The sequence below is a fragment of the Leuciscus leuciscus genome, assembly GCF_965113295.1.
Source record: "Leuciscus leuciscus genome assembly, chromosome: 1".
NCBI lineage: Eukaryota > Metazoa > Chordata > Actinopteri > Cypriniformes > Leuciscidae > Leuciscus > Leuciscus leuciscus.
The window spans coordinates 68,814,939-68,887,027 of NC_138725.1; the positions used below are offsets into that span (position 1 = coordinate 68,814,939).

The 72,089-nt window shown below is 38.4% G+C and overlaps 1 protein-coding gene and 1 long non-coding RNA gene across 2 annotated transcripts; both read left to right on the forward strand.

Moving 5' to 3' along the window:
* The first annotated feature begins 15,428 nt into the window (after positions 1-15,428).
* On the forward strand, positions 15,429-25,803 carry LOC309497761 (uncharacterized protein). Its single transcript, XM_082168069.1, has 17 exons — positions 15,429-16,819; positions 17,196-17,265; positions 17,603-17,695; positions 17,827-18,037; positions 19,183-19,363; positions 19,618-19,850; positions 19,943-20,121; positions 20,209-20,302; positions 20,460-20,596; positions 21,017-21,134; positions 21,210-21,301; positions 21,409-21,526; positions 21,804-21,922; positions 22,538-22,735; positions 22,960-23,112; positions 24,205-24,407; positions 24,606-25,803. The coding sequence occupies exons 5-10, from the start codon at positions 19,267-19,269 to the stop codon at positions 21,081-21,083; spliced, it is 807 nt and encodes a 268-aa protein (XP_082024195.1). The 5' UTR covers positions 15,429-16,819; positions 17,196-17,265; positions 17,603-17,695; positions 17,827-18,037; positions 19,183-19,266; the 3' UTR covers positions 21,084-21,134; positions 21,210-21,301; positions 21,409-21,526; positions 21,804-21,922; positions 22,538-22,735; positions 22,960-23,112; positions 24,205-24,407; positions 24,606-25,803.
* Positions 25,804-64,472: 38,669 nt separating this feature from the next.
* LOC309512703 lies at positions 64,473-65,828 on the forward strand. Its single transcript, XR_014211149.1, has 2 exons — positions 64,473-65,646; positions 65,726-65,828. It is a non-coding gene; the product is annotated as an uncharacterized lncRNA (long non-coding RNA).
* The last annotated feature ends 6,261 nt before the right edge of the window (positions 65,829-72,089 follow it).

Sequence of the window (72,089 nt, forward strand, 5' to 3'; positions counted from 1 at the left end):
AAGTCTTATAGTTTATCTCAGTTGCTTTGGTGCATTTCTCTGATCACAACTGAAATCACATCATCTTGTCACTTGTGCACATCATAAAAGCAATTTCTCATTCTTTTATACAAATTGCAAATGCTTCGGTACATTCATGCAATTGATAATGTACAACTGTCTGCTGTTTCCTACATTATCAACTCTTTATGTCATGTTGATCAAAATATTGGCCTATTATACTATTTCTCTGTTGAATTGTCATACTCCTCAAAACATCTAGGTATTAGTTCCTTGCATAAGTCATTAAATGCAAAATGGTTGACTAGTTGTCACGAACTGTCAAGCATGTTTTCAATACATTTCTATTAGACTTTATTTTGTAAATGTGTCCTGAATTGATGAATTGCAGAGGTGTATTTAGAATTTCACTAATGAAGGAAGTAATGAATTGATAAATTAGGAAGCAGCAAGGCAATTCATAATCAGTTGCATGAATTTACCAAAGCATTGGCAATTTGTTCAAAAGTAGTTATGAGAATTTCAGTAATGTAAAATGAAAATTCAATTATAAAATTTACATTTGCCATTTCATACACTAGTTTTAATATGTAAATTGAATACATAATTTAACGCTTTATAAGTTGCGAAATTAAAATTAAGATACAGATACACTAATTACAGAAATTATTAGATATGTTTAACTCGTTCAAGCAAAAACTGTGGCAAAATTGTAATTTAAATGTAATTTTTTCTTAATTGCATTTACACTCACAATTAAGACACTTGCGATTGCAATTCCATTAAGTGTCCGCAATGAATGTAGCAAAATTCAATGTGCAATTTGAAAATGCATTCTGAGCCGATCACGTGCCCGGCCCGCCCTGTCAATCACTGCGTGAAGTTGGCCCCGCCCCCAACGCAAAACGTCGGCAAAGTAGTCCACATTCACCCAAAATAGACTCATATGTTTTAAAGTTTCGTGTGCTGCTTAGTTGTTTAAAATGTTTAAAATATTAGACACTGAATTATAGACGATGACGTCACCAGCCCTCGACCTGCTCCACATTCCCCCAAAAAAGGTTGATGAATTTGACCTGTCAGATTCCGTGACCATGTACATTTGTATTAATACCTTATCAATATGCTTTATAAAATGGAAAGGGACTCGCATGTCTGCCTTACATTTTATGATTATACAGCTGAATAAACAGAGATGGTCACACATCACATTCGTCACTTTATTGAACATTACAGTCAGTTATAAATAAATAAAGAGCGGTCACATTTTCCGGTAGCTATTAATACCGAATAACAATGGAGCTTTGTGTGATCTCAGAGTAATAGGCCTATGCATTTGTAAGAAAAAACTATAGGATCTCCAACATTATTGGGTATTACAGTTAATAGTAGGCTAATAAGAATAAAGATAAGCATGTATCAGACAAAGATAATATTTTATAAAAAACGAAACCATCAACACAGTCCAGCATCAGACAACAGCAGCGCAGAAGAATGTTGACATGGGTGTCGACGCTTGATAAGGCAGAACATTCTACCAGACCCAGACGGTCCAACAACATCGTACTGGTTCTATCACCTGCAGGCATGTAATAATCTTCGGAAATACTACCATTTCTCTGTCCACGCTTCACTTCATCTGCTAGTGAATGTAACGCTCGTATCAGCGCCGCCGCCGCCGTGTTTCCTTCCAACACCTCAAAATACGCACCATAGCCTAAAGGCCAATTTATACTTCTGCGTCGAGTGTACGCCGTAGTGTACGTCGTAGGCTACGCACGTAGGCGACGCCGTCGTGAGCATTTATACTTCTGCGAATGTCTGTGTTGCTCTGCAGTTACACCGCCGAAACGCTATTGGCGCGGGTGGGTTTTAATGTTCCAGTTCCACTGTGTTTACATTCCTCGCGGCTATTTTGAGTTTAGTTTTCTACGAGCAATGGCGACTGAAGGAGTCATACAGATGGCTGTATTTCCGCACTTCTTCAAGCAATCTCTCGGTCACTTGGTCTATTTCCATGGCTCTTCACTGATCTTCGGAATTTAAAAATGGCGGGCGGGCGGTGCAGAGTGCAGAAGATCATTCCGGAAATGCGTAGGAGGAAACGCGATGCTATCCAGCCGACCAATCACAGATCTTGCGGTCCGCGTCGCCGCGACGCGTAGTTACATTTTTGAGGAGGTGCGCGTCAGGGTACGGCGAAGGGTACGACGTATGGTACACGTCAATGCGTATGCTACGCCGTACCTTCTACGCGCACCCGACGCAGAAGTATAAATTGGCCTTAAGTTTACCTGTTGCCGAGCCACGCCTTCACGCAGTGATTGACAGGGTGGGGTGGGCACGTGATCGGCTCAGAATGCATTTTCAAATTGCTACATTCATTGCGGACACTTAATGGAAATGCAATCGCAAGTGTCTTAATTGTGAGTGTAAATGCAATTAAGAAAACATTACATTTAAATTACAATTTTGCCACAGTTTTTGCTTGAACGTGTTAAACATATCTAATCATTTCTGTAATACATTTTAATTTTAATTTTGCAACTTATAAAGCGTTAAAATATGTATTCAATTTACATATTAAAACTAGTGTATGAAATGGCACATGTAAATTATATAATTGAATTTTCATTTTGCACCAAACGTTGCACTAACAGTTATAGTTATGTGTGTTAACCAATTACATAATGCAATGAATAAATATTAAATAACATGTTCAATTGCTTAAATATTTTTGTTTACCCAAAGTAGTCCTGACTGAAAACATTTGAAAAAATTGTATTCAAACACACACATTTGTTTTACTTAAACTTTTACGTCACTTCACTAAACGAAAATATAGTAAAGTAAAAAGTACTTGACAAAACAATCAGTTAAAGGGCTTATGATAATATAAGAACAACTTAAACCAAGAGAGGATCAACAACAGCAAAATTTTGAAGAGGTGAAATTGAAATATTACTCTAACCACGAGGAATTAGTTACAACTTTTATGTATAATCCCAGTGGTATTCCATTCACAATTAGAAAGATAATAGAAATAAAACAGTGCACTGTACAGTATCTTGAATGCCTCCATGATCTTGCTGTTTATTATCTGTCAGATTTGCTGCACCAATGCGTACAGGTTCAGTCACTACTGTTAATAATAATGTAGCCCCTATTAATGTACTACAACCTTAAACAAAACAAAAATACAGTATTATGTAAAACAGTATTATTAGGTATTGTCAAAATTTCACCTGTAGTAAGTCAGTCTGGTCACTAGGAAAGTACTACAACCTTTGGGATATATAAAAAAACACTATAGGTGATTTACAGTTTATTTCATAAACATATGTAATAATATGCTCATTACATAAACATATTTGATAATTGTACAGTAAGGGAGGTATTGTCAAAATTTCACCTGTAGTAAGTCAGTCTGGTCACTAGGAACATGCTACAACCTTCGGATAGTAAAAAATCCCTTTGGTGAATTAATGTAATTTTATTCTAAAAATATTTTTGTACATTATGTACAGTGAGGCAGGTTTCCTAAATACAATCATTATAATGCACTTTTTATTGTTGCTAAAGTACAATCAATAGCATTAGAACACATAATGTGAGAGAGATTTGCTGGTACATCTGTACTTTGCAAAAATGTAGTTGTCTGTTTGCACACAATGGAAAAAAAAAAGAACTTTTTAGACGTTCCCTATCTTCTGTACCACACACATTGGACATTCAGTGAACATTCGCAACTTTGTATGCCATTAAAACAATATTTGCCCATTTTGATCGATTGTGGAGAGTGTTGTAGTTCACCATCTTTGTCCTAAGGATCATGTAGCTGCTTTTATTTTGCAAAAAGGTGCTTTATTGCGCTTGTTATTGAGACAGTTTTTAAGCAAAAAAGTGCGAACTATATATATATATATATATAGACTAATTAATGTCATTTTATTAATAGATTGATGTGCCAAGAGTGACAGAGTCTTCACGTAGACTGAGTTAAGCAAGAGTCTTGTGACAAAAATTATAATAGGACATTATAGCAATAAAAAAATCATAGTACTTGGATACTTAAGTACATTTGAAGGCAAATACTTTTGTACTTTTACTCAAGTGAATGTTTAAAGGCAGCACTTCTACTTTTACTTGAGTAATATTTCACCTTGAGTATCTTTACTTTAACTCAAGTACATGGTATGTGTACTTCGTCCACCACTGATTATCTCTGGTGAAACTGGAGAGAGCCTGGAGATAAGGCTCCAGCCAATCATACATGTCACACCAAAAAGTGTTACTATAAGGGCAAAAGAAAAACAAATGATCCGTGGTCTCTATTTCCTCATCACAGAATATACAGTTGGTTAGATCAAAGTTAAATCTACGTGAGAGGAGTTCTCTTGAAGGATAAATGTCATTCATGACTTTGAAGTGAAGCTCTTTAGCTTTTGGTGATAAAGGTAACTTTAAAAAATCTGTGCGCAGTTTCTTCAGAGAAGAATGAGTGAAAATAAGAGAAGCTGCATTTCGGCTGTATTGCATTGGGTATAAAGTCAGAGTAAAAGAGATCACGGAACACTTTGTTTTGCAAAGTCCAACTACAGAACTGGTGACCAGCAATCATCAATGAAGGGAGAAGAGGAGGGTTGAGCAAATTAGGTAGTGCATTTTTTGCCATCAAAAGGAAGGCAGAAGGGATGCTTTGTATAACCATATCATAATGTTTACGATTGCACTGAAAATTAAATTTTGTACCAAAATCTTCAAAAGATAAAACATTGCCATAACTGTCCAGTAAATGTGTGACAGACCAAATGTTGTTTTCCATCCATTCATTGAAATACAGGGACTTATTCCTAAAGAGAATGAATCTGCAATTCCAGATGGGAACATCATGGGGAGTAAAATTGTGCTTGTACAATAGTTTCCAAAATAACAGAACTTGTGAATGGAATGCAGACAGCTTTACAGGAAGTTTTGGAATAACAAAATCACAGCGCAAAAGTAAATCAATACCCCTGGAGACATAATACCAGAAGCTATTACTGTTTGCTAGAAAGCATCTTAACCATTTAATCTTACAATCAAAGTCTATGGCTTGTAGTCCACCATCTTCATAGTCTTTCACTATAGTTGCTTTTTTTCAGATAATGTGGTTTTCTTTTCCAGATGTAATCAAAGTTTAATGTATTGATGGACTTAGCGGCTTTTTTGGGGGGATAGACAGAGAAAAGGCTGGGTAAATACACCTTGAAAGGCTTTCTATTTTTGGTTATAAAGATTCGACCAAACAGAGAAAGATCTCTATTTAACCATCTGTCTAATCTTGATTTACATTCATCCAGTTTGTTCCATACATTTAATGTTTCACTCAACTTAGTATCTTTAGTTATATGTATACCAAGTGTTTGACTGCAGTTTTAATAGGGATACCATAAGCTGCCTCAAGGTGGCAGTCATGTATAGATAACAACTCACACTTTTTGAAGTTAAGTTTTGCTTTTGAGAATGAGTCTATAGTTTCTATAACCTTTGGGACCTGCTCAACATTTTTAAGAAATAGAGTGGTGTCGTCGGCCAGCTGACTGTTCAATAGGCTATCTGAATTTTGAATGAGGATTGACAACATTTCAGCTGCAATTATGAAGAGTGATGGCAAAGCCATCATCTTTAACATGCTCATTATACTCAAGTAGATCAAGGACAAGGCGAACATTATTGTGTATTGATCTACCTTTCATAAATCCTGATTGAGTTTCACTTATTATTTGAGGAAGACCCTCTTTAAGACGATTTGAGAATATGTGTGTTAGCAATTTATAATCATTATTTAATAATGTTATCGGTCTCCAATTGTCCAAGACTTTGGGATCTTTGTTTGGTTTTGGAATGAGAACAATTACCCCTTGCCTAAACGTCTCTGGAAGTGAATGGTTAATTAAAGCTTCTTTAAGTGTTTATTCATTTATCTGGGGAATAAAACTTTAATTTTATTAAAGAAAGCCTCTGATGCATCAGCTGATAATCTAGAAGAATCTAGATTACTGTAAAAGGAATAAACTTCATTGATTATAGTTTTAGGATCAGAGCATTCATTTTCATTTACCTCCTCAGACCCCGTGTCCACATCGTCAACATACGTGGACATCACATTTTTGGCTGTGTGCAGCATCTTATACTGTCTATGCATAATACTTAATTCTGTGTAACTGGAACATGTTTTTCACAAACACAGACACTCACACTGCCATCTGGTGGTGACAGGAGAAAAAAAAAACGTAACATAAATAATGTCAAGATGGCGGAGAACACAGGCGAAATGTCACGCAGCCACATCAGACCAAAACGTCCACAAGGTAAAAAAATTAATAACATTTCATTGTTGATTCTTGTTAAGTTATGCATAATAGTGTTGTATGATTATGTCACAGGTCGGGGTGGGCCGAGCCAGACTGCACCCACCCCTGGAGACCGGGTACCACCTCGAGGAGCGTGCCAAGGAACAAGACGGACAAGAGGAGTAAGGAATAACAATTTCTTTGAGTTAAAAGCAAAATTTGAAAAGTCCTAATTAAAATCTTCCTTCTGGTCGCCAGTGGCAATTCGATGGCCCCTCCTGGGCCAAGGAGGACGGAACGCTCGTGACAGCCCTGCAGCTCGTTGGAGAGGGATCGGAGGGGGACTCACACCGTCAGGTAGGTCACTGGGTAAGTACTCACGGCGAGGATGGAGCTGGCCCCGGGTGCTGCCCGAGGTAAGTATCCAGAGAGTGATGGTCTCAAACTCGGACGGATCACAGGGTGGCGAGCGGGCCGGGCCAGGAGGAGAAGCAGGTGAGTATATTCCGACAGATGTCCTCTGGGCCACGCCAAGTGAGACGGGGGCCTCGAGCCGGGACGGGAGGGAACCTTGAACAACCGGACGACACTTCGATCGAGGTAAGTACCACAGCTATTCTCTTTCCTTCTCAACAGCGGCGGCCGCTTGTAACGCGAGCACGGAGGGCCACCAGGCCAGAGGACACTTTAAGTGAGACGCTCCCTCTTTGCTGTGCACTGCAACGATACAACAGGGTTCGTCAGTCAACAGTATGCGAACACTTGACAAGGATACTTCTCTCTTTCTGAACAGGACGGGGACTTCGATGGGGCATGTGGAGACCACCAAACGGGGAGGACACTTTGAGCGAGACACTCCTCTTCAACAGTGCACTGTAACCAGGTAACAGGTTTTAACTATTCAACAATCTGCGAACATTCCGTTGAAATACCTTCTCTCTTCCTACACAGGACAGGAGCTTTCGTTGGAGCGAGTGGAGACCACCAGGCGGAAGGATGCTTTAAGCGAGTCGCTCCGCTTCAGCTGTACACTAACACTTCAACAGGATTCAACCATTCAACAGTAGATGAAACATTCGGCTGCAATACCTCCTCTCGTCCTGAACAGGGCAGCAGCTTTCGATAGGGGCGTGTGGAGACCACCAGGCAGGAAGGATGCTTTAAGCGAGTCGCTCCGCTTCAGCTGTACACTGTAACACTTCAACAGAATTCAACCATTCAACAGTAGATGAAACATTCGGCTGCAATACCTTCTCTCGTTCTGAACAGGGCAGCGGCTTCGATAGGGGCGTGTGGAGACCACCAGGCAGGAAGGATGCTTTAAGCGAGTCGCTCCGCTTCAGCTGTACACTGTAACACTTCAACAGGATTCAACCATTCAACAGTAGATGAAACATTCGGCTGCAATACCTTCTCTCGTTCTGAACAGGGCAGCGGCTTCGATAGGGGCGTGTGGAGACCACCAGGCAGGAAGGATGCTTTAAGCGAGACACTTCACTTCAGCTGTACACTGTAATAATGCCGCAGGATGTAACCATTTAACAATAGATGAACATTCAACATTAATAAAGCCAGGCTGTCTCACAGGGTACGTTGGGCGCTTGATATCAAACCTTCCTTGGGGACAGCGGGTGAAAGACTGTAAGGAGAGAGTGCACAGCAAACTACTATTACTTATCCACACGATAACCTTCACTCCATGCCACAAACCGTGGGAATCGTCACTTCAGGCACTGCATTCCACTCGCACACCGTGCATTCGGGCCAGCACTCGCCCACCGGTCTTTCTCCCACCGGATAAAACGCTCGTCTCTCACAAGGGCTCAACTTCTCTCCAGAGACAGCAGAAAACGGGTACAGCAATCATCACATCCAGCAAGGAGAGGACAAAGTTAGAGACAGATCAACAATTCACTCGGTGTACTGGTTCACTCGTGCCACACACTTTCCAAACTCTCAACACCACTTCAGTGTTAGTGCATATAAACAACGGATCTGATACTCATCACTTTGCGTCTTTCCCACCGCTGACAATCTTCCTTGGGTTTCTGTTGACAAACACTTCACTCTCCTCTGTCCATTTCTCAGCTTCAGTCTTCGCTCATTTCACAGCCCAGCCTCAAATCCAAACAACCCGCCGAAAAGAACACAGTATCTCACGGAAAGAGAACCACCCTCACGGGAGGAGAACCACACAGCAGTCTGCTTCCTCTCTCTTTTTAAAGCCCCATCTGAATCCGTGTTCCTCTCCCAACGCTCTCTGTTAATTACTCCACACCTGCGGTCAATCGGGCCATTAGCCTCGCTGCCATAGCAACAGATTTGCGGTGTAATGAGACGGGCATCCACAGGAGGTCTCCAAATAGCACTGTATTCACAAGGGTTTTTAATCTCTTTTCTAATTATTTTTGTCACCCCGTGACAATTAAAATGGAATGCACATTTGACGAACTTTGTAAAAGGAAAGATTTACTAGGCTGCTAAATTTGATGTCCACATATGTGGACACTGGGACTTAGCTTCGATGAAACTGTATAAGAATGTTAGCAAAAAAATGAAAATTTGTAGTTGCAGAGCTTCGTGGCACACACACACACACACACACACACACACACACACACACACACACACACACACACTCTCTCTCTCTTGCTCGCTCGCGATCGCGCGCGCACACACACACACACACACACACACACACTCTCTTGCTCATTCACTATCGCGTGCGCGCACACACACACACACTCTTGCTCACTGCGATCGAGCGCGTACACACATACACAAATAAAAATAACATTCCTAGTTTGGAGAAGTTGAAGTTTTGGAGTGTTACAAAAAAGAAAGCACATTTTTTGGATATGTTTTTTATTTGGATAGAAATTTTGTTTTTCCATATCAATGTTCAGAAGTGGTGATCAGTTGACAGCTCCGCCCCTTTCTTCACCGAGTGTCCAAGATATACAGCCAGAGGCCAGATGAAACGTGCACAAAGTCGATCATCGACCTCCGGCCTAGGGTGTCCTGGTGCCACTTGCACTGATGGACACCCTTATGCTTGAACATGGTGTTCGTTATGGACAAGCTGTAACTAGCCCGCTCGGGTTCAAATCAGAGTGGCCGTTCCTCCCAATCACGCCCCTCCAGGTGTCACTGTCGCTGCCCACATGGGCGTTGAAGTCCCCAAGTAGAACGACAGAGTCCCCAGTAAGAGCGCTTTCCAGCACCCCTCCAGGGACCAGGGATCGGGTCGTCGAGGCCCCCGCCTTCGACTGCCGCCCTATCCTCTAAGCACCGGCCCCTTACAGTCCCTCCTACGGGTGGTGAGCCCACGGGAGGGCGATCCCACGTCGCTTCTTCGGGCTGAGCCCGGCCGGACCCCATGGGGGGAGGGGAGGCCCGGCCACCAGGCGCTCTCATAAGAGCCCCAACCCCGGGCCTGGCTCCAGGGTGGGGCCCCGGATAAATTTTCCAACTCACCTGGGCTGAGCTGTGGGTCATGATCGAAAAGACAAGATCCCGGATACAAGTGGCCGAAATGAGCTTTCTCTGCAGGGTGGCTGGGCGATCCCTTAGAGATAGGGTGAGGAGCTCGGTCACTCGGGAGGAGCTCAGAGTAGAGCCGCTGCTCCTCCACATCGAGAGGGGCCAGCTGAGGTGGCTCGGGCATCTGTTCCGGATGCCTCCTGGACGCCTTACGGGGAAGGTGTTCCGGGTGCGTCCCACTGGGAGGAGACCCCGGGGAAGACCTAGGACACGCTGGAGGGACTATGTCTCCCAGCTGGCCTGGGAACGCCTCGGTGTCCCCCTGGAAGAGCCGGACAAAGTGTCTAGAGAGAGGGAAGTCTGGGCATCTCTGCTTAGACTGCTGCCCCCGCGACCCGGCCCCGGATAAGCGGAAGATGTATGTATGTATGTTCAGAAGTGATACAAGAGTAACAACGAAAAATGTTCAGGCACAGGCTGTAAATAAAAGAGATTTGCACTTTGTTACACAATGGTGTATTGATTTTTTTCTGTGAATTCAGACCCAGTGTCCACATATGTGGACATAATTTTTTTCAAAAAGTGCTTCATGTTCAAAGATAATATCTGGTTATTATATATATTGGTCCCTCCTAACCCCAAAAAGCTAGAAGAAATCTAAAATGTACGCCAAACCAAAGCTCGGGTCTGAAGAGGTTAATGATCAGTGTTCCTATATTATTCCTTTCCTGGCGAGATTTTTCTAATCTACAGAAATAAGATGAATTCCTTTCTCCTTCCTCGATCCATTTTGCTCTGGATCTAATAAATGCTACATTTGCTTTTCGTGTATAAATATGATCTAATTTGGTTTGTAGAGTAAGTAGTTTCCTTTTGTCAGTATCTGTAAGCGTGGGTTTGTTACAGCAGAGACTTATCTCTCTTGTTAAATTGGTCTCATCTAAAAGGGCAGATTGTTGCAATTGTTTACTGAAAGAGATTGAAAAATGTCTTATTCTGAATTTTAAAAATTCCCATTTGGAGCTAACAGACAACCTGTTTCTGACCAGTTGAACACATCAAAACGCTCACAAATTAAATTCTGTTCTATTGCAGAAGATTGTGGAAAGGCAACAGATCACAGACACCAATCTTCTTGAAGCTCACATCACTTCCTGCCATGAACAGGCTGAGCAGTTCTCTTAAACCGACCGTCATGAGTCTTGAACTGCCACTGGTGAACCAACTGGAGGTCAGAATAAAAATACCAATATTTTTAATGTAATTACGGAACATATCACCTAAACAAGTGGAAGTTTCACAAATATGTTTTATTTTTTTTATTTTTTTAGAGGACATCTTCAAAGACCATGGTTGGATGGTTCATTGAATTTGTGCGAGATAATACCGGATGATCTGGCAACGGTCAGTGGAAAACTGTCTTCATGATCACTTAATTTGTGTATAATTATGAATAATTAAGAAGTCAAAAGCCATCGTAACTACATGCCAGACACTTATTTTTAGTATTGACTGATCCTTCGTCCTCATTTCCTATGCTGCCCTGTAGCTCTTGGTAAATAAAGACACAGTGACCAATGCAGTCAGTGCTTCTCACGACACCCACCTGCAGAAGATTGATGACAGGGAGGATGAGCTACTGGCACGGGTCAACAGCTGGATGAGCGCTCTGCTGAAATCGGTACTTGATTATTAACACACTTCCTGTGAACTCCTTAACAATATTATTATATTATATTATATCACGTTGTAACCTACCATGCAGCTGTTCAGGATCAGAACTACCTTTTGTTATTAAATAAAATGTAAATCTTTTTTGTTTCAGTTAGATAGGCTACACAATGACGAGGTGAAGAGGAATCACAAGTGCATCTCAGAGATCCAAAACTACATTCGTTTAGTAAAGGATGAGCTGGAGGACATGGCATCATCTGAGGACAATTCAAATGTTTCTCTTGTCAGATCCAGAATATATACAGTTATGTATGTATATATATAAACTATTTTTGCTTATTTTGTTGTTAGATGTTGATAAGTATGCAGCTGTATTATCTTTGTTTTGTTTATAAAATTTTGAGATCATCAGTTTTACAAGAATGTTGTAGGGTTTGTTTTTGTACTTTATGCAATGCTTCCATCTACAGACGAGTAAAGAGTGCTGCAGCAATTCCATTTGTTGAGAGAGAGAGAGAGAGAGAGAGAGAGAGAGAGAGAGAGAGCTGTATATTACATAAAAGGGCATTTCTCAAATGGGGTGTGGGCTAGTTATATATAATTTGGAAATAAAGCTATATAAATTGTATATATATATATCACACACATACACACATTTACAAGTCATTACATGTTATCATAGCTAACACAATCCTTTCTGCCAAATATGTTTAAGAAATTTGTTAAATTTGTTTTAAATTGTGTGTGTGTATATACACAAATGGAATTTTATATATATATATACATACCACGTTAAACAGGTTTTATTAGCAAATTTATTGTTTAGAAACAGCTGTCACAACATAAACGATTCTCTACATTTCTACAGTACTGCTTTCTTGTAATAGAACTGCAAATCCCATCATGCCTTTTCCAGAGTACCCAATGAACATCCAGCGTCATAGTTCCCCGATGTTCGTCATCCAATCAGAGAACAGCATGCTGGATCACATGACTCGCTGTTGAGCGCCTTCATTCTGCTCTGAGGGACTCATCCGCGCGTCCTGCGGGAGAAACTCCGAAACTCACGCACTGCGCTGTCAGTGTCGCGTTTTCTTCTCTTCCCGGGTCTCGGATAAGCGACGCTCAGCTGGTTGTGTTCGGGGACTTCCCCGCAGAAGCGATCAAACATGCCGGTCCGTACCGACTGCTGTCAGGGCTCGTCGTTGGCCTGCATGGCCTCGGCCGAGATGGTCCTCACTGCAGAACATGAAATCCACGGGGAGGAGTCGGATCTAGATCCAACTCCTCCCACCTTACATATACCTAAAACTACCCATCTCCACCCCCTGATCCCTAAACCTACCCCTAAACCTACCCATCTCCACCCCTTAATCCCTAAACCCACCCCTAAACCTACCAATCTCCACCCCTTTATCTGGATCCAACTCCGCCCCCCGGATCTCGTGTTCTGCATTGAGGTGCTACTGCCTCGGCCTCTCTCGTTCCGCCCCCGCCGATCAATACCCGTCAGCCCGGCGTCAACACCTCTCTGCTCTACAGCGGCTCCCAGTTCCGCGGGCACCAGAAGAGCAAAGGAAACTCCTATGATGTCGAGGTGGTTCTGCAGGTAAACACTTTGCTCTCTGTGGATATGCTCAGGAAGAAGTGAGCTGCCTACCTAGGCATTCAAATGACTGCTGTCTAGGGTAACGTTAGGCAGCTCACTAGGACTATGAAGCCCAAAAATGCTGTTTGTTTGTTTGTTTGTTGGTAGGCAGCCTAACGTTACTAGGTAGGGTTTGAGTCCAGAAATGCTGTCTAGATAGGGTGCTCACTCACTTGGTTGTGAAACTTTGAACCCACACATACTGTTTGTTTGTAGGTATGAGCCTACTATGTAGCTTTTGAGTAAAAAAAATGGGTGCTCGACTATGTTGTGAGAATATGAAGCCCAAAAATAATATGCTGGCTACCAGTTTGTCAGCTATTTTGGACTTAAAACCTACATAGTAAGCAGAGATGGGCATAAATACATGGAAATGTATTTAAAATACAAATACAAAATACTGTGTGGAAAAATGTATTTAAATACAAATACAAAATACTGTGTGAAAAAATGTATTTAAATACAAATACAGTATTTTGTATTTTGAAAATACACAAAATACTTGTGAAATTGGCCATCCAGTGCAGGGATAGGTCACAGTGAATGAAGAAACTACATAGGCCTACTGACTTATCATTCCTAACCTCATCTCTGCCCTCTCTTTCTTTCTTTCTTTCTTTCTTTCTTTCTTTCTTTCTTTCTTTCTTTCTTTCTTTCTTTCTTTCTTTCTTTCTTTCTTTCTTTCTTTCTGGCAATTACAAATAAACTTATGCAAAATAGCAGCCATTTATATACTTATTTCTGGTTACAATGTAGTCTATTACTTGTGGTGAACACTATTAAAAAATTCATACTGTATTTAAAACTGTGGGAACCTTTTCTACTAATTAGTAAAGAATATGGATGGGCGATATGACCAAAATCTCAATTTTACTTCACTGTAACAATATCATGGTTTCACAATTCTCCATATCAGTTTTGATTCCACAGCATAGACTGAATTTCAAACTCTTTTGATTTTTTTAAAATAAATAATTAATCAGAGCGTCATCTCACATTCCCTTTAAGAGCAGGCGCGCTTGTTCCATGGCGGGTTTGCTATTATAACAGCGGATTTGCTAGATGCACGCCAGGAGCGGTTCACAGCCGAGGAGAGCGACGTTCTCAGGGCCGGCGCTCCGCACACGCACATCACGCACTGCGCGTAGGGCACCAAGTGCTTGGGGGGGCACCAAAAAATCTGGGTCGTGAAAAATCATCACAATAGGGTACTAGTATAAATAACAAATAAAATATGTCTAAAGCATGTTAATATTGGGTTTAAGTGGTCGTTCAATGAGGCATATTATATGTTGATCCGACGAAAATTATGTGTGTATTTAAGTGGTCCAGTGGTAGAATTTTTGCCAAGCGTGTCAGAGGTTCTGAGTTCTAATCCGCACTCATATAGTTTTTTTTTTTTTTTTTTTTTTTCATCAAAACCGATTATGTTTTTTAGTGGTTGTATATCAGGCAGGGACACTTTTTGTGCTTTTTGTTTTCTAATTGTACCGGAGCGAATAGAGAGTCTCTCCACAACGGATTGAAAAGCGCGTCTGAGTGAAGGCTGTGCGCGAGCCAGAAACAAACATAGTATCCGCGCCACTGATCGCTCGGCAACGAGCACTTTGATCAGTTGATTTAAAAAAACAACACATTTCAGCGCTAGATCGACTCTTATTTAAAAAACGAATGAAATGAATGCTCTGCTGGTTAACTGGAGATGTTTTGTTTGTTTGTATTGGTACATTCGTGCCGCGAGATGTTTCAAAAGTGGTGGGGACATGTCCTACCCGCAAATTACGCCTATGCGTATGCATGTCCAGGGGCGTCGCTATAGTAGTGCAAAAGATCCGGGGCTTTAGCCCTGCATGGCTAAAATCTTCTTTTTTTTTTTTTTTTTTACTTTGAAACTGCAATTAGAAGAAAAAACCCCCCCACAATCTCAGTGTTTGTATATTTTCATATTCACAGAGTTGTCAAATTATGTACAGAATTATTATATTGTGCCTGACCTTTGCACTTTTAACTTTCTGTGTTTACATTGTTCAGTTCCAAATCTGTGTTTTTAGTAATTGTGGTGGTATTTGGTATTTATAATTTTAACCTTTATATTATTTATTTCTTTTCATGTTTGGTGCCATTGTTAATGTAAAATTATTTATTTGCAGCAGTTATTTTGGAAGTAAAGAGAACCTAACTAAGAAATTCTGAATGGTTGTTATTCCCTTGGTGGGTGGGGGGGGGGGCACCACCAAGCATTTGTGCTTAGGGCACCCAAATGGCTAGCGCCGGCCCTGGACGTTCTCGTCAGGGCCGTAAAACACAGAGAAGTGACATTGGGGATGGAGAAACACACCCAGATTAGCTTCGGTTAAACAGGCGTATGATAATTTGGGTAAATGTGTAAGCTAGATTTATGCCTATTTTTTCACATCTTCATGGACACAACAATGATTTCCCCTGAAGTCCACTGAGCGCGTAGCCTGGGTTTCCCGATGCTGCCTTGCTCGCAGCGCGATTTTATTCACGCTGCAAGGCAGCCTGGACACCATGGACCAGATTTTCCCCTGAAAAAGGGAACCAATCACAGAATGGGGAGGGAGCAGCAAGACGATGACGACACCGAAGCAGTTTGTTTATATCTATGGATCCAACATGGCATCAGACTCAACGTTACCTCTACCCTCATGTTTATCTTGCACAAACGGTAATATTCGCTAAACGCCATCGTGTACAAATAAATCTTTGACCCATCGTCTTTTTCCTCGTCGAATTTCTGTCACTCTACATATGTCATCTGGTATAATTGAAACGATTGGCTATGAGCTACGTACAGGCGCATTTGATAGACATTCATAGCGCCCAATAAACGGCTCTGGGCATTCGTAAACCACGCCTCAAATACGAGAAAATGAACATGTGGTTCCCAGACCAAGTCTCAAATGAGACTTGGTCTGACGTTAGCCAGGCTACTGAGCGCGGGTGCAAAATAGGAATGATACATGCATCGGTGTACAAAGTCAATTGTGCTGGGTGCAAGATAGGGCCCGTAGTGTCATATCACCCAGCCCTAACATGCAGTAATGCTTTAAACACATTTGACAAGCTAGTTGATCAAAATAAACAACCGGTCAAGACTGATTGGCTTACGCTATTTTCCCACTTGTCTCTGCTCTTTTATTCTTTCACGTTAACTGAAGTGAATAATGCACTATTTTAACTTTAATCAACAAGTAGAATTGATCATGACATTCTCACCTTATTCCAAAAAAAAAAAAAATCACTGATCTAATGCTGAGCTAGTGAATGTCTGAACTAGTTGATGCACAAAATCAATACCCTGATAAAGAGGTTGACTGGCAAAAAGTATTTTATGTATTTTGAAAATACAAAAATACTCATCTTAAATGTATTTAAATACAAATTACATTTGATTTTTTCCAAAGGCTTTAAAATACAAAATAGTATTTTGTATTTCAAATACGTATTTTAAATACATGTATCTGAAATACTGCCCATCCCTGACTGTCTGTTTGTATCTGTCTGTCTGTCTGTCTGTCTGTCTGTCTGTCTGTCTGTATCTGACTGCATTGCAATGGCCACCAAGCATAAACTTGATTCAAAGGATCCCCACTACCAAGAGGGGAGACGCATGGCTCTGGAGCTGAAACATGAACACATTCTAGCTGAAGCCAAGGTTAGAGTTTTTGTACACCTCAATCATTTTATAACAAACATAACCAATTAAAGTAAAATGTGATGAGGAATATGTAAGAATGATGAGTGCAGAAGATTTAATACAGGTATATTGCATGATGCATCCTGCCATGCTCTGTGACATGTGTTAATAAGGGAATATTATAATAATAATAATAATAATAATAATAATAGTATATGCAGTTCCATCCCTCTGAGTTACAGATACTTGGAGAATCTATTCCAAGGCTCATTTAAGCTGTTCAACACCTTACTAACACCCTATGTTGTGTTTTCCTTTCACAAGTTACCTGCCTTTTGGTTACCTTACTTTTATCAACATCAGTCTTACAAGAAATATTCACTCCAATACACAGAGAGCAGCTGATGAGAGGAAACGTATACGAGACCCTCCACACACCTCTAAAAGGGACTCTGTAGGACGTGGTAAGCCGAGGGGGAGGCGAGGAGGGCGACGCCAAGCCTCCGCCACAGATTATATCTGAATTATTTGACATTTGTAGGAATTTACTATGACAATGTTGGACCAACTCAAATTAGAACACTGTAATTGTTTATTGAGAGTTTAAAATATTCAAATATCTAAAAAGACATTAAAAAGTAGATAAACCTTTCAGTGACGCTATTGTAGAAGATATTTCCAAGTACTTAACAAAAAAATTTCTGATTTCATAAATTGTTTAGTATATAGTTTGAAAAGAAGAACAAGAATAGAGTGTGATAGCCTAACTTTTTTCTTATTCTTCTATGTGCTGTTTTACAGCCACATACCCCACGGTTGAGTGCTCCCTGTCATCCAGTGTGGAGGTTCCACTTACTGCAACCTCAACAAAACTAAATCCTCAAGAGGAATTTGGTAATTCACAGTGATGAATTTATGCATGTACAGTATAAAAAAAGTGTTCATTCTAATACTAATCAGTTGACTTTTAATTGTTCCTTATCTAAATTATCCCTTACTGCTTTATTTTTGGATTTTCTTTACAGAAAAAAATATGGAGAGGCTCTCTGATATTTTGGTGTCATGTCCTCCTGCTGCTCAGCCTCAAAGTAGCTCTGCATCATCATGGTCTTTTCGGCAGCAGAAAGCCTCAGAGCGCTGGAAGGAAGCAAGACCATACCACCTAAAATGCCTTATTTCAAAAGAGGCTGTTGGTCATCCCCTGTGTTGCCTTTGCAACGAGCCTGCTGTTATTAGGTTGGTTTTCATTAATACCAAACTTCAATTACCCAGGGTAGGTTTGCTGAGTGCCCTGCTTCATAGGCTAAGATACATGTCTTTTGGGATGGGAGAAGACTTAGATACCCAGATAAAAAACACATTAATGAGAAAAGTAAATCTACACTGTAAAAAATTTGGAGTAGGATTTACTTGAAAAAAGCTTGCTAATTTTTTTCACTCTGAAAATGCTAGTAAATTTACAAAGTTTGCCAAGTAAAAACCTAAACATTTATTAGTAGCTTTAATTAGAAATCTTTAAGTTAAATTTACTTGGAATATGGAATTAAGTAAACTTTACTTAACCTAGTTAAGTGAAAGTAACAAAGATAATAAGTAATTTTAACTTGGCTAGTAAAAGGTTGATTGATATCGATTTAGTTGAATATTCCTTTGCATTACATTTCACTCAAACAATAATATTGAATTATACCAATCATTTATAGTATGTGCTTTACTTAGATTATCTAAGTAATTTATAAGACATCATGTCAGATGTTAAGTCTCATGTGAATGCAAATACAGTACCTCAATACTTCGTAGACAATACACAATGACGGTAACATTTGATGGATCATTTTTGTGTTTGAATGTGTCATTTTGAGCAGAAAATTTACTCAAAATGTCACAAAATGGCAAGTTACTAATCCTGACAACAAAAGCAATGATAAAACAGTGTAAATACAGCTGGAAAACAGTGAAAAATGAACCTCATTAATTATTCAAGGTCCAGTGCATGATGGGAACCCCAGTATCAGAAAAGTTGAGTAATTTTTACTTAATTTTATTGAGTTGATATTTACGCTTTCATTTCTACTCGCTTGAAATAAGTACTGATATGGAATTTACTTAGTTTTTTAAATTCTTGCCTGGACTAACTTTTTCATGTAAATTACATTGTTTTTTTTCAGTAGTATTTACTTCACCAAAAAATCATTTTTTACAGTGTAGGACCTTCTTGCTGTGAGGTGACAATGCTAAACACTGAGCCACTATGCAATCCTTTACAATAAAATCGAACCTAGTAAAAGTGAAATAGCTTAAATAGAGTGTACAGTAGTTTATATAAGTTATTCACCTGAAATAATGTATTATATTATAATATTGTTTTATTTTCTCCTTAGGTGCAGAGAGTGTCTTCCTGAGGAGTGGTTCTGTGGGGACTGTGATGTATTGCATCACAAAACACATCCACTCCACAACAGGGAATGCGTTTGCCAACTGTGAAGGTGCCAGACTGCTCCTGTGGAGGCACAAACTTCACTGTGTTACCAGGCAAACCAGTGATTTTAATTACCATCAATGGTAAAAAAAAAATATATATATCTCTTTTTTTTTTTGTCCTCTGCAAAGAAAAAAATTATTAGCATCTTTCCAGCATAATGTCCAATCAACACAGCAGTGTGGAATTTAGTGAATTTGAAAATATAAATGTGGGATTATAGGAACTTGTGCAATGTCTCTCAACCATTCACAATGTGCATAATGAACTAAGTGTTGTAAAATTAAGTATGTGGTAAATGTGTATTATATTTTTAATAATTTTTTTTTGTTCCAAGGGCGTTTTGACTTGCATCAGCCACTGTATGAATGTCAAACATGCCAGCAGCAGTGGACCCCTGACTTAAAAGACCTCCTAAGAAGTGGATATTGGCCAGCCTCCGTCACCAATTCCACACTTTATACACTGGACCTCTTGAGCTCCCTTCAGGAACTCAAGATCATCTCTCCGGGATTCTCCAGACAAGCCTTCGCAAAACTGCTGGAGCATCGCACTAAGTGTGGAGGAAGAGTAAGTGTAAATGTTATTACCATTTTATAATAAAAAAAAAAATCCATAAGCAGACAATATCAAAATACTATTTCATTCTATATATTTTCCAGTCTGGACCTATCAACGGCGATGCACTGCAGCGCAGCTTCTTAGAGCTTTCGTATGCATCATTTGAGGAAGACCAGCTCTGCTGTAGTGCTCCTTTCACTTGCCCAGCCTGCACGCCGGAAATGTTGGCTGTTTCAGCAGATGGAAACAGAAAGCTATATCGCTTTCGCCGAAACGGAAGGTGATCTTTCTTCCAGTCTTTTTATTGATTCATTTTCTTACTTCATATATTTCATGAATGGATTTTCTATTTTTCTTTCTTCCTCAGCTCTGATGATCCTGGCTTTTTTGAGGGGCTCTTTGTGGCTGAAGACAGTGCGGTGTCTAGATTTGTCGACACCATACAGAAAGCAGTGAAAAATGCAAGTTGACAAAATAGTTGTTACAATAATAAACGTAACCCCCACTTCAATTACTCCTGCCTACCAATTACAAAATCAAATTGAGAGAATAAATGCCATATATTGAATGACGCCATTGCTTTTATTTGATTTGTCGTGTTTGTTTTGTGTGTCATAGACACAGGGAAGAGGCACATGTGGGGACTCCCAGTGGACAGCAGCGAGGGAAACTTCAAGGAGGGCTTCAAAATTGGATGAAGAGGGGATGGAGGTTGCTGTGTGTCGCCATGGGTTCCTTTTGAAAGCCCTTAATATGTACAGGGGGAGATATTTGCCTACCCTCTGTACCTTCAAAGGGAGCTCATGCCAGCCAAGGCACAATTCTTCGCAATGGACGTGGCATGCAAATACTGGCCATACCTGGAGAAAGTTGCTAGTGTCCTTCCTGCTCTTCAGGAACTGACCACTATGAAACCCTTTCTCAGTGTAATGCATGCTCGAGCCCATGCTACTAAGTGTGAGGTGTGTATAATATTTTGGCATCAAATGTACATTTGTAATATTTACAAGCACATTAATAATATGAAATATAAGTTAAGCTACACTATATTATCTTGTCTTTTTGCATAACCATTTCTTGCATGGAATGTAATGCCCTTTGATGCAAATTGTGGTTTGTGATATTGGGCTATATAAATAACATTTAATTGAATTTCTTCCACCCTTTACTAACAGATTAATTGGAGTGGCAGGAACCAGGAAGGAGCAGGGACAACCGCTGGTGAGGAGGTGGAGCAAGTGAACAGTTACCTCTCACGTTGTGCCCTGACGACCAAATATATGTCCAAAGCAGGTGACCAGAGTTTGCAATATTCGTGTATACTTTTTTTAGATTGATCATCGTAACCTCATTATTTGCTTTCAACAGCACGGGTGGACATGCTTACATTGCATGCAATGGGGTGGAACGAGAAAAAAAATATCTCTTTACATCAGGCACTTTCCACAAGATATGTGAAGGTAAGTCTCATATTAATTGTTTTGTGTGTCCTTTTGTTGTGTTTACTTGGCCTGTTGTTAATCATACAAAGTTTTAATCCTGATTATTGTATAACACTGTTCATCAGACTTGTCAGAGACTCCATGATGAGACTGCAAGGCTAGCTGACCTAAAAACAGAGCTAGATTGCACAGATGAAGTGGTGTCACAGTGTCTATCTGATGTAAAGGAATGGGCAGCTGGTGGTAAGCATGACCAGATAAAAGAAACAACAAACATCCCTTTCTACAATCAAAATTTTATGTTTGATATTAAAGAGCAGCAAAAAATTGTAGGCGGATCATCATCTAATGTGATGCCACATTTATGTCAGGTTTATTAGTATATTCCCAGTTCCCTGCAGGAAGTGCACATACAAAGTTTTTAAATAAGTTGGATTAAAAGGTTTTACATGAAATTCAAGCAGAGAAACGGTTCTGTGTTGTTTTAACAGTGAATTTGCTTTCACTATATCTTCTACAGAGACACCTGATACATCTCGTCCCAGTCAAGGCACCACACACAGAGGACTTCAGCAATCAATTGAGGGGCTCTCTACCTTAGTGTGAGGCACCGGAAGCGAACCCTCTACCGTCAGAATGGTATAACTATATAATATAATAGGTTGATAAATTCAGGCTACTGTATGCATCCTACTCCACCAACATGGAATTAGCAAATAATGTAGTAGCACAGTTCAGCTCAATCATTGAATTCTGTTCTTTAAATGACCAGTCTGTATTAGTGGTAGGATTTAGTGGTATCTATCAGTGAGGTTTGACGATTGCAACCAGCTTCCCTCACCTCTATCTTTCCAAGCTACGGTAGCCGACGAGAAAATGTGAGAGGTACTATCTAAATCCAGTGTTTGTTTGTCCGTTGTGGGCTACTGTAGGAACATGGAGGTGCAACATAGCGGCCTCCGTGAAAGGGGAACGTATTTAGATAAAAAAAAACTGCCAATTCTAAATTAATTAATGCACAATTATTATTTTCAGGCAATCATGAAAAGTGTGTGTGTGTTAGTTATTCCTGCAAATAGATTCCCCCCAAAATGTTACACACTGGACAATTTGTTTCCCATGTCAGTCTACATTATAATATTCACATACTTCAATAACTGCAGCTTTGCTTTTCAATTTTTTTGGTGCTATAATTTTTTTCTTGTTGAAGAGTTCTGTCAAAAACCTCTGCCTCTGTACTTCATGTCTTTCTAGACAGCAGCGAGTTTCGCCATCGCCTTCGAAGGAAGCTGGCAGAAGACAAAAAACTCATTCTTCAGGAGATACAGTAACAGAAATAAAATGATCTTGTACTAGAATCGGCAACAACCATTGACGTAGCTGTAGTGGAGCATTCCCTAATTGGAGAGAGTACTGTGTCTCAAATATGGCCGTGGGAGGTTCATGGCAGTGGTATGTCTGTTTTTAGATGCTTCACAGGAATTTATTTACAGTTCTGCTTTATAGAGTATACTGAACTAAGGCATGCATGTTACATATTGAGTGTTGTAATATTAATTTAGTTTAATGGTGTATTTTCAGTTTTCTTATGTATCAATTGATAAAAAAAAAAGTCAATGTTTTAGTGATTATGCAAGATTGTCTCATGTATACATATAACTGTTATTGATTCTTAGCAAACATTTCGATCAAGAAACGAGTGCACGACCAAGTGATGTTAACAAGGCGACTGCATGAGGAAACAAGCGTTTTGGTGTTGGAGATGGCACAACACTGCACGTGGTTGCAGAGCCTGGCAATGGTTCTCAAGAACAAGTTGGCTGAGGAGGGTAAGTTTAATTAAAACCCTGTCCATCTAATGTGTTTAAAAAAAACATACAAAAAAACACATCAGTCACAGAACTTGGATGGAGTAGAACGGTTATGGCTCTCTTTGCCGTGGTCCTTTGGGATATACATAAAAAATGGGGATTAAAGTTGTTACTGTAGCTATGGTAACAAGTCAGTAAGGCTATACAGATTCACATTTGCTTGAAAGATGTGCAGATTTGTTGTACTATGTCTGTTACTGGAAAGCGGAAATGAACAAAAGAATTTGAACATTGGAATTTGTGTCCTGGTGTGTTACATGGGGTTAGCATAACATCAAGATTAATCTTATTATTATCTCCTCCAGTCAACATAGAAAACCTTGCTGGTCAGCAAGTAACAAAATGTGTTACTTCAGCACAACTGTAGTGAAGAAGAAAACTGTTAACTTAAAACAGCTATCAGACATATATATGCTGCTTTGGGCCTCCCTCCATAAAGTCACCTCAGTGAGCCATGTTGCCTTAAGTTGTTTTATACAGAAGCTAGCCTGGTCCCATGTCAGCGATACACATAAAAATGCCAATTATCCTGCTATGTAGATTTGAATTGGTGATATCTTTTTACTCCATTTAAGTTATTTGGCCCAAACATAAAAGATCACATTCATCTAATCTTTCCTAATGATCCGCTAGCATAAGCAAGCCGTCAAAAAACGCGTCTCTGTAGGCAGCCTAGGCTCTGAGATCTGCACACAAAAACAATTGCACTCACCACCACTCAAAACCAATCACGGCGGGTGTTGTGAGGTTTTGCGCTCGTGCAAGGCTGCCTATGACGGCTGCACGCGAAAACCTCACAACACCCACCCCTGTCGGTGATTGGTTGGAACACTATTTGTTTTGGTTTTGAGTGGTGGTGAGTGCAATTGTTTTTGTGTGCAGATCTCAGAGCCTAGGCTGCCTACAGAGACGCGTTTTTTGACGGCTTGCTTATGCTAGCGGATCATTAGGAAAGATTAGATGAATGTGATCTTTTATGTTTGGGCCTGAAATCACTGATACAACCTTTAATATAGTTTGTCTTTAATGTAATCTCGTTTGTATTTTGAGACGTAGACCAGGGAAATGAGGGACTTTGCTGTCTCTTGAGAAGAAGACTGTCAGAGGTGTCAGAAAGGTTCCAAGTGGTCCTCCAACAGTACAAGACTGCCTTAGGTCCTGAGGCCTCTGTCCTTCTACATGTTGAAGAGGAAGATCAAAGTGGCCTCAGTAGTCCAGACACCAGTGAGGATGAAGAGGAAAACACAATTTAGGTAATTTATTTATTATTATTATTATTATTATTATTATGTATGTTTGTTTGTTTTTTGGAATAACCCCCTGTTACTGTTATTCTTAATAATTTATTTGTGTGTTTTATTAATGCTTTACACACCTTACTTATTCTAAAACAGCTGAAATTCACCCTCTTATCCTAATTCTTGCTTTTTTGTTTTTCTGTATTTCCCCAGATGGAAGCTGCACGAAGGACTATGTTGAAGGAAATGGACTTGCCCTATATCTGTGTATTATTAGTATGCTGATTGATTAACCACATCAAAATCTTGTTAAAAATTCAAACTGTGTATTTAGATTTTCCAAGCAATTTAGTAAGCACATTGCACAGTTCATTGAAAATGCACAAACCTCTCAGTATAGGTGCACCAATCTTATCCAAAAATGTAAACTTTGCATGTATGATATTACCAGATGTAATTACTGGGCTCATATGATATTAGGGTAGTGTATACTCTTTTAAGAGAGACTCCCCTTAATTGTGGTGACCCTGTGACCTTTCCTTTTGCACCAACGTTAGGCCAAACTTTTGACTTGCATACAACAAATGTTATGAACCGATTTCTGTAATTTGCTGAGCAATGAATCATGTCATGTTGACCTTATGACATTCCCTGTAGCACAATCATTAGACCAGAATGTCAAATTGAATATTGTCTAATTGGGCAGATTGCCATGAAATCTTGTAAGCACATGATGACTTTGGTGACCTCATGACAATTCCTCTATCATCACATTTAGGCCTTAATGTAAAAACTCATTCTTGATTGCATTTCTCAATATTCACTTATTCTGTGGTGCAGCAGCAGTGTCTGTGTCAGTCTATGACATTTTGTTTTTCCCCAGAGGAGGCTGCCTATATGGATCACTACTTAATTGAGTGTATATAACTTGTGTAACTTTATATTACTGCAAAGATGCATTATAGTATGTAACAGAAAAATACACAGTTTTTTATTTTACGATTCTAATTTATATTGTATATTATTACAGTTGACAGATGACTTAATTCTTTGTTCTGCTGGAGCTTTTTGCAAGTAAACTTAATAACCTCACATTCCAATGTTTTTAAATACAGCCTTATGGCTTGTTTGACAAATATGCATTTGGTGTATTTTTACTGGTATTGTTGTGAAAGACAAAAGATGAATATTTTGTTTTTACTTTTTCATACTTTATTGAAAAACAATATTTTGTATTTGTATAGTTGATTAAAAAAAACATCACACTGTGGAATCTTGTTTACAGATAAACTGTTTAACAGTTTAAACTCTGTTTAACATCAAACTGCATTATTAATTAATTACTTTAATGCATGTCTTTTTACTTATTTTCAAACAATCAACCTTGTTTGTAATTAAACAAGATCTATCATAATAAGTAATGTGTATCTGTTAGGTGTATATGTTACAGTTTTTCTCGATTGCTGAAACACTGTAACTATGGATTTGAACTCAAATTTCAAAAACACAACACCGTTTATCAAAAAGCACACCCTTTTCCCCAAACTATAAACACTACTCCCCAGTTTTGACACATGAGTCAGATTTGTTAAACTTTCACTGCAAAACTTTACACACATTATCCATTTATCATTGCCTACACAATGTTGTAATTTAGAAAGCACTACACAAAGAGTCAAAACTGATCACACAGCAATCAGAACCTTCAACAGATCGATGAAACGGATAAGATGAGAGAGGGAGGAGAAAGGGAAAGGGCTAAGAGACAAGCAGTCTCAGATGAGATTTGTGCCAGCTCCCTAGTTGGGGTCATCCCTCTGTTCCCACAGCTCTATGTTACCACGGCCCTATGTTACCACGGCCCTATGTTCCCACATTTCGGAGAATTTTTTTTTACTGAAAATTTTGAAAATTAGGTTCTATGTTCCCACAACCATATGTTCCTACAGTCCTATGTTCTCTCAATATTTGTAAAATTTCAAAGATTTTTCGCAAAAAATGAAACTCTAAGTCAAGTAATTTTCTTACCACATTTAACCCTCCCCTGTCCCCCAAACAGTTACTGTAAGCAAGAAGCGCCAAGTCACCAAAAGGTCAGGAGAAATCTGTCAGGAACTCTATGATCCCACATTAGGACATTTTCAAAACTGAGTATTGTGTTCATACATTTCCCTATAATTTCAACAGCTAGTCTATACTACTACAGCTAGTCTACACTACAGCTATTCTACACTGCTACAGCTAGTTAGGGTTAGGTTTAGGGTTAGGGTAACCCTAACCCTCTGTGGGAACAAAGAGCTGTGGGCACTTAGGGCTCTGGGAACATAGGGCTGTGGGAACATAGGCACGCTCCCCCCTGTAGAGACGTGCCATTGAACTTGTTACTAAGCGTTCAAATCAGCGTCCATACTTGAAGTTCTTCCAGTTTCCAGAGTAGGGTCAGTTTTAGGGTTATAAAATTGTAGCTTTACTATACACTCACCTAAAGGATTATTAGGAACACCTGTTCAATTTCTCATTAATGCAATTATCTAATCAACCAATCACATGGCAGTTGCTTCAATGCATTTAGGGGTGTGGTCCTGGTCAAGACAATCTCCTGAACTCCAAACTGAATGTCAGAATATGGGAAAGAAAGGTGATTTAAGCAATTTTGAGCGTGGCATGGTTGTTGGTGCCAGACGGGCCGGTCTGAGTATTTCACAATCTGCTCAATTACTGGGATTTTCACGCTAAACCATTACTAGGGTTTACAAAGAATGGTGAGACATTCAGATGGTAGAGTCAGAATTTGGCGTAAACAGAATGAGAACATGGATCCATCATGCCTTGTTACCACTGTGCAGGCTGGTGGTGGTGGTGTAATGGTGTGGGGGATTTTTTCTTGGCACACTTTAGGCCCCTTAGTGGCAATTGGGCATCGTTTAAATGCCACGGCCTACCTGAGCATTGTTTCTGACCATGTCCATCCCTTTATGACCACCATGTACCCATCCTCTGATGGCTACTTCCAGCAGGATAATGCACCATGTCACAAAGCTCGAATCATTTCAAATTGGTTTCTTGAACATGACAATGAGTTCACTGTACTAAAATGGCCCCCACAGTCACCAGATCTCAACCCAATAGAGCATCTTTGGGATGTGGTGAAACGGGAGCTTCGTGCCCTGGATGTGCATCCCACAAATCTCCATCAACTGCAAGATGCTATCCTATCAATATGGGCCAACATTTCTAAAGAATGCTTTCAGCACCTTGCTGAATCAATGCCACGTAGAATTAAGGCAGTTCTGAAGGCGAAAGGGGGGTCAAACACAGTATTAGTATGGTGTTCCTAATAATCCTTTAGGTGAGTGTATATATCAACAATCTCCTACAGTTGAAACATACATTATACTATATTTAAATGATCAAGATGAAAAAAATCGCGAGGCTATCAGGTCATTGAGTATATTTGACTGTTATTGTAGTTGTAGAACAACCATCAGGGCCGTCTCCAATGTACACTATTTACATTTTTTTTCCAACTGCTTGCACACATTTTCAAAACTATGTCACCTTTTTTCAAAACTTTCCCAAAACTGCACACACAAAATTGTGTGTAGCCTAGTGTTTTGAAAAAAAGTGTTTTATGCAATTGAAAACTGAGTCAAAGGCTGAGAAATAGTTTATTGTTTTTGGAGATGTGGTGTGAAGTTTTGCACTTTGAGTGAGAGGTTTCAAAAAATCGTGTGACATAAAAAAGATTTTGTGTGTAAGCAATTGGGAAAAAAACTGTATAAACTACAATTCCCACGAGAGACGCGCCATTGAACTTCTTACAAAGTGTACAAATCAGTCACCATACTTGTAGTTCTTCTGGTTTCCCGACCAGGAATAATGTTATAAAAATGTGTCTTTACTATTCTATATTAAGAAACATACATTATACAGCCGAAACATACATTATGTTATATTTATATATGATTAGGATAAAAAAAAATAAAAAATCGCCAAGACTTCAAATCTGTGGTTTTAGCTGGTAGGCTACAGTAGACATGAATTCAAGATTGTCGGCGGGAGTTATGCTACCCTTCAAAGAGCGACTTAAAAAAAAAAAAAGTTTTATTTAACATTATGTTTAATTATTTAATTATGGCCTGCAAATGTTTGTTTTACCAACTGATGAATGTAATAAACTGCCACTTATAAATATGTCAGAATTAGATGCAATAAGTATACACTGTAAAAAGTGAACATGTGTCTAAGTTGGATTACTAGAACTATTTGAGTCTATTTACTTAGTATTTCTGCTTTCCTAATCGTAATTGATTATTGTACACTCATTCAACTTGAGGGCATAGAAATTCACAGACACTCAAATATCTCACTTTCACCCAAAGTATATATATATATTTTTTTTTTTCATTGCAATTATGTTTATTGTTTTCAAAACGTCTGTATCTGCATATTACAGCGATCTCTGTGTTTTTTTTTTGTGTTTTTTTATTATTATAAATTTCAGTACGAGTACATAAACAAGCAGAAGCTGTAAAAAGTGATAACAGAATAAGTACAAGTACTTGCAAAAAGAAAATACATATCAAGTATAAAATGACAAATGACAAAACATACAAGAGGTTACGGGGAATTCAATAGCTTATACATGGCACATTGTAGACGTGTATTTATAGCCAAAGGGCTTGAAGAGTGTTCAAGAGAGAGCAAGTATTGGTTAAAGTCCTTTAGAAAGATACAAAAAAGAGGTTTTCTATCGATAAACTTACATTTGTGGATAAAAAACTTTGCTAGGAAAAGAAGCAGATTGATAACAAATTCTCTATTAGAAATATCACTTTGGACTTTGGGGACCCCAAAATAAACTTTTTTTAAAGTTAAAGTAAAATCTTTGGAAATATTTTTATTCACATAGTTCGAAAAATCAAGCCAGAAGATCCTTGAATATAAACACTCCCAAAAAATATGATCAATAGTTTCTGGGTAACACAGACAAAAAGAGCATTCCTCTTTAATATTATTATGAAATTTAGACAGACGATAGTTACAAGGGTAACATTTATGAATAATCTTGAGGGAAACCTCAACAACTTTGTTGGTAATCAAGAACTCTTTTTTTAGAGACCAAAATCTCTTCCAATCGATATTTTCGAACTTATTATTCCAAAAACTGATGCAAGGGGGAACAGTAGCACAAGGTTTGAGAAGAATTGATCTGATTTTCTTGTTGGTGAATTCACTACTTATAAAGAGACAATTATCTATATAGAGGTTAGAGGAGTCTAAAGAGGGAGGAGAACAAGAAGGGCCTTTAGGACTGGATTGAAGTAGCATTCTAACACCAGAGGGAATAGCATCAAAAATGACTGCATATTCTTTCGGTGGGATCGGAAAAGAAAATGCATCCATAAAGTCTCTATAAGACAAGAAATTACAATTTTCATCAAGAAGCTGTGACACTAAAAGGATATTTTTATCAAACCAAGAACGATAGAATAGTGTTTTATTCTTATATGTAATATCCTTATTGTTCCAAATAAAATAAGTGTGAGGTGAAAAATTGTGATTGTACATAAGAGACCAACAGGATAACATCTGTTTGTGAAAGTTTGCTAACTTCAAAGGGAGCTTGGAAATATTATAATTGCAATGTATAAGGAATTCAAGCCCTCCCACAGGCTTTAACAGGAAGTTAGGGATACAGTTCCAGATAGAAGTGGGGTTCTTAAGGAATGATTTAATCCACCTGATTTTAAAAGAGTTACTAAGTAGAGAGAAATCAATAAGATTGAAACCCCCAGATGTCTGATCAGCTAACATTACACTTTTTTTAATTAAGTGAGACCTAGATTTCCAAACAAAGTTGACAATTAATTTGTCTAATCTCCTGCACACCTCCAGAGGGACATCTAAGACCATAGCAGGATATATAACGCGGGATAAAGCTTCCGTTTTAGACAGCAAAATCCTACCAGAAATTGAAAGGTCCCTCTGTAACCAAGAATTTAATTTTCTTTGAATATTGATTATCAGGGGGTCAAAATTTACTGACGTTCTCCTTTTTTGATCTCTGCATACCGTTATGCCCAGATACTTTAGCTCTGCTTTTACAGGAATATTGTATAACGTGTCATGAGTTGAAGAACCTAAGGAAAAAAGTTCACATTTATTTATATTAAGCTTAAGGCCTGAAGCTTCAGAAAAGGATTTAATGCTGTTCAGAGCTATGGGAATTTGATCCTTATTTTTTAAAAATAAGGTAGAGTCATCTGCAAGTTGACTAATTAATAAGGAGTGTTCAGCAATAGAAATTCCTTCAATATTGCAGGAATTAAGGTGAGTGGCTAGAAGTTGCATCGGAAGAAGGAAAAGAAAGGGTGAGATGGGACAGCCTTGGCGGATACCTCTCTGTATGTTGAATCTCTTTGTTGTACCATGTTGTTGTAATTTGATTGACAAAATAATCAAATCTAATGTGTTTATAAATAGTTTGAATGGAATGAATAAAATTCTGCCCAAATCCAAAGACACTTAAGGCCCTGAAAAGAAATGGATGTTCAATGGTGTCGAAGGCTTTGTAAAAATCAAGAAAGAGTAAGAAACTGTCATCTGCCAATAAATGTGAATAATCTATTAAATCGAGAACAAGTCTAATGTTGTTAGAAATTAGTCTTCCTGGAATGAAGCCCGACTGATATTCATCTATAATACAATCCAGGACGCACTTTAGTCTTTTATCCAGTACAGAGGCCAGGATTTTATAATCAATATTCAGGAGACTTATAGGCCGCCAGTTCTCTATATATAAACGATCTTTTTGGGGTTTTGGGAGTAGTGAAATAACACTTTGTGTCATGGATGGGGGGAGAGCACCATTGTGAAGACATTCTGCGTAGACATTATGAAGGAAAGGGATGATGGCTTTAGCAAATTTCTTAAAAAACTCAGCAGTTAAACCATCATTGCCAGGGGATTTATTAAGTTTTAACCGGTCAATAGCCTCCGCGATATCTTTTGGCTGGATAGGAGATTCACACAATGATTTATCGTCTTCCGAAATAGTAGTAACACTACTTAAGTTCAGTGAGTTAAAGAAGTTATCCAGATTCAACTGAGAAAATTTTGATTGATATAAGCCTTCATAAAACTCCCTGCAGACATGGGAGATGTCCTTGTGGCTTGTTAATATAACACCATTTGAAGATAGTTTGTTAATAGAATTGTATTGCGAACGATGCTTTTCTAACTTAAAAAAATAGGCAGTATTCTTTTCCCCTTCCTCAAGCCATCTTCTTCTAGAGAGAACAAAGGCACCTTTTGCTTTTTGCATAATACAAGTTATCTAGCTTATGTTGAAGATCCGTCATAATAGCTTTTTGATTATTAGTTAAGTTATCATAAGGAATATTAGATAAATTTATAATTTCCTTGATTAAGTCAGCTTCAAATGATTTACTCAAATTGGACTTTTTAGCACCAGCCTTTCTAAAGGTTGTTTGAATTTCAAATTTGAGAAGTTCCCAGTTAGTGCTGAATTTACCTTCCATTTGAGCTTTCTTAAAGTAAATATTAATTTTGTTGTTAATAGCATCAACTAAAATCTTATCTTCAAGCAGAGAGGCGTTAAGCTTCCAGTATGAATTTAAATAGCGCGGGATATGACTAGGTTCGTTTAAGCTAAGCAGGATGCAGTTATGATCAGAAAAGGGAGATGGTAAAATATCAGTTCTAGATACATATTGTGATACTGAGTATGAGATTAACCAATAGTCTATTCTAGATTTGAGAGACCCTGAATTATTGGACCAAGTGAATTGAGAGGATGCAGGATTCTTATCTCTCCAAATATCCAGTAGCCCAAGGCGAGAAACAAAATCAGACAGATGAGAAACTTTATGCGAAGATTTCGGGGGATAACGATCAAGTGTGTCACATAATGTTTCGTTCAAGTCACCACCTAAAATTACATGTATATTGGGATATTTACAACAAAGGGATTTTATTTGAACCTCTAATAGATTAAACAGGAAAAGATTATTTTTAGGGGAGTTAAAGCCATATACATTTATCAGTAGGAAGAGAATGTCACCTAAAGACACGACAAGAAACAGAAAATGACCGTCTTGGTCAGGTATCACTTCAATAATTTTACCTTGGAATTTGTGTTTCAGAATGATAACCCCTGCAGAATGGGTTGACCCAAAGGAAAAGAAAACTTCATCTCCCCACTGAGATTTCCAAAATTTAGTATCATCTGGGCTAGCATGCGATTCTTGAAAGAAACAAAAATCAGAATTTAGCCCTTTGGCATACAGAAAAATAGCCTTCCGTTTAAGATCATTACGTAACCCCCCTCTTGTATTAAAGGAACATAACGAGATGCTAGGGAACATTGAATAGCAAGCAATAATTCAATTAGAAAGAAGGAGTAAACCCATTGTAAAAAATGTCTATCCTCAAAATATTAATGTAACCAACTAGGACAGTAATGGAAAGAAAACATTGTTAGCTGTAAAATAGCTGTAAAAGTTGAGATAGCCAAACCACTTAACGTGGCCTATGAATAAAATTAACTGAGAACAAATCCTTACATAGCCTAGGCTACCTAACACATTGCTGTTAACCTTAAGTAGATAAGGAAAGTGTGTGACGTGACGTTCGAGCAAAAGTAGTAAGGCATCAGGAACATTAAGCAAAAACTTTAAGGTTAGATGCGTGTGAACTAATTGCAGTCAGTCATTGCCTGAGATCTTACTAGGAGGCGTCAGCTCTTTACCATCCACAAAAGCCTTCGGACCAACAAAGTATGCACGGTGACCCTCTTGACGAGCTTTCTCAACGAGTGGCCATAGCTGTTGGCGACGTTCACGGTCATCAGGTGAGAGGTCCTCGGCGAAGCGTAGATGGTTGTCTGCCAAGAAGGCGGAGTTCTTTGCAGCTTTCCAAAGAGCATCGCGAAAGTGACGCATTGTAAATTGGACGATGACACCTCGTGGTTTCGGAGTAGCGCCGGCTGTATTGCTGTTCTTTATTTTCCCAAGCCTGTGAACCGAGTCGGTGAGATCACTGACTTTGTCTGCATAAGCAGGAATCACGGATGTGCACACATCCAAAACACGCTGTCGGACATTTTCTCCCTGTAGTTCTGGAAGGCCATATAAACGCAGGTTCCAGCGTCTTTTGTAACGTGCCAGCTCCGTAACTTTGCTTTCTAGATCGTTCATCCTAATCTCGGCAGCATCGACTCGTTTATCAGTGCGTTCAGCCTTACATTTAATGTCTTTCATTTCTTCCGTAGAAATTCAACATAAGTTTTCAGACCTTCAATACCTTTGTCGAGAATGTCGGCTCTGTCGTTAATTACAGTCTTGAGAGAAGAGATGATGGCAAGCGCCATGGCTGAATTTAGCTCATCAGAATTGTCGTTGCACCTGCCTTTTTTGGGAGCTGGTTCTTTTGATGGCGTATCTGGGAGCAGATAATCAGCCGCTTCCAGCTCATCCATATCCACAATAACATTTGCACCAGTGATGCGCGGGTCAATGTATAAACAACCTGCACCCGACCGACGTTTTCAACTAACCCGCCCGCAACTCGGACCGCAAAAAAAAAAAGAAGAAAATATTGTACCCGACCCGCTTCCTGACCCGCATTTTTTAAAAGTAGTAAATGCATAGCAAGAAGTACACATGACAAATCCAGCACTTTGGTCATCATCTTTCATTATTTCGGCAAATGTCTCCCACATTTTGCTCTTTCTGTTTTTTGTATTTGCGGAGCTTCCACTCCCCAGTCTTCACCTTTTCTCTTGCCGCCTCCATCTCTACCTGCAGACTGAGCTCGTGCCTTCGCGCCAGTTATTCAGCCAATAAAGTGTAGCAGGCCTATGTATTTCATAGAAAATTGCATGTGAGCGGAGTGGAGCGGGAGCGAGCGGGCGGATCTTGGACAGAGCGCAGAGCGGCATTTTTAAAAGGATGGAGCGTCGCCCTATTTCCCGCTCCAATTTCGCTCCGCGCACACCACGATTCTGAAGCATGCTCAGCCTGACTCAGTTGATGACTGCAAGATGGATTCTATTTTCAGTCAAAACTCGGCTCAATAATGGAGTTCAAAAAGTAGGCTACTTCAAAAAGGAAAATAAGAAGTCATACAGGTAGGCTACACTATAATATAAAACTAACTATAATGTGGTAGAAGAAAACGAATGTGGAGACATCGTTTCAGTCAGTAAAGATTCATTTTGGAATCTAAAAAGACACATCTCTCGAAAACATGCAGTGTGCTATCTGAACACGCTGGGAAGAAAGCAAAAGGTTAGCAAATTGAATGGCCTACGGTATAACTTGTAACAAAGTGTAAATTAAATATAGCGTAATATTCAAACAATTGATACAAGCCCATTTCAATTTTAATCCTGCGCGCTGCGCAAAAGTTCAGTTATAAGAATGTTGGCCTAATAGTTAATTTAGCCAACTTTTAAAACGTTTATGTATATTTTTTTATATTTTTGTTTATATAAATTTTATTTATATTATTAGGCCCATTTATTCGTTTTATTTTACAGCAGTTTATGTGTACAATGGATATAAGCCCATTTAAATTTTAATCGTGCGCGTTGCGCAAAAGTTAACTTATCAAAATTCTGGCCTAATAGTAAATTTATTTAAAAGAAATGTATGTAGGCTATATTTTTGTTTATATAATTGTTATTTATATTATTAGGCCCATTTATTCGTTAAATTTTACAGGACTTTGTGTAGGCTATATTCCTTATAGCCTAGGCCTAATTTGAAATAAAACATTTCTATTTGAAAAATGTTGTTGTTGCTCATTAGTTCTTTAGGAGGTAAGGCTGTGGTCTAAGCTAACAGTGATATACATGTAGATTTTTTTCCCTTTTTTGGAGCGAGCGGGGGGCGATTTTGGTGGAGCGCGGAGCAAACTGCGTTGAGCGCTGAGCGATAATGAGCGGAGCGGCCTGATGTTTGAGCGGGGGAGCGGAGGGGTGGACAGTTCCGTGAGCGATGAGCGGAGATTCTCACCGCTCCACTCCGCTCATATGCTCTCTAGTACTATATAAATTACAAAGGTTTAATTGGCATCTTTATTTCAAACGACCCGACCGACCGCGACCCGAATATCATTAAAAATATTTTTGGATGACTCGTAACCGCGGGTAACCGCGGGTGACCGCAGGCACCCGCTCATTTCGGATCAACCCGCGCATCACTGATTTGCACCAACGTCGGGAGTTGGTTGCATGGCTGTTGTCATGGCTGTTGTCTGGCGCTATTGGTTTTTGGCATCACTTCACTTAGAAGGCGTAGGCTACAGCAGTTCTAACGTTATAAACTTACACAGATCTTAACAAAGCAAGTCCTGGTGTGTTAGCATAGAATGCAATGTTAAAAGCATGAGATCGACGAAAATAAATATTGACCAAAAAAAAACAAAAAAAATAGTCCAAGTTGGTCAAGACTAAAACCACATAAGATTTTCTTATGAATACTGAAAAATAATTGAAGAGTGTGAGGATTTTCTGTAAGTTTTGGAGTTAATTATTGGGATCCTTCTACCCGCATGACTCACACCATCGCCATTTCGCCCTTCGCGATCTCTGTGTCCTTTCACCCAAAGTATAATTTCCCTTTAAAAGGATCTCCGCGTCAGACGTTTTTTTCTGACGTCATGACGCACGAACCTGATTTCAACTTCTGTTGCTTAACTGACAACCGCCATTTTCTTTTCTCCGGACTCGGATGAAAAAGGTAGGTTGGAAGTTTATTTTAATTAATATACTCGAAAATGCAACTTTTGGACGTGTGTTTTAGTTGTTTATGAGTTAATTAATGTTGTTTGTGAACATGAATACTAACGAAATCGTAATTAACCGAATTTTTGAACGTACGTTTGCGATATAGCGTTACTGAACATGCTCTATCGTCTATGTATACAATATGTTGCATTTACTCGTTTGTTTGATAAAAATGTGTTCAGTTTGGATCTTGGGAGTGTGTGTATAATATTTTTTTTTTTAATTGATGCCTCCTTACGGTTGTCTGTGCCGCGCGAGATATTGGAATAAGTTACTTTGGGCGGGAAGTGCTCGGGGAGCGGGATAAAATGCTCGAATTTGATTTCCTGCAGTAAAATATTGAGTATGCTTTTAAAGTAATGTTTGTCTGTTCTTTTATTTGTCTTTGAAAACGTTAGCTCTGATTTTTTCATCGAATAGGCCTACATTTTTTTTCGCCCAGAAAATATGAAAGTCATTGGGTGCGTCTCAATCAGCTCCCTAGTTAAGCAATCAAGGGCACTGATCAGGGAGTCAGCCCATCGGGGGGAATCTGCGTGCATATGGTGACGAAAAAGTGTGTGAAATAAACGTTCGCGACGAGAGCCACCGTGAGCAGATCGGTGCCTTCACTGTCTAGCAGACTTTTGCGTTTTTACCCTTTATGGGCCTTTCACACAGGACGCGGTATGCGCAGCGAAAGGCCCATTAGACGGGAACGCGACGGTGGAGCGTTTTTAAGATTTCCACTCTGGAGGGTGGTTTCACTTTTTTGCGTTTTTAAGCCCCAAAAACGAAAGGCACATCTGATCAAATATTTTTACGTTTTCACCCGCGAGCGTTCTCGTGTAAACAGGGCCTGAGACGCACCCATTGTGCTTAAGGCTAGCTTCATTTGCCTATAGCTCGTGGTGCTAGCTTCATCCAGGAAATAATGTCAGGGTTTTCTTTAGTAGAAAATTATGCTTTCTTTTTTGTAGAAATAGTATTTTCACAACTAATTAATTACTTGACCTGTAGCAAACCATTTTCTACCACTTAAATACTAACTTACAAAATTTTTCTCCCCTTAGAACCGAAAGCTTTTTTTTTATATTTGACGACTGAGGACACTTTGCTATAACGTTACATGGTAAGTAATTTCTATTAATTTAAGTAATTTATTCTATAATAGATAATACTAATTACTAATGTTGGATGTTTGAGTAAATTCCATCTAATGTTATTGACTTGCATTTTATCCTTATTAAGAATTTTCCAACTAAAATTTGCATTAACTCACCCTTATGACATTCCGAATGCATGTGCCTTTTTTGATTTTCAGAAAAATATCTCTTTTGTTAGTCCATACAGTGTAAACCAATTTTGAAGCTCAAAATGATAACGGTATATGACGTGACATGTACAGTGTTGTGCATGTAAAAGGTGCACAAGTACTGGCTGATTTAATATGAAAGACCAAATTTAAACCGTGTTTGTGTCAGTTTTTCTTGCAGATTATTTTTTTTTTTCATGTTTGCATGAGTCAAAATAGCTGCCCAGAGGCATTTCAAAGACAAATGCTAGGCAATGTTAGCGTGACTTGCATTGAAAGGAGTTTGTGTTATAAAATATTTAAAATTATTTCAATATTAATTATTTCAATATTATATAGCCATTAATTAAGTGGCATCTTCTGAGCCTACTTATCCCAAATTTCTTCTTTTCCAGTTTAGCTTTCCAATAATAAAGCACCTTAAAATACTGCAAGAAAATACTGCACCGAGAGCGTTATGGTGTTGCCAGGAATGTTTATATATTATAATATAAAATTATTTATTACAGATAATTATAAAAAAGAATACAGACTACTTTGCTGTCATTCTTACAGTAACTGTTATATAGTGTTAAATTAGGCCTTTTGTGGTTGGGTTAGGTGGCTTAGGTTTTATTGTGAATTTAAGTAAATTTGTTGTGTTTTGTATAGGGATGTCAATTTTCACAAATTCCCATGATCGATCGTCGTTTTAAATTAACAATCAATTAATCGTAGCCTTGACAGGGTCTGCAAATCCTGCTCAAAACGCTGTTCCTCACCAAATGAATGAGAGTGGTTTTTAATCTAAATAAAAAGCTAGTAGGATTGTAAAATGTTTCGATGTGATTGATCATTTAATTAAATTAATTATTTATTAAGGGATAATGTGTAGCGAGGTGGTTGTTGTAGCTAATACAACCCCGACAGGCTGATTAGGAGCCCGTCTTGAATCAGCCTGAAGGGGTTGTATTCGCTATAACAACCGCCTCGCTATACATTATCCCGCTTATTACATGGCTACCTACCAAATAAATCAATAATTTGACACAAAATATTAATTTAAGAAGGAGTTTATTGATTTAAAAACTATTTATATTGCTTCCGCTAAAGAAAATAGTCTGTTCCGTCTCTACGGTTTAAATCCTGCGTCCATGGCAACGCTGTGTTATACTTAGCAGCGGTCTGGAAATAACAGACCACATTCTACATTAGAATTCAAACAAGCCATGTAATAATCAAATATAACGACTAATTCATTCGATTCACATGACGTCACTGTAGCTTTACGCCGCCATCTTTGCGACCGCCGGTCTCAGTAATGCCTGCAATATGTTGTGCAGTTGGCTGCAACAACAGCCAAAAGAGGAACCCTGAACTGGTATTTTATTCTATACCAAAAGAAGAGAGAAGAGAGAATCATTTATTTAAAAGACTTGAAGTCTCATGTTGGTTTGTGGTTAATTATATTTACATTATATTCTCAGTGGCCAACATTATACAGACAGATATCGACAGATAATGTTTTGTCTTCATTTTATTGTTGGATCTGTTTAAATGCACTTTATCATGTAGGGCTGTACTCAACCAAAGAAAATCTTGGTCGACTGAAGTCCTGAAATTTTCGACTAAAAATCGACTAAAAATGACGGTAGAAAAAAAAAAACTTTAAATTAATTAGATGCGCACTGTGCGCAGTACTTGGTAGCCTTGTTGTCCGCCTAAATGAATTATAAATAAACACAAAAAACTAATAGGCTATTTACAGTATATTAAATCGTTTTTGACCTAATTATTTTGCACTGAAATGAGTCACTCGAGTCTGTCGGCTCTGACAGCGTTGCATCACGTGCACCTGCACAATATCATAGCTTATGATTTCCGAAAATAGTACTATGTTGTCAACTAGTGATATCATCACAAGAACTGTTGAGGAATATGCAACATAATTTAGTCAATTATTTTTGTAATATGTTATAATAATAATTTATAACTGTCAGACACTATCATTTCACCGTGCATGTCCTCGCACCGAGCGAGGCTGAGCATGAGCTCAGCTTCGCAGCTGAGACACGAATAGACTATTAACTTAAAGCTTTAAATACAAAAGGCACGTCCACTTTAATAAAAAAATAATATTTATTAAACAAACCAGATCAAGAGCAGAAACGAAATAAAGTGCATAACTGAAAAATAAAGCATCCTAGGCTCAAAACTAACACAACCAACAGCACAGCGCAATCGTTCATTTTATGATGGTGCCTTTTTCAAAGAGAATGATTTTTTTTATGCCAGCAGAAAAGTATTTCATTGATATTATATGTTGATGATTTTGAAATTTGTAATCCGCTGGGTACGTCACGACGGAAGCATAAAATCTGTGGCATTTATTGGGTTCTGGGCAATTTGCCACCATTGTATCACTCATCTTTGTCTTCCATCTACTTGGCTGCTTTAATCAAAAGTGATGATCTTAAGTCAAGTCAAGTTTATTTGTATAGCGCTTTTCACAATACAGATTGTATCAAAGCAGCTTCACAGTATTAAATTAAAATAATACAACAAAGTTTGTTTCAAGAGGAATTTATTGATTGATAAAATTAAATTAAATATCCCCAAAATATCCCCAACTGAGCAAGCCAAAGGCAACAGTGGCAAGGAACCACTGGTTAAGTCCTTTGGTTATGAAAACGTGTTAAAGCCTTTGATTAATGATCTTGTCATTTTAGAACAGAGTGGTATATTTGTGTCAAAGTTAGGCAGAACAGTAAAGGGGAGAGTTCAGTGTGTGGTAGCTGACAACCTTGGGGCTCACAGCATTGCTGGATTCGTTGAAAATTTCACAGGGTCTCATGTGTGTAGATTTTGCACTGCGGAAACAGTTCAAATTCAGACTACAGAAGTGAACAGTGGATGTTTTTGTCTCAGGACCAAATAAATTCATGAAGAACACCTAAGACAACTTCAGGACAATGGACTGGCAAACTATTATGGTGTAAAGAAACAATGTACTTTGTCGAAACACCTTTCATATTTTGATGTGACATCTGGGTTCCCACCGGACATTGTACATGATCTTTTTGAAGGAATTGTACCGTTTGAGTTGTCGCTTTGTCTTAGTGTATTTATAAAAAAAAAATACTTCACCTTACTTGAACTGAATGCAGCAATAAGATCTTTCGATTTTAAGGGGACAGACAAAACAAATAAACCTCATCCAATCCCTCTTCATTTTGGCTAAAAAAAAACTGTTGGAGGGAATGCCCATGAGAACTGGAGTTTAATCCGATTTGTGCCATTGTTGATTGGTCAGAAAGTCCCCTGTGAAGAACCAGCTTGGCATGTTTTAACGGACTTGAAAGATATTGTTGATCTAGTTGTTTGTCCAATTCATACAGAGGAGTCCATTGCTTATCTCAGTTTCAAGATTTCAGAGCACAGAATTCGGTTTCAAGAGGTTTTCCCTGACTTAAATCTCAAACCTAAACACCACTTCTTGGAGCATTATCCACACCTTATTCGTCAATATGGACCGCTTGTTGCGTTATGGACTATGCGTTTTGAAGCGAAACACAGTTTTTTTTAAGCGAGTTGCAAGAAATATAAAGAACTTTAAAAATGTGCTCCTTTCGCTTTCTGAGAAACATCAGTATCAGACGGCACATCACTTGTATACATGCACTTTTCCCAGGCATCAACTGGAAGTGTCAGATGTTTCCGCAGTTCACATTGATGTCCTTGACAAAGGGATCTCCAATGGATTGAGGGACAAGTTTTTAAATGTGGACACCGTGCATCTAGCTAACATTGTGACGCATAATGGTTTGAACTACAAAATGGGGATGATCTTGATTCATGGATCTGTTGGAGGACTGCCAGACTTTTGTGAAATAATCCAAATGGTTACTATGGAACAAAGATTGATCTTCATTGTCAAGAGACTCAGTGGGTGGTACATTGAACACTACAGAGCTTATAAACTCGAAACATCACCCGTTAAGGAAGTGGACCTTATTGAGCCTCAGGAACTGCAAGATATATATCCCCTGGCTGATTACAGAGTTGGAGGAATGCGTCTTGTTACCCTTAAAAGATACGTCCATTTGTAAAGGGTAAGGCCTATGATTTTGTCCAGAGAAAAAAGACCCTGCTATTTTGATGATATTTTGAGTTAAGAGCTAATGCAAAATCAGAGACAATTGTGATGTCAGTATCTGGTTGGTTATTGAAGTAAACCACTGCAATTATTTCTGTATATATTTAAAGCATTATGACCCGGTTTCACAGACAAGGCTTAGCCTTAGATTAGGCTTTAGTTCAATTAGGATATTTAAGTATATTTTATAAACATACACTAGGAAAAAAAACATAACTGGTGTACATCTTGAGACAAAAAAATGGTATGGCACTGACAAATTTTAATATGTCAGTATAAGATGCTTTCAGTTAAAACCACTCAAACATGCATTTTAGTCTAGGACTAGCTTAAACCTTGTCTGTGAAACCAGGGGTTTATCTGCATATTACTCAAGGTATTTAGATAGCCCCACATGTGTATGTGAACTGAAGATTCAATATGGGTTTGGCATGAAAGTTTGTTGTGGTCTATCACTTGCAGTAAATGTGACTGAAGGCATGTATAGTGAATTTAAATTGTTAAAGGTTTAACTGCTGGAAAAAGTGCAAAAATATAAACATTCTGAATTTTTTATGTCAGTATTCTGAATGTTTACATACTAAAAAGATTTAATGTCTTCCCATTTGGCACATACTAATTAAGTAACTTCTGTCTTTCAGATTGCCATGGCTGTATCAAAACCTGCAAGACTGAAGGTGATTTTAGGGGAGGACAACATCGAAAAACTCAGCCTTCCTAATGGCATACCGGAGTCACTTGAAGACCTTCACTGCTCAATTAAGACGACCTTTGGGATACAGGGCAACATCAGACTTCAGTACATGGATCAAGATTTTGGCAGTGATTTCTTCTTCAGTGATCTGAATTCTACCAATGACCTTAAGGATTTGGGAACAGTCAAGGTGATTCTTCATCAAACCACTGAGGTTGTATTGTCTCATTCCACATCATTTGACTTGGATGACACAGTTTCTATGGCTTCGAATGACACATCAAATGTCATCCCCTGAATCTCTGTTTTCACGAAAAGAGCAGTGGCCAAAGGACTTTGCAATTCCTCATTTTTCCTTTGAGACTGAACTCCAGCTAGAGCATGGGAATTCTGAATACCTTGCAAGTGGGAAACTGCTTACTGTCAGCTCTCGTACAAAGTCTGATATCCTAAATCGACTAGCAGAGGAAATTTTCAAATACAAGGCCTACCCAGACGATACACACTTCTACATAGTTGCAGAGGCCTTGATCAAGAAGCACCCTTGTCTGAAAGAACCTGGCTCTTCCAGTGGATGGTCTGGTTGGAAACAGCGACTGAAGTATAAAATGGGAAATTACAGGACCCAACTCAAAATGCAGGGGTGTGTAGAGGTGTCTGTTAACTCGCTGAAAGCCAAAGCAGCCACAGATGGTTTCCCTGCAAAAAAAATGAAGAAGCCGAAACGTGCAGAAGCAAACTTTTACCCTTCCCTTCCTGTTGGACAGACTTGTGAGAGTCTTGAAAAAGAAAGACTTGAACTTTTAACAGAGGCTGAAAAAAGGAAAAATGAAAGTGTTGTCAGGGAGAAAATGGCTCTCACGTTTGCTTACAGACGGCAGGAGGTAGTGAACCAGGAGCTCAGTGTCAGGGATTTCAGGGCGAGATGGCCTGCGCTTTTCAGACATTACGAGGTATTGAAAAAAGAAGTTAAAGTTCTAGTTTTACTGGCTAAATACATTATTTGAGTTGATATAATACAATTTTGCATGTGCAATTTGACTGTTGTTGACAGTTTTTTTTCTTTTTTTTTCTCTGATTTCAGATCAATGCAGAGTTCCATAGACTTACGGCTGTTCCACTGGAAGACACATTCTTTGCCAAGTTAGATGTACACATGAGTCAACTCGTGAAAAGACTGCTGAAATTTTTCACATTTTAGATCAGGTACATCTGTGTTTTACATTTAATATCAACTACACAATCTTATTTTAGTCACAGTATGTTTAACAGTAACATTTAATTATTAAATACTTGTTTTATAGCATAGAAATTTGAAGTTGTCATCATCACCCAATCAAAATGGACAATTTAAAGTCTGCGTGAACCGGAAGTTGCAAACGACTTTTCTCCAGTGTTGTGATGTATTTCCCAGTAAAACGGAATATTGAACAGAGGGCATGGTTTTACTTTAGCGCTCCTCCTCTCCATCTCTCGCTCATAGCAAACTAACGGTTTGAGGGGAGTGGTTAAGCGTTTCCCAACCCAAGCCCGGAAGTAACTTTTCAGATTTTGATTAAAGATTACCACGGCAAACAAATTTTTTCTGTGCATTAACTTGCACTGAGTAATTTTTCACCACAAGACTAGTAATATGCGCTAACAAAGTAAATAGGGTCAATTTTGATTTCAGTTGGACTTTAAAAGTGATAGTTCACTCATAAAGTAAACAGATGCTGTTAATTAACCATCCAAGATGTAGGTGACTTTTTTCCTTCAGTAGAACAGTACATTTTTTTAGCTGAAACTGTGGTCCATTGTGATTCATTTAATGCAAGTCAAAAAGAGTAAAAAAAAAACATACAGGCAAAACAAAATTAATACCTGTGGGTCCTGACAATTCATTGAGGTTTTATGAAGCGAAACGATCGGTCTATGCAAGAATAATTTTTTTTTGACTCTCAAAGTGACTGTAGCCATTGACTTGCATTATATGAATCACAGAGGACTACGGTTTCAGCTAAAAAACTGCTATACTGAAGAAAGTCACCTACATACATCTTGGATGGCCTGTAAATGAACAGCAAATTATAATTTTTGGGTGAACTACTGTGTCCCTTTAATCAAGAATGATTAAATTAGGGTGTAAAGCTAATAAATGATTTGTTGATGCATGTTTTATTTTCAGACTAAATTATAAATGCAACTAATGACTGATTCAGATGCATTTCCTAAAGGATTACTACACTTTAGAATTAATTTCTTGATAATTGACTCACCCCCATGTCATCGAATTTGTCTTTCGTCTTTGTTACTTCAGTTAAAAAGAAATTCAGTTTTTTTAGGAAAACGTTCAAGGATTTTTCTCCATAGTGACTTCAATGGTTACCAACAGGTTGAAGGTCCAAATTGCAGTTTCAGTGCAGCTTCAAAGGGCTCGACACGATCCCAGTCGAGGAATAAGGGTCTTATCTAGTGAAACGATCTGTTTTAAAAAAATAAAGAAAGAAATGTATATACTTTTTAACCACAAAGGCTTGTCTTGCACTAGCTCTGCGATGCACATTTATGCAATCACTTTGGAAAGGTCACTCGTGACACGTAGGTGGAAGTATCGACCCAGCGGCTTCAAAATCGCCTGACATCGTTGTTTTACCTTTTTTGTGAAAGGGCGTTTGAGTTAGTCTTTGTACTTTCGCTTTGTAAACACTGGATCGGTACTTCCGCATGACCTTTCCAGTGTGATAACGTATTGCTTGAAGTCATAGATGCGCATCGCAGAGCTAGTGCAAGACGAGCCTTTGTGGTTAAAAAGTTTTTATATATATATATAAATATAAAAAATTTGAAAATGACCGATTGTTTCACTAGATAAGACCCTTATTCCTCGTCTAGGATCGTGTCGAGCCCTTTGAAGCTCCACTGAAACTGCAATTTGGACCTTCAACCTGTTGTTAACCTTTGAAGTCACTATATGGAGAAAAATCCTGGAACGTTTTCCTCAAAAAACGTAATTTCTTTTCAACTGAAGAAAGACAGACATGAATATCTTGGATGACATGGGGGTGAGTAAATTATCAGGAAATTTTAATTCTGAAGTGAACTAATCCTTTACAGGGTTAGTTCGCCCCAAAATGAAATTCCTTTATTTTTTTTACTCACCCTCATGTCGTTTCAAACCCGTAAGACCTTTGTTTATCTTTAGAACAAAAATTTAAATATTGGAATCTGAACCACACATAGGCAGCAACATCATTGCACTTTTCAAGGCCCAGAAAGAGTGGTTCAACCTTAAAGGGATAGTTCACCCAAAAATGAAAATTCTGTGATCATTTACTCTCCCTCAAGTTGTTCCAAACCTGTATGACTTTCTTTCTTCTGCTATACACAAAAGAAGATATTTTAAAGAAGGTTGGAAATTAAACAGTGGCTGGTCCCCATTGACTTGCATAGTATTTTTTTTTTTCCTACTATGGAAGTCAATGGGGTCCATCAGACATTTGGTTACTGACTTTCTTCAAAATATCTTCTTTTGTGTTCAGCAGAAGAAAGTCATACAGGTTTGGAACAACTTGAGGGTGAGTAAATGATCGCAGAATTTTCATTTTTGGGTGAACTATCCCTTTAATGTTATGAAGTGACAAGAATACTTTTTGTGCGCAAAAACAAAACAAAAATAATTACTTTGTTCAACAGTTTCTTTTCTCTCCTGTCAGTCTCCTATGCTGTTCATGTAGTAAACTCAGCGCAGAGCTTCCGGATTCCACGCCAGAATGCTGGCTCAGTATTGGCAGACGCTGTAGACGTGAGCAGCACGACACACATGTATGATGCTAACGCAGGAGCTGGCCAATAATGAGCCGGCATTCTGACATGGAATCCGGAAGCTCTGTGCTGAACCATTTTAGTCAATGCAATATATTTGTTATTTGAACCACACAGTTACTTTCAAAAGGTGATTTCTTCTATTTTGAACGGTAACATAGACATCAGCGTTTGAATCTGAATAATGAACTTTTGTATACTTCTGTGATATATATACATACACACACTTTGGCCAGTCATTTAATACAAACTTTTATAGTTTTGTAAATGTTTATATTTTCTTGTCCTTTGCGTAATCTGATTCTCTATTACAGATTACTCCGAATTTTTAAAAGAAAAATAATTTTTTTATCGATTGCTTTATCACAGACTGAAAACATTCACGTGAAAAGAGAGTGTGTCCTGAAGGCCCTCATCGTTTTCCTGGGGGAAAATCCCCAAAATCTTATCAAGGAGTACTTTGTGAGTTGAAAGTCCGCATATTCTATTTTGATTTGATTTTTCAGAAAGTACAAATTTGTGTTTTGTAGTTATGAATGAAAAATGAAAAAAAAAAAGATGTACACTACTTTAGGAGAACCAGCAAGATGATTGCGAGGGTGAGCTCGAGCAGCTCACCATGGCGGTGTATGTTATTCGGAAGGAGGGGGGAGAACATCACGAACCACCGGCTGACATAGGTGTCGTCATCGAGGGTGTTAAAGTTCTGAATCAGGGTTTCCGCGGGGTTGTAAAAGGTAGTAAAAGGTAGTAAATTAAATGATGCCAAATTAAGGCCAGTAAAAAGTAGTAAAAAGTAGTAAACGTCATCTGACGAGGTAGTAAATTTTCCGGTTAGATTTTCCGTTTGGCGAGTAAATCTCAAAAGGCTATCCGCCACACTGGCGGGTGAATGTTCATCATACCAAAATAGTAATAAAAAAATATTACAATTGCCTTTTGTAATGTTATGATGCCTGGAAATTAGTTAAAATCTCCTGCGAATCTAGAGCGAGCGAGCGAGCAAAAGCGCGCATGCAAACCGTGTAGCGAGCGCACGGCAGAGAGGGAGAGACCTTGCGTGTGTGTGTGTGTCTCTCTCTCTCTCTCTCTCTCTCTCTCTCTCTCTCTCTCTCTCTCTCTGTCTCTCTCTCATGCAGTGGTGACGCGTTCATATAAACGGCACTTAAACGCTGTAAAAAAAATATTATGACATTTTAATTGTTTATTAATAAACAAGTGTTTCTGTGTCAGCTGCAAAGATGAAGTTGACACTAGCCGCGTTTCCATTACCCTTCAAATTGCGCAAATTGAAATTGCGAATTAAAAATACGCTCAATGGAAACACGTCAATTTCGCAAAAACTCCCGTTTATCGCAAAAACGTTTTTACGCTCTCATGAGGTGGTTTTTCAGGCAATTCGAAAAAGGAATATTTCGCAAAACTGCAATGGAAACAGTTTTTGCGCATTTACAGTCACCTGACTTAGAAGACGCGGTGTGTTTGAGGTCTATGTATAGCTACGCAAATAGGCCTAATAATTATTTTATATTATTTTATTTTAACATTTAATAGGCTATATTTAGAAGACGCTTTTATGCAAAAAAAAGAACAAAGCTGAGTGTGGAGCGCGCACTGCATGGCACGGAGGCGCGGGCGTGAACACTTGCATTTTCCTATCAACAGTGGAAACAACTTAAAAATACTCTATCATTTCTGGTCAGACAGAAAATAATAATACATTATTCTCAACTACTTTTATTTGTGTAAACTCACAATAACAAAATAAAACGTTGTGCTTTTGTAAAGTAAAAGAAAACAATCAGACGCACTTTCATGATCTCCGTAAACTGGAGCGCGAGAACTGAAACAAAATATAGCCTATGTAGGCTAAAGCTTGAAATGTCCACTTTAAAACGAACAAATTCGAATCGAAAGCTAATACCTTCTGATTATGTAATTCGTATGAAAGGTGCATTTCTCTCTAAAAGCGCATCTGCTTAACAGCGGAGCGGAGATGGAGATGTGATTTTAGCCAAAACAATAGTTTATTAATAATATTAATGGCTCTTCTCATTCAGCTGCGGGAAAAACATCAATTCCAGGTTCTAATTTGGTCTTAGAAAACCAGTAAAATCGACATGTTTTCCATATTAATTTGTGACTATTTTAAGGGGCAAAAAGTCATAAACAAAAATCTGAAAATTCGTCGATATTTACTTTTTTGCGCAGCAGTTTGTGTAGCCAGTTCAAATTAAAATTTTGGTGTTCAACTTTGCGTTTTAAAAAGACAACAACCGTTCATTTTCGTTTTTCAATTACGGGTTAAAAAAGGAAAAACGAATGGACACAAAATAGCCTACATGGATCGTTTGGACAGAATACGAGACAGAGTTCTTTATTAAATTCATTAAAAAAATAAATAATTAGACTATAGGAATTCTGGATTCTAAATCTCAAAGAAATGCCACAATCAAAACCTCGGAGCAGAAATGAGGGCGAAACACCCAGAAACTCCATGTGTCGTTCGCATTATAAGGGTCTTTTCCTGCCATTAATGCTTGGATAACACGCCACATGTTAATAATAATGTTCCATTAATAATAATAATGTCTAATGCGGTGGCTGTGATATTATATAAACCAACGTCAGTTGCCGTGATTTTTGGAATGACTTATCGCGAGAGAAAAAAGGACGTTTTAGTCGCATAACATCGGTTAATGGAAACGCCGTCATTTCGCAATAGTTTTTTATCGATATTTAGATAATAGCGCAAAACATTTGTGCAAATCTGTAATGGAAACGCGGCTACTGACTCGCGATCTTCGCAGTAGTGAACGCGCCGGAGAAAAATGCATTTCTTACGGATTAGTCTATAGCCTACTTTTATTTAGTTTTGAATGGTTCTGTTTAAAAGTAGAAATTTCAAGCTTTCTGTAGATAATCGATATAGGATATTTCTAATTTGTTTAGGTCTGTGAGGCGAGTAGCCTAGGCTACCTATACGCTGAGTTTCGATTCATGTCTGAACGTGTTGTGATTATACAAAATAATGAAACATGGTTTAAAATTAAGATAAAATTAATACAAAACGAAATTCGTTTCAAAGAGAGGCTTTGTGTTTTCTGTTTGATGTCTCTGTGAAAGTTTTAAAAGCATCCTTAATGGAGAACGAACGGTTAGGCTACATAACATGTTTTTTTCCTCAAATGCAAACACGAAATAAAAGACAAAATACTTTTTAACAAGACAATTTTTGGGGAAAAAATATGTATTTATAGCTTTTGAAAAAAAATCTGGATGGATTTATAGCGTTTTGAAGAAAAAAATCTGGATAGATTAATGGCGTTTTGGAAAAAAAATATGGATGGATTTATAGCGTTTTGGATAAAAATATGGATGGATTTATAGCGTTTTGAAAAAAAATATGGATGGATTTATAGCGTTTTGAAAAAAAAATATGGATGGATTAATAGCGTTTTGAAAAAAAATATGGATGGATTTATAGCGTTTTGGAAAAAAATATGGATGGATTTATAGCGTTTTGGGAAAAAATATGGATGCATTTATAGCATTTTGGAAAAAAATATGGATGGATTTATAGCGTTTTACAGCCAGGTTGTAAAAATACAGTATTGTGTCAATATGTCACCTCTAGTGTGTGGCCCGCCCTTTGTTTATTTTTCTGTATTTGGCCATCACTAAAAAAAAGTTGTGAGTTGGACAGTGCTTGGCTTGTGTCTAGTGTTGAAGTTATTTGTTTATTAATGAAATACTGTTATTATAGTGTACAATTGCACTTTATTATTACACATTGTGTAGCTGTTCATTCTAAAGGTCCAGTCTGTGTTCTAATTTTTATGTAATTGTTACTCTTTGACATATTGAGTAAATCCTATGGACCAAGGCCTGTTGTGATATCTTGATTAATCCAAGTCCTATGGTAGAGTTCCCTCTTACTTGAATGTAGCTCACTCACTTGCCCTAACACACATGCACACTCACATACACCTACAGAACCTCTCCTGACTTTCTCTTTCTCGCTCTCTCTGGTTCTCTATCTCTCCCTCCCAGTGTTGAAATTAAGTTATAATTGCCTCATTAAATTGTGATTAAATATGTTATTAATTCATTTTGGAAAGATATTTCATGTCTTTACTTGTCACTTTACTTAACACTTAACACTGCTACAGTTGAAGTTTGAAGCCGTGTTGGTAGTAAAAATATTGTGATGGTAGTAAAATAGGTAGTAAAAAGGTAGTAAATTCAATTTAAGAATCTCTGTATAAACCCTGTGAATGAGCTGCCTTCATTCACATCAGCTTGTGCCTTGCTTCTCGGGATGATATACATCATCAATCTGGCTTATCCAAAACCACTTCGCTTTACATTTGAGGTATTCCTGCTCAGCTTCCTGCTCAGCTACTGTTCGGACGCTCTTGCTTACTGCTCCGCGTTTTGCTCTATCGCTTTTACATTTTATCTCCTATTTTTTCTATATTTTATTTCCTTTATTTTATTTCCTTTTATCACCTAATTTTAACTTCAGCAAATCAGCACAGTGCTCATACGACAAAGTTTGGATTACTACAAAAACTGAGAATTCTTTTACCCGACCAGCTTACATACCGGGAAAGGAAAACACAACTGCCTACAAGGATAAGAGAGAAAATGCCTCTTCTGGAATCTACTTGCTGCACCAACTGCCACAGACTTTTACAAAGGATTGCAGTTCTAGAAACAAAGTTACTTACGGGACCACCAAACCAGACGGAGCACACAACAGAGCTTCGTCATGGACACCCTCAGCATACCGGTGAGTCCCATGAAACTAGTACTCCTCGACAGGTAGAGAAACAAGCCGATCGACTTACTAATCGATGGCACAAACAGGGAGCTAAACCCAAAGGCACTCGAGACATCAGATTGTCACGAGCATCACATATTACCGCAGTAGCATCCTCTACCCCAGATACAGCTCTGACTAGGATTGCAAACACTGGTCTGCTACCACTGCCTATACATCTTGAGAACAGATTTGAAGTACTAATGAATGTAAATGAGGAATCCACAAATGTGATGAATGTGATCGAACACAGACTGAATAGGCCAGTAGCTAACACTGATGCTAACTGGCGCTCAAGGTCGAGCAGACAGCGGCACTCAGCTCAGAGCACAGCCGAGCCCAGGACTCTGATAGTGGGGGACTCCATAATCAGAAACATTAGCAGCAGGGATACAACTACATGCTGCCTTCCACAAGCAACAACTTCTGATATAAACAGGGAACTTCAGAACATTCTGATGAAACATAAGACTGCTAATCGACTCATCATACATGTGGGGAAGAATGATATTCATAAAGAGCAGTCAGAACTCCTTAAGAAGGATTTCAATAAACTTTTTGAAACACTTAAAAGACTGAAAGTTCAAACATTCATCAGTGGACCACTACCAGCAAGAGGAACAAACAGGTTTTCACGGTTGCTTGGGCTAAATACATGGCTGCAAAAAACCTGCAATATAAAAGCAGTGAACTTCATTGACAATTTCAATCTTTTCTGGAGTCAACGACAACTGTTTCATCGGGATGGCAATCACCCAAACAAACTTGGTTCAAGAGTGTTAAAGGACAATATCTACTTCTCCCTAAATCATCCTTCTGCGGTTTGTGCCAATCCACTCAATCTGAACGGCACACACACACCTGGACACAGTATGAATGACCACGGGACTTCACTTCAGCAGCAAAATGGACATGATAACACCACTCCGCCACAACAACCTCTGCTCACGGACACAATCTCAGCTGAGCCCTGCACACAGAGCTCACCACAGATAGCCATATCAGAACTGCTTGAAGATTCAGCACCCAAGGACGACTTCCTGGAAAACAGCCAGGGAAGCCAGGACAGCATATTACAGCCTCCTATAACACCAGAGCAACAGCCCCTTTCACCAGACACTCTCTCCCTCTCCCCTGCAACGCCACTACTGTGCTTCTCACAGAGAATGGAAGAACTGGTGCATGCTGGAACCAGACTATCCCACTCTTTTGCTGCAAGCCCCCAGATACCAACTAAAAAAAGACAGGCACCACTACCACCAAAGCCTGCGGGCCCAGCTCGCCCTCCCCCTCCTCCTGTGAGAGCTCTTCGGCCTCTGCCACAACGCCAGGGCCCACACCCTCCTCCTTCTGCTCGAGGTGAACCAAAAACAACTGCTCAAAGCTCTCAGTGATATGTGTCGGGTCCCCGTTTTGATAACAGTAACTTTCTCAAATGTTTACAAAACAAGCGGGAACCCAGTGTGCCTGTATCTTTCTCTATTGCTGTTCTATTACATGATAGAAAGTCTAAGGCCTTCAATAGCCGTACAGCAAACCCAACTAATCTGGTGCCTATTACACGTCAAACTAATATTGCTGTGGGGAAAAGTAAGTCTGTTAAGTTAGCTCTTTTAAACATTCGCTCACTTAAAAATAAATCACTTCTAGTCAACGACTTAATAACCACAAACAACCTGGATTTTATGCTTCTAAATGAAACCTGGCTAGAAGCCAGCTGCAGTGCAACAATCCTCAATGAAACAGCCCCTCCTAACTTTACTTTTATGAGTGTCTGCAGAGCTGTTAAGAGAGGTGGGGGTCTAGCTGCTCTTTTTAAAGATATCTATCAATGTAAGCAAATATCATTTGGGAATTACTTGTCTTTCGAATATCTGGGTATTGTGTTAAAAGGTGCTCCACGCATTTTACTTTTCATTATTTACAGGCCTCCAAAATACTCTCCAGCCTTTGCTGAGGACTTTACAGAACTGTTATCAACAATTACCTCAGAGTTTGACTGTTTTGCCATTGCTGGAGATTTTAACATCCATATAGATAATGCAGAAAATAATATGGCAAAAGAAATCAAAACTGTTTTAAAAACTTTTGATCTGACTCAGCATGTACATGGACCCACACACAATCGTGGACACACTTTAGATTTACTTATCAGTAAGGGTCTAAACATTTCATCGATTGTTATTAAGGATGTAGCACTGTCTGATCATTTCTGTATTTTCTTTGATATATTGATCTCTCCTGCCACTGAAGCCAGATCTGTGTCTGTCAAGAAGAGATGCTTAAATGAGAACACTAGTGTACTATTTATGAAGGCTATATCTTTAACACCAAGCATATCTGCTGACTCTGTTGATTTTCTCCTTGATTCTTTTAACTCAAAAGTTAAAGGTGTAATTGATGATATTGCTCCTGTGAAAGTCAGGAAGAAGAGTGGCAGACAAAAGGCACCTTGGAGAAACTCAACAGCAGTGCAAAATATGAAAAGACAATGCAGAAAAGCAGAGCGCATGTGGCGGAAGACAAAACTTGTAGTCCATTATAACATCTACAAAGACAGCCTTCATGCTTTCAATATGGAACTAGGCAAAGCTAGACAGACTTTCTTCTCAAATATTATAAACAGTAATTTAAACAACACACGCACTCTTTTTGCTACTGTAGAGAGACTGACAAACCCCCCAAGCCAGATTCCCAGTGAAATGCTCTCAGACAGCAAGTGCAGTGAGTTTGCTTCCTTCTTCTCTGACAAAATCAATAATATCAGAAAGGTGATCAGCACATCCTTGAGTTGCGCTGGGGTCAGACAGATCAAACCACCTGAGAAAGTAGTTACTATGTCTGATTTCAAAGAAATTGATGGCAAAATTTTGGAAGAAACCGTACAGCACCTTAAAACATCAACCTGCGCTCTTGACACACTTCCCACATCTTTTTTCAAAAGTGTGTTAAACAGTTTAGAAGCAGATCTTCTAGAAGTGGTAAATGCTTCACTTCTCTCTGGGAGTTTTCCAAACTCCCTAAAAACTGCAGTTGTCAAGCCCCTCCTGAAAAAGAGCAATCTGGATAAGACCATATTAAGCAACTATAGACCAATCTCAAATCTTCCTTTCATAGGTAAGATCATTGAAAAAGTTGTCTTCAATCAGCTGAACAAATTCTTATGCTCGAATGGATACTTTGACAATTTTCAATCTGGTTTCCGACCGCACCACAGCACAGAGACAGCGCTCATAAAGATAATAAACGATATTCGCTTAAATACTGACTCAGGCAAATTATCAGTGCTGGTACTACTCGACCTCAGTGCTGCATTTGACACTGTCGATCACAACATACTTCTGGACAGGCTGGAAAACTGGGTGGGGCTTTCTGGGATAGTCCTAAAATGGTTCAGGTCATACTTAGATGGGAGAGGTTATTATGTGAGTATAGGAGACCATAAGTCTGAGTGGACATCCATGACATGCGGAGTCCCTCAAGGCTCAATTCTTGCGCCACTCCTGTTCAACCTGTATATGCTCCCAATGAGCCAAATAATGAGAAATAACCAAATTGCTTACCACAGCTATGCAGACGACACACAGCTCTACTTAGCCCTATCGCCCAACGATTATAGCCCCATTGACTCCCTGTGCCAATGCATTGATGAAGTCAACAGTTGGATGTGTCAAAACTTTCTTCAGTTAAACAAAGACAAAACTGAAGTCATTGCGTTTGGAAACAAAGATGAAGTTCTCAAGGTGAACGCATACCTTCACTCTAGGGGTCAAACAACCAAAAATCAAGTCAGGAATCTTGGTGTGACACTAGAGTCAGACCTTAGTTTCAGTAGTCATGTCAAAGCAATAACTAAATCAGCATACTATCATCTGAAAAATATTGCAAGAATTAGATGCTTTGTTTCCAGACAAGACTTAGAGAAACTTGTGCATGCTTTCATCACCAGCAGGGTGGATTATTGTAATGGACTCCTCACTGGCCTTCCCAAAAAGACCATCAGACAGTTGCAGCTCATACAGAACGCTGCCGCCAGGATTCTGAGCAGAACCAGAAAATATGAACATATCACACCAGTCCTCAGGTCTTTACACTGGCTCCCAGTTAAACTTAGGATTGATTTTAAAGTATTATTACTGGTATATAAATCATTCAATGGCCTAGGACCTCAATACATTGCAGATATGCTCACTGAATATAAACCCAACAGATCACTCAGATCATTAGGATCATATCAGCTTGAAATACCAAGGGTTCACTCTAAGCATGGCGAGTCTGCTTTTAGCTATTATGCCAGCCGCAGCTGGAACCAGCTTCCAGAGGAGATCAGATGTGCTCCTACTGTAGTCACATTCAAATCCAGACTCAAAACACATCTGTTTAACTATGCATTTACTGAATGAGCACTGTGCCAATGTTCGTCCGACTGTTTGTACTGTATTTTATTTTTTATTTTTCTAAACTGTTTTAATTATTCTTATTTCTTTTTATTATTTTAATTTCTTCTATGTAAAGCACTTTGAATTGCCATTGTGTATGAAATGTGCTATATAAATAAACTTGCCTTGCCTTGCCTTGCCTATTCCAGAAAGTTCTCTTGCAGCTTGATCAGCACAAGATGTCACCAAAAGTTCAAAGTCTTTTCAGGAGACTACAGTGAACTTGCAGTATTGTTTGAATGTGCATTCAAAAGAATGTCTCTAGTTTGATGTTTCATGTGTTCTTATGTTTGCAAGACTATCCATTTGTTCAGTCATATGTCTAGTATGAATGTGTAGTTGTTCAAATCTGTAGTTGATTGGTTCCCTTTACATTGGTGAAATGGTAGTTACCTATAACTCTAAGCTGTTAAAAACATTGTCCATGATCTGTTTTGATGTTGTTTTTTTATTATAAAAACATGGCTCAGTTTAGGGCATTACCTGTAAGCTGTTCTTATATGGCTCTATTTTAAGAATATATTAAAGGGATAGTTCGCTCAAAAATGGTTCAAGTTGTTCCAAACCTGTATGAGTTTCCTTCTTCTGCTGAACACAAAAGAAGATGTGTTGAAAAATGTTGGTAACCAGACAGTTGACCGTACCCATTGACTTTCAGTCTTTTTTTTTTTTCCTGCTGGAAGTCAATGGTACGGTCAACTGTCTGGTTACCAACATTTTTCAACACATCTTCTTTTGTGTTCAGCAGAAGAAGGAAACTCATACAGGTTTGGAACAACTTGAACCATTTTTGAGTGAACTATCCCATTAATTGTTTTTATGGCTCATTTAAGGGCATAATCAGACTCCGGTAAAAAGGAAGGTTTCAGGCGTCATTTATGTGTGGAAATAAATCTGATATGAATTGGATGAGCATTTTTGACCTGCCATTTAAGCGGACAGATCGTACATTCTGTCAATGCGAGTCGTACGTCATTAAAAATGTGTCTTTTTATAACTGTTCGCGGTACAGATATCTATAACAAATGAAACAACTCTTGTTGACTAACAGAGTATTAATTTTGTTCATTTGTGTATTGTGTTAAATAAAAATCGATCTGGCGCTGAAATATGTTGCTTTTGAAATCATGCTGAGTGTTCGTAGTCGCTGCTGCTGTCAATTTAGCGACAAGCAGTTTCTCTAAATAACGCTGCCTAGCATAATTATTTAGTCTCTCCCGATAGAGCCCGTTGCTTCCTCCTAATCCATATCTTTATCTTGGCCTGTAGAAGTAACCATGGTAACTGATAGAGTTACCACCTAAAATGGCGGCGCCTTCCCGGAATGCAACGCTGCGGGAAAATATCGTGACGTAACTCTTTGATAGCGAGAAAGTTAACCTGCGCATGCGCGGCCCCGCCCACTAAATCCAGCGTGGTGAAGCTGGAGCTCTAGCGAGGGGAGGAGCTGGAGCTCTAGCTCCTCCCATTTGGCTCTGCATCGAGTACCACTTGATTTTAGAGGCACCGCAAAAGCCTGTTTATAAGATATTAGCGTAGCCGGCCGGTATCCAGAAAGAGTTATGGACCGTGACAAAAAAAAGTTGTCTATACCATATACGGACAAACTTCATAATGAAGCCAAACAACGCTACTTTAAAAAAAATTGATTATAGGCGGAATCGATCCCTATGAACAAAGCCTGGAGTAATATGAAAACTTACCAAGCCTCAGTTTCCCTGATATTTTCTCCTATCCAGGGCCGGATTAACAATTTCATGTGCCCTCAACAACATTCACACACACACATTTTAATTGTGGGGTTTTTTTTTTTGTCACAGTCGGCTGCAAAGATGAGGTTGACGACTGGCGATCTTCGCTGTAGTGAACGCGCCAGAGAGAAATGCACATTGCATACGGATTAACGTACATAAGCAGAGAGCTGTCTGTTTTCTTTCGTTTTGAATTGTTTGTTTAAAAGTAGACATTTCTATATAGATATATTTATTAAAATACAAATTAATGCAAAACGAAATTCACTTTAAAGAAAGGCTTTGTGCTTTCTGTTTGAAGTCTCTGCTCCGATAAATTTTAAAACTTGTCACTGGAGGCTCACTTGCATTTCACAAATGAATGAGTGCAAGATCTGCAGATCTACAAAGTAAACGCGGAGAAAACAATCGTTCGCACCGTTAAACATTTACATTTATTCATTTAGCTGACGCTTTTATCCAAAGCGACTTACAATTGCTATATATGTCAGAGGTCGCACGCCTCTGGAGCAACTAGGGGGTTAAGTGTCTTGCTCAGGGACACATTGGTGTCTCACAGTGGATTCGAACCCGGGTCTCTCACACCAAAGGCATGTGTCTTATCCATTGCGCCACCACCACCAAGCATCAGTGGTGACACACACACACACACTTGTCAGATTCTGTGAGCTACGAAGCTTGTCTATGCGGGTTTGTTACACTTCAGGAGTAATTTATCATACGTGCAATAATCCACTGTTTTCGTCCGGTAGTATATTGACGACCAGCGGCGACCCAAGCCATCCGACGAAAATAGAGAAAACTAATATGATTTATGAGGCGTTTGCCCTGTCGATCATGAGACCGATTACAGCAGTTCACAATACAGCAATACTGAACCATTTTCCAAAAAATAACCTAAATGAATGACCAAATGATCAACGTTACCTACTGCCTACTATACAGTACATCTACTTCCGTACCGTGATTCCCACAATGCATTGCGGCGTGACGCAACGATCCCGGACTCTATTGACACGATAGTAAAAGGTCGGAAGACCAGTTTCATGTGGAGCATTTGGAATTTTTTTCTCTTGAATTACCGAGGGGTGTGAATTGTACTAAAAAAAACGTTTCCTTATCTTCTCTAGATTGTGTCTCATGGGCTTCTGAACCGCTCTTCAGAAGTCTGACCCGTCACCTGGACCTGTTTGCCTTGGGAGACCCTACCAGGGGCATATAGGCCCCCGGACAACTTAGCCAGGGTTCCCACACGTCCTGGAAAACCTGGAAAATGAAAGACCAATTTTCCAGTCCTGGAAAACACATGGAAAATGGGAAAAAAAGTAAAATGTCCTGGAAACGTTTGGGTTGTCCTGGAAAATAATTTCCCCTCCTTGTGGATGAACGCAAACGGGTTAAACATTTTACGCATGAATGCCTGTTTTCAGCTGCCTTCAAAGGGTAATATTGGGCTGGAGCGCTTGTCTGCTTTCATTTCTGCATGTAGCTAGCACAGCGGCCCACGTGACACAAACCTGCGTAGCAAGTATGCAATTTGACATCTCAGTACACTGGTAAAACTTGCCCCTCTAAACTACGGACATGTGGGTTCTGTGGCAAATGTGCACGTGCGGTACTCCTGTCTGACAACACGATGCAGCAGCGTGGTGAAGCAGTTTCAGCTAATCATTGTAGAAAAGCGGAGAATAACGAGTCTTCCGAACCTACAACGTAACATTCCCGTCCCTCTCCTCCTGCCCTCTGCCTCAGCATCGCTCTACTCAATGGCACTGCTCTGCCTCACTCTCTGTACCCCGTTCCCCATTTGCTGCAGCTGGGCTTAAAAAGGTAAACTGTGTGTGTATGTGTGTGTCTTGCTATACTTGTGTGGACCAACCTTTGACAGGCCACCATCATTGTTCGGACATTTGTAGTTGTGAGGACATTTTGCCTGGTCCACACAATGTTTAACAAGCGATTAAACTCTACCAGTTAGGTTTAGAGGTATGGTGTGAATTAGGTTAAGGTTAGGGTTAGGCATGTGCCAGTAATGGTTAGGTTTAGGGAAAGTGTGTGGGTTAGACATAGTAAAATCAATGGAAGTCAATACAATGTCCACACAAGTATAGCAAGACAGGAGTGCGTGTGTGTGTGAGCGGACCTGGCAGCTTTTGGTAAATGTGAACCGTTACGCGTAAGGTTACTTTCACTGTGGAAACATTCGAGCCGAAGTCTGAAAAAAGAAAAATAAAGTTTTGGGAGGTGTTTTTTCTTAGCAAATCTATCAATCATGTTCAGCAGTAGCCCTTCTGAACAAGTGTGTGTGTGTGTGTTTGTTTTGCAGACTGTCGACGCCATGTGGAGGGCAAAAAACATTTAAAGATTGTGGCCAGTACAGTACAAAATGTCTATATTTTCTTTATTAAAAGTATTGTAATAAAAAATATAGGTTTTATTGTTTTTTTTTTTTATAACCAATTTCTAGCCAGTGAATGGGGAAATTACTACGTGCAAAGTAATGGAGTTGCAAAAGTCTGCCAAAAGCTAGTGACTTTCTGTTAAAGAGTGTTGCTGTATCGCAGTATATCGAGTGAGAGGTTGTTCTCCCTCTCTCTGTTGAGTGACAGAGGAGCAGTGGAGAGCTGTGGGCGTGTCGTTACTCATACCTTTGCGTGAAATATATTTTTGGTTTTAGTGGAGCCGTAGCGAGCACGATGACAGCTTCGAGATAGCGACGGGTAACAGGTAGTCTTACCGGGCCACGTTCCACTAAGTATTTCATACTTGTTCTATTGTCCGACAGCAGAAACAAAAAACATGTGAATGAGAAAAACGTCATGAATTCAGCTCTATCAAAATACTGTGTATGTGCACAGAGCCCCAACTTTTCATGCTGTTTTTAGCTAGATACACAGACCGCAGAGAAGAGGCAGTGAGAACTGAAGACTTGCATGTTCATTTGAACACAGTTGTTTAAACGTAAATTTTGTTTTGGTGATTTATTGAACATAAAATATTTTGTGGAGAAAGTACAAGAGAGAAAGATTGAGATGAATAAACATTTAAGCAATCTGGTTAAATGTACAAAATATAAGGTACAACTGTAGAAAATAGCAATTCTCCAAAGCTTGGGATATATGATATATACCGGTATTTTACCCTAGTTTGTCAGAATATTTTACTTCAGATCCATTTCATACACAACACCAGTAGGCTAAATGGATTTTGCATTTAAACACATTTAGCTTTACAAAAGGTCTATCCATTTCAGCAATATAATTGACAAAAACGGTTACAAAGATTTGATAAATCAAAATAATTTAGAGTCAAAAACACATAACTCATCAGTTTATGCCTATGTATACCAGATGCGTAATGTGCCTTGGTGCGAGCAGATGCAATTAATTTAGAAGTCCGATAATAGTATATTTTCTAACGTTAGTGACTGATTGCGAATACAGCTTGACTGTGAGAGTTTGGACTTTTAAACTGATATCAGCAAGTAAAATAGCAGTGTATGAACTAAAGTAGAGAATAACTTCTGTTTTAGTAGTGTGGCATTGCAAGTAGAGGAAAGCAGGTGGCATTGTGAAAGACAACAATCTTTGCACAACTATAATACAGATATAACAGTATAGGTACAATATCACATCTGTTTCAAAATATATCTCGATATGATAATATCGGTATATCGCCCAGCCATAGTTGTGATAACTTGACTCGCACTGTAGCAGCTGAAAAAGTCTTGAAAATGTCCTGGAAAAGTCCTGGAAAATCATTTCAAGAAAAGAGTGGGAACCCTGTTAGCTCCTAGGATCATTCGGGTACTCAAACCCCTCCACCAAGATAAGGGGGCAGTTCAAGGAGGAGTGTAAGAAATTTTTTTACATTTTAAAGTTAAATTCCTAAATCTGGCGCAAAGTTCAAAATTAAGAGCTCCAGCCCATATTCAGTGTGCAACTTGAACAAAGAAAAAGTCAGTGCATTGACTTGTACCTGAAATTTAAATGGGACTCAGACATCTTTTTAGTTGTGATATAGTGTCTCAGTCTACATTACTCTACATACTACTATGACTACTACTACTACTACTAATATTATTCCTATGACAGTAATATAGCCATTTCTGTCAGGACCACTATTGTCATATATGATTGACAATAAGCATACAATTTGGATTGGCGGTATGGTTCCGTTCTGGGCGAGAACTCCCTGCGCATCCATGCAGCCTAGCATGGATAAGAGCAGGGAGAGCAGCAATAACCCCCCTTGGGGTAAACAGAACAGAACCAACATGAATGTATTGCAGATATCATTAATTCAAGATTTTAAAGTACGACATAATTCGAGAATTTATTCTGATTCGAAGGGAATCAGAATGCCAAATCCTGACTGACGAGAGGAGGAGCTGGGGATGGAGGAGGGTAATTCGCTCCTGAGAAACGCGATAGTTGCTGATAATACTGAAGCAGCTTATATATGTATACGGTGATAGGCGTCGTATTCCTATAGGTAGATGTGGATCAGCTGATAGTCAGCTGATGCGAGCTTGGCTAACGTGACCTGCCAGAACTAACGCTACGCTTGATATATTGTAAAACAAATGCACTGAAAAATAAATGAAACTTTCATAATTAGTTTAGTCTATTTCTGTACATGCAAGAGATAAACCTGTGAGCTTTTATTTTGGCGAAAAACAAAGTTTACAAACGTCTCATTACAAATGTTGAAATGTTTGAAAGTAATATCTAATATAACCAATTGCATTTATTTTAATTTCAAACATCGCAACAGACCTTTCAGATCACTCAATTTGAAATGTATAATAAATGTATATTTATATTAATACACATTGATCTATACAGTACATGCAAAAAAGTATATTTATACTATATTTATAGATGTATATTATCTCTATGTTTGATGTTGCTGCAGGGTGTTGTTCCGTATGAACACATTTTGTCAAGTGAAGTGAACTCTAACAGATACCCCGTGCTCAGGGAATAGTGAGCAGTGAACACTACGTAGGGAAACCCTGTGGATTTGAGTTCTAGACGTGGTCCTGTGTCTGGAACTCATAATTGAGTTTGCGTCAGTATTTGAGTCGGCCGCTGATCCGTGTGTGATTTGTTTCTCACAGAAAAAGCCACAGATGGCTCCCTGCAGAATGAAGACTGGACACTCAACATGGAGATCTGTGACATCATTAATGAGACCGAGGAAGGGTGAGAGACCAACACACACATAATTCAAGGCTTTTGGTCATACCTAGGATATCCAGAACCACCAAAGGAGGGAGAGCATTTTCACATTTGGCTCCAAAACTCTGGAATAGTCTTCCTGATACTGTTCGTTGCTCAGACTCGCTCTCCCAGTTTAAAACTAGATTAAAGTCGCATCTCTTCAGCCAGGCATTCATATAATCCTACAGTTCAAACTACAATCCGGCCTCTAGCTCATAAATGCCAGAGGAGAACTGGCCCCCAACTGAGCCTGGGTTCTCCCAAGGTTTTTTTTTCTCCATTAGGTCACCTGATGGAGTTTTTTGGTTCCTTGCCACTGTTGCCTTTGGCTTGCTCAGTTGGGGATATTTTGGGGATATTTAATTAAATTTTATCAATCAATAAATTCCACTTGAAACAAACCTTGTTGTATTATTTTTATTTAATACTGTGAAGCTGCTTTGATACAATCTGTATTGTGAAAAGCGCTATACAAATAAACTTGACTTGACATAAACACATGCGCACAGATCTTGCTGATGACTCACAGTGACTCTCACGGACTCATTCAGAGCAGACTGACTGGGAATGTGCTGTCGTAGCATCTCCAGCAGTAATGGGTTCTCACAGTTCCTCTTAGACCGTTTACAGCTGACGTTGAAAAGCATAAAACGTCTGAATTTCTTTGAAAGAAGAATGTTTACAACTAGTTTTATCTGCACAGTGAAATTCAGTGGGGTCCAAAACTATTGTCTTTCATTTGATGTAGGGATGCACGATACATCTGCCACCATATCGTATCGGCCGATATATGTCCATTTTTAAAGTTATCGATATCGGCCCAATAAGAAAATTTGGCCAATGTATTAAAGCCGATAAATATTCCTTCAGCTGTGCACTGTTGTGATGGTTTTCAATTGCTTGAAATATGATTTGAATCACTTCAAAAAAGGAAAATACAGTTAAGTGCAACGTGCAGTGCAAGTCTGTCATATAGGCTACATAAAATGATAATGAGAACATTATAATTGTGTGCTTAGGACGTGGCTTTTAATGGTGAGACTTTTGTTTTTGTGATCAGGCTCTCAAAAAAAATTCGGATTTAGATTTATCGACCAATATATCGGTTATCGGCAAAGAATGTAGTGAGAGTGGGATATTCCTACAGAGAGCAATAGAGCAGGATGAGTGACACAATGATATATTCACACAAATGTTCATGGAAATATAAAATCGTGAATATCACAATGATGTCAATGCACTTTTTATGTGGCCGATACGTTTTCTAAAGAGTGTGTCATTGATTAGACTGTGATATACTTCCTTGTCACGTGATGTTGTAATAGCGTCTATCATTTAAACTTATGTCATTAAAGTTGGCAAGTCCAATTCATTTCCATGAATAAGTTCAAAGTGTCCATTTAAAATAACTGATTCAAACTCTGATTCAATTATTCACTCGCATACCAACCCAAAAATGTTTGCTGAAGCATGTAGTATCATATACTGTACTGGAATGTTTTAATAAAAATATACATTACCATTCAGGAAGATTTAAAAAAAGAGGAAATTAATAGTTTTATTCAGCAAGGCTGCATTCAATTATTCAAAAGTGACAGTAAAGGCATTTATAGTGTTACAAAATATTTCTATTTATAATAAATATAAGAAGGATCATGTGACACAGAAGACTGGAGTAATGATGCCGAAAATGCACTTTGATCACAGTAATAAATTACATTTTACAATATATTAAAACAGAAAAGTTCATTTAAATTGTAATAATATTTTGCAATATTACTATTTTACTGTGTTTTTAATCAAATAAATGCAGCTTTAGTGAACATGAGACTTCTTTCAAAAACATTGAAACAATCTTACCGACCCCAAACTTTTGAACAGTATAATGATGTTTATTACTCTGTACTATTATATTGGTGCATATAAGTGAAAATGATCATTCTTGTTCTTGCATTAACATTTTGAATCTACTTGTTTGAAGATTGATAAAAAAAAAAGAAAAAAAGAATATATATATATATGTAGAAATTGTGTTTTTGTCAAACAGCGACCCCCTAGAGTCGTTGTGGAATACTTGCACTGTCGTAAATATATTATATTATAATGTTTTTACATGATTGCAACTAAATCACAAGTAAATAGTCTATAGTCTAGGCCTACTGTATAATTTAATTTGTGTTGTTTTTATTGGAATGTAAACATTACAAAATGCCAGATAACATCAATTAAGTTAAATGTACGTCGCATTATTTCATGACATTGGCCGTTATGATGTCATTAGACATGATTATTGCAATTTATCATAATAGTTTGCAAATTGTGCTCGTTTACACTATTTACAACCTCTACGTTAGGCTTATTTATGATAATTATGTGAGATATTGAAAGCTGTTCTCATGATAATCGCAGGAATCAACGTCAACAGCGTCGTCTGAAATCCCTCAGGACTACGTGATAAATACACCTCACAACACCTGAGTTCAGCTGGCAAACTAATTCGTGAGGCATAGCTATCTGATTTATCAAAACGATTCCATTTACACCTGGTCACATAAATGTATTTTTGCAAAACGGATTTAAATTCGATCTTCAATTCTCGCGCTATATGCAGATTTAATGGAGTGCACGTCACCGAAAGCAACAGATATGAGCTGCATTTTATAGATCATCAGCTAAAATTTCAAAATCAAAGACCGCAATAAGAGAGAGCAGTAACAGCCCTGGTAAGATCATTTCGTTTCTTTACTTTTAATGATGAAGATTGTGTGTTAAGCGTCTACGACTTACTTTCACTTTGATTTGCGATAGTTTGCACGTTGGCTTGATGCAGTTGCTCATCTGCGGTGATGCGTGTTCCAGCGCGTCGTCATATCTGGATATAACATATAGCCTATAACACGCTCTCACACGTTTTTTTTTTTTTTTTTTTGCATTTTTGGGAGGAGTACAATTTACATATGTGGTTTCAACAACCATATGCATTTACACTTGTCCAGTTTCGTCTGGAATGCGTCTCACATCTCCTCCTGAAGTGGTTTGAGGGATCGGATTCAAATCCGTCTCAAATGCGTTTCGGAGGGCATTTAAACCTGGACTTTTCACGATCGGATAGCTATCCGATCTGAGAAAATGCATGAAGTGGCCAGGTGTAAACAACCCCCATGACAAAAACATACGCACGAAAGCCGAAAACAAACGCTGGTTGGCCTCTCACGTCCAAATTTGACGAAGTGGTGGGGGAAGTGACGTATGCCGTAAAGCAGTCGAATTTTGTAGTTCTTTTTGTGCTCTGGTTACTACCCGAACCCCGAAGTTACATAGTACCAGTAAAAGCGATACAGACCCTGTCAGGCTATGGCAGACGTGTCATTCAACCTATTGTAAGTTGATGTACCATCACAAGGATCTTGGAAATATATTATGAAGGTTGAAAAGTTACATAGTGTCGCTTTAAGAAATTTCAGGAAAATGACACAAATATCAAGATAAATACCGGACAGTGTCATATTTCCTTTGACACACAGCAACTGAGATGCAGATCAATAAATTAGTTGCCCAATTAAGTCCATTAGTCCTCCATGGTCACATGCTGTGGGTCAGAAGCAAAGGGTTTTCATAAAATCACTATAATGGTGTACTTGGCACAACTCCAGACCACCAGAACAGATCTGCTAATGTGGGTCAGTTAATAACATTCAACAAAAAACTCTGAAAATACTAATCTGGACTCAAACATGAAGATACGACTCTCTCTGGATGCCCTCCTTAAAAATGGGTAACGGATCTATACCGATTAAATATCCAGATTCACTGACATGCAATATTAGACACATTGCACAATGAGCACTGCAATCACACAAGTAAACTAGACACATAGTAGGCCTATGCTGGACATTTTACATAGTAGGCTGGCTACCTACAAGCAAACAAACAGCATATGGGCTGAAGTTCATAGGCTACTCTCACAATATAGTGAGCTGGTTACCTAGACCACATGTAGGCTGCCTACTATGTAGGTTTTAAGTCCAAAATAGCTGACAAACTGGTAGCCAGTATTTAAATTTTTGCAGGCCAACGACGAGCCCTGACAGCAGTCGGTACGGACCGGCATGTTTGATCGCTTCCATTTGTGTATATACACACACACACACACACACACACACACACAATGAAAAAAAAATTTAACAAATTTCATAAACATATTTGGCAGAAAGGATTGATAACATGTAATGACTTGTAAATGTGTATGTATATATATTCTAATATTTATAAACTTTATTTACAAATTATATATAACTGCCCACACCCCATTTGAGAAATGCCCTTTTATGTAATAATACAGCTCTCTCTCTCGGTGCATGCTGGGAGTTTGGGGAATGTGAGCGTCTCACAGGTGAGAGGAGCGTTTCTGGGGATAGTTTTTCTTTACTATTCTTGTTTTCTTTATCTTTTTTCATTTTTTTGTTGCTGTTGTTGAATTATAGGTTTATTTCGAATTTTTTAGAATTGAGGAAAAATAGTCGCCAGGTAAAAGGTTTTTCCTCGTGGCGGAGGGCTGAGATGGAGGTCTCATCTGTGTCGCTCCGCCATGGAGTCAGGTGTATATGCCTGACGCTAGTGTGACAGTCGAGAACGTGCTTGTGGCAGGGGCGTGTCTAGAGCATTTTCAGTGGGGGGGGGGGGGGCCATGCTGGGGCACTGCCTCCAAACGGGGTGGCCGCCAGTGACCCAAAAAAAAAAGAGCTAAATTCTACAGTATATTACGTAAATCCTATTGATTTTTTAAATTTTTTTTTTAACTTGAATAAAGTTACTTGTAAACAAATGTAGTAATAAAGCACATTTTGATTCATTTAGTTTTTTGTCATCCCTGTATATATCCATTAAGTTAAATTTGAGAGCCAGTGTTTATTATTTTTTGTGTTTTCATAAAACTAACAAGTTTATAAAATATATATATTTTTTTAATAATGAGCAATTTTAAAATCCCAGAAGCAGAAACGATGTCAATTATTTTCTTTTAATAAGTAGTGTGGCCATTACAATATACAGTAGTTTTATTCACAATCTCTTTCAAATAATAATAAATAAATAGACAAAAAAATAAGTAATACAAAAAACATTTTACTAACATTGTCACTAACAAGTTTAGTGACAACATGTTACAATGTTTACATGGTGGAATTTCTGGTAAGCTACGCTTTTTTATTATTTCAATTCAATTCAGTTATTGCGATTTGATTTAATATTGACTCATTTGGATAAATATTAGGTAGGCTATACAAGATAGGCGTTATTTTTCCTCAAGAAAAAAACAACTCACCTAATGCTGTAAACATACTGCCCTATCAGCTGGTAGTAGGCTATTATTTAAGGTTAAAAATAACTCAAATTAAATATAATGCGTTTTTTTATTATTATTATAATAACAACTTTATTTAATGATATAAGTAAAAATATAATAAATATGTAATATAGAACACATATTTAGCTAAATACTCTCTATAGCTATTTTTTTTTCTTGCCAACTATGTGCTATAGCCTATATTATGTTCATTAAATGGCTTTCCTGAGGTAAATGTGACAATTGTTCTGCTATGTTATTGACCTCTTCACGCTGATGAAAAACACAGATTTTTCTATATTATGTATGAGGAATATACATTTCGGTAAGTTGTACTGTATCTTTCAGTGTTCATTCAAGTTTTTTTACTATTAGCTATTACTATCTGTCACGTAACATTTACAAGCGCCAAAACGGTATTTATTGTTTGAATTTCGTAATAAAATTGACAGAATCTGAGAGCTGAGATTTTTGTATATCATAAGTAACCTGTTCTGTCTAGTGTGTCGGTCTCCGTGTCCTCTTTGCTTTGCGATTTTTCTGTGCGTGAGAAAATGGTTGTGTGGCGTGAGAGAGTATGAAAATTGCGTGTCTCACGGTGAATGCGTGAGAGTTGGCAGCAGCACTGTAAAAACAGTAGCAGAAATAGAGGAAAACAGTTGAAAAAGGCAGACCTCAACTAAAACAGCTGGAACTAAAACTTCTGTTTCGGTGGTGACTGGCAGCTCTTTGTTTGGTGTCTTGACTTCCCACTCTTGATTGATAAAGTAAAAGTCCAAGTCTGCGACGACCGTTGTTTATCTGGCGCTGCACTTCTTTGAAGCAAACTTCAGTAGAGTCTATAAAACTGATTGGTCGTAAAATGAACCAATCACAAGACATCTTATAGGGGGGCCACCTGGGGTGGAAGCCTTAAAACATGTGCTGTCATTTAGGCGGCAGCTGTTTATGGTTTTAGAATCGCCGGCGTTAGATATCTCGTTTCGGGTTAGACATGAAGACAAATCATGATCTATGCGAACACCAATCATTTGAAATGCTTCAAGTGTGGTAATATCGGACATAAAAAAATGGAATGCCCGCAGAAAACACAAGTTGAAGACGATATCAACAAAACACATGAAAGTGAACAGGCGGTCGATGGTGAAGTAGGCCTAGTAGAGAATGTGGATAAAAGTAAAGTCAAGTCATCTTCATTTATATAGTGCTTTTAACAATGTAGATTTTGTCACTTCGGGGTAGGTACGCGAAACAAATTTTCCCGACAACGCTTTATCTGAAGAGTGGTAAAGGGATCCTCCATAGGGAGAGACTAGTTGGCACTTCATCGCTGCGTTGTCATCGGGTCCAGGCGAAGGTCCTCGTCAGGTCTGGATCCGGCAGGCTGCGGGAAAACCTCGGGATAAACAAAGACACTAAAATTAGCGTAGATGCCATTCTCCTTATGATGTAACGAGTACATCAGGATTTATGGGAAGTGTTCCCGGTTCCGGCTGATCTAATCTATGCAGCCTAACATTGAATTATAGAAGTCTATAATGTGTTAGGTGTATGCTAGGTCAAAGAGATGTGTTTTTAGTCCAGCTTTGAACTGACAGAGTGTGTCTGCTTCCCGGACAATGTTAGGAAGACTGTTCCAAAGTTTTGGTGCTAAATAGGAAAAGGATCTACCGCCAGCAGCTGATTTTGATATTCTAGGTATTATCAACTGGCCGGAATTTGAGATCGCAATAGACGTGAAGGACTATAATGCGTTAAGAGCTCGCTCAAGTACTGCGGAGCTAAACCATTTAGTGCTTTGTAAGTAATCAGCAATATTAAAAAATGTATACGATGTTTAATAGGGAGCCAGTGTATTGTTGACAGAACTGGGCTAATATGGTCATACTTTCTGGTTCTGGTAAGAACTCGAGCTGCTGCGTTTTGGACCAGCTGTAATTTGTTTATTAAGCGTGCAGGGCAACCACCCAGTAGAGCATTACAATAATAAAGAAATAAAGAAACAGAGACAGGTAATGAAACCGACAAAGAACAGAGTGAATCGAATACTCATGAACAAAATTAATCTACTGAAAATATAGGCCAGAAGGAATCGGGTGAAAAGAACTCAGGGGGAAAAAAAGGAAAAAAATTATAATTGTGATGGAGGAAAAAAAAGGAATTTTGAAGAAGCAGGGACAAGTGATGCCAAAAAATCTCATCTTGAAAGTTCGGATACATACTGTTGAGAATATACCTCTGTCTCAGCTCTCTGAAAGCACTGATGTGACTGAAGACATGACTGATGATGATTGTCTTTCTGAAATCTCAGATATTCCCTCATACTATGATGAGGATCAGTTGTATACTGTAAAAGAGATTAACGATTTCCTTGGTGAAACAATTTGGAAGAAAAGCTGAAGTAAAGGAATTTTTTCCTGATGTGAAAAAAGTTTTTGGCTTCAGTGATCAAGATACAAAAGACTGCCGGTTATGAATTAAGTTGAAGAAAGAGATTCAGATTGGAAAAAAATGGTAACAAACCTGAGAAAAGAAAAAGTTCTTGAAAATTCTTTATAGTTTAGTTATGAAAGAAGCACAAGTGGTGAACTATCTGTCCCTTTTTGTCTTGTCCTCTCTTTTTCTGTCCTCTTTTTTCATGGACAGCCTTAGAATAGGATCCATAAATATCAATGGGGGAAGAGATTACAGGAAAAGAGCATGTTTAAATGAATATATAAAACAAGAATATGGATGCAATATTTGTACAAGAGACACATAGTGATGTGAAGAATGAAGTGGAATGGGAAATGAGATGGAGAAGTGATTTATATATGAGTCATGGTACAAATGTTAGTGGAGGAGTTGCTATTTTATTTCCAAATACGATTAATATAACCAATGTGTCTGTTGATGAAATAGAAAGAGGAAGAATTTTGGCTGTTCAAGCAAATGGTTTTGTTTCTGTTTTTATTAACATTTACGCATCAAATACTGGAGCAGAGAGGATACAAATATTTAAAAAGTTATATGAGTTTTTAAAACAAAATTGTGATGAAAATGTATGGTTGGTCTTAGTGGGTGACTGGAACTGTACAGAACATTTTACCTTAGATAGAAGTGGAGAAGAACCTCATCCCTCTTCTGCCAAATTTTTACATGATGTTATTAGTAATTCTAATTTAGTTGATGGAGACCGCAACACCCTACAGTTAAACAGTACGTGGGTAAAGGTTTCTCATGATCATATTAGTACTGCCAGATTAGACCGATTTTATGTTAATAAGAGTAAAAGTAATAGAATTTTGAAATCTACAATTTGTCCAAATGGGTTCTCTGATCATCATTTATGTATAATTGAAATAAATGTAAGAAAGTCACAAAGTCATAGCTAATATTGGCATTTTAATGCGAAATTGTTGCATGATATGCTTTTTTTGTGAAAAGTTTAATGTGTTTTGGATGGAGTGAAAAAAACAAAAAAGTAATTATGATATAGTTCAGTGGTGGGATATAGGAAAAGCACAAATTAGAATATTTTGTCAAAATTATATAACAAATGGTAGGATAAAAAAAACAGTTTTTGAACTAGAAAAAGAGATAAAACAGACTGAAAGAGAGTTAATTGTTGGAGATGTTGTGACAGTTGGGAAGCTGGAAAAAAGAGAAGCTTTAGCCTCTTTATTTCACGAGAAAGCAAAAGGGGCTTTAATTAGAGCTCGCTTTGCATTGTTGAGAGAAATGGATGCACCAAGCTCCTCCTTTTTTTAATCTAGAGAAGAAAGAAAGAGAAAAAAAAATTGTTGCACTTGAAAGATGTAAATGGGAATGTCATTTCAGATCCAAATGAAATGAGAAATATTGCTTTGGAGTTTTATAAAGACTTATTTGGAGAAGGACAATGTGATATCGGATGCATTGAGGAGTTGCATAAAGACTTGTTGAAACTTTCTGATGAACAGAGTAAACAACTTGACTCTGGCCTTCAGCTGAAAGAACTGTCTGAAGCTGTTTGAAAACTTTCAGCTGGAAATATTGATTAAACTTGCTCATTTTGTGGTCTTTTTGAAGAAACTGCTGCCCATTTATTTTGTGAATACATTTAGGGTTGATTTACTAATGTGACCCACCGTTTTATCCTTAACGATATTATTTATTTTTTATTACGAAATCCCAAAGTTGTCATCTCTTGAATATGTTGTTAATTTTTTTATTTTATATCCAAACATTTTCATCCACAAGCAAAAGTGGCTTATTGCTTTATGTTTTCCTCTTTTTCTTGTTCATCCCTCAGGCCTAGGCCTATAAATAACAAAAAATGCATTTTTTAAATGTATTATAATGAATTATTTAAGAAAATATATATTAAGATATTCAACCTTGTAGGTTCTT

What these genes read in the sequence shown, in the direction of transcription:
- LOC309497761 (XM_082168069.1), top strand. Translation starts at nt 19,267, where the DNA reads ATGCGTTTGCCAACTGTGAAGGTGCCAGACTGCTCCTGTGGAGGCACA. An exon ending in GCACTAAGTGTGGAGGAAGA is followed by an intron (nt 19,851 to 19,942) that starts GTAAGTGTAAAT and finishes TATATTTTCCAG; the next exon opens with TCTGGACCTATCAACGGCGA. An exon ending in CTTTTGAAAGCCCTTAATAT is followed by an intron (nt 20,597 to 21,016) that starts GTACAGGGGGAG and finishes CTTTACTAACAG; the next exon opens with ATTAATTGGAGTGGCAGGAA.